The sequence below is a fragment of the Indicator indicator genome, chromosome 13, assembly GCF_027791375.1.
Source record: "Indicator indicator isolate 239-I01 chromosome 13, UM_Iind_1.1, whole genome shotgun sequence".
Classification (NCBI taxonomy): Eukaryota; Metazoa; Chordata; class Aves; order Piciformes; family Indicatoridae; genus Indicator; species Indicator indicator.
The window spans coordinates 25,281,770-25,353,211 of NC_072022.1; the positions used below are offsets into that span (position 1 = coordinate 25,281,770).

The 71,442-nt window shown below is 46.9% G+C and overlaps 2 protein-coding genes across 2 annotated transcripts; one reads left to right on the forward strand and one right to left on the reverse strand.

Annotated features, from left to right (window-relative positions):
* The first annotated feature begins 26,973 nt into the window (after positions 1 to 26,973).
* Positions 26,974 to 45,943, forward strand: SLC7A14 (solute carrier family 7 member 14). The gene is made up of 7 exons (XM_054385865.1): positions 26,974 to 27,277; positions 36,292 to 36,528; positions 37,301 to 37,518; positions 39,566 to 39,712; positions 41,372 to 41,580; positions 42,129 to 43,006; positions 45,621 to 45,943. The coding sequence occupies exons 1-7, from the start codon at positions 26,974 to 26,976 to the stop codon at positions 45,941 to 45,943; spliced, it is 2,316 nt and encodes a 771-aa protein (XP_054241840.1).
* Positions 45,944 to 53,697: 7,754 nt separating this feature from the next.
* Positions 53,698 to 64,560, reverse strand: CLDN11 (claudin 11). The gene is made up of 3 exons (XM_054386202.1): positions 64,335 to 64,560; positions 61,263 to 61,427; positions 53,698 to 53,930 (listed from the first exon to the last, which is right to left on the reverse strand). Exons 1-3 carry the CDS (start codon positions 64,558 to 64,560, stop codon positions 53,698 to 53,700), a joined length of 624 nt encoding a protein of 207 aa, XP_054242177.1.
* Positions 64,561 to 71,442: the final 6,882 nt, after the last annotated feature.

Below are 71,442 nucleotides of genomic sequence, written 5' to 3' on the forward strand. Positions count from 1 at the left end.
CTTCCCAGCAGGAAGGACTCAGTGGCCAGCTCCACTTATCAGGGCTGCAGAAAAGCTAGACCTGCACCCATCAGCTCAGCACCTCAGTTCACCAGTGCAAAGGGAATGGCAAGAAGAAACTGGGGATTAAACCCATTTTGAGTTGGCCAGTGGGAAAACACAGAACCATTAGCATTTTTTAATTGCTTGTGATACTGTGCTTGTGAGAGATGCTGCTGAACACTAACCAGAGGGCATTTCCTCCTTCCCTTTGAAGTACTACACAATCCCTTTGCTGCTCAGATTTATTTGCTTGCTTCTCATTCTCCTGCATAGTTAAAAGCTACCTACCATTAGCTTTCCCCACACTGCCATGTGTCCTGAGCTTGGCTGGGGCACTTGAGGTCCCTGTTGTCCCCAGGGGAAGCCATGGAGCTGAGGCACAGCTCCTTTCCTTGCAGCAAGGCAGCAAGCCCACAGCTCATGGCTGGATGTAGGTCACCAAAAGGCAGCTCAAATATTGTATTTTCCACAGGCCAAGTCAAACACAAGACTCTGGATGAGGGCAAGCAGCCTCAGTGGATCTGGAATGTAAATGCCATCTCCAGCACTGGGGGGTGAGGCCCACTGAAGACTTACACCCTCCTGAATGATCTAGAGGCAGGGGGATAGAAGAGGGGAGCTTTCCCTTGCTTACAGGGATAATTTTACAACCAGGAGTCATGTAATCTATGAGAAACATGATTGATTCATATGCTTCAGAGTCCTTGCTGATCTCTGCTCTCATAAATCAAGAAGGTAAATACAGAGCAGTGATTGCCAGGGTTTGTTGGGGCATATTTGAGCAGTGGTTGGGCTGAGGATGCTTTATAGAGACAGTGAGGACACACCTCAGCATTAATTTGTTTTGTCTAATTGATGTGTTTGTTTCTCATTTGCTGACTGGATACATTAAGAAACTACTCATTCACTCCTTGTGGTTTTAAATTGAAATCTACTTTACTGTGCCCAAAAGCAGGAAATAAAGCAAAGCTCATCCTTTTTCCTTGTGCTCCACACAGAGGTAACAGCTCCAGCTCCTTCTTCCTTAGCACTCATTTCCAGCTCTGTTCAGCACTGAGACTGAAAACACCACCTCAGATTAGGTAAACCTTTTCATAAAAGCCATAAAAGCCCAGTGGATTTTTCCATGAGATTTGATTTCTAAAAGCTTGTCTTTATCAATGTGCAAAGTTAAGGGCCAGGAAAATAATAATATATTTGGGAAGGGGGAAAAAAAAAAAAGGCAGAATACATCAACCTAAACAAAATTTCATTTATGTACAATCCACCTGATTTCAAGAGCCCCACTCCAAACCCCATTCCTCAAAATGCTTTTTTTTTTTAAGCATTAGATCTGTCTGAATTGAAAGCAATTTTATCATTTAGATTGCATTCTGGATCACTTTTGGTTTTTTTCCTGTCTACATATTAGTGGGAAAAAAATTCTATTTTCCTCACCTTCCCAATCCTTTCCCTGTGTTGTAAGAGCAGAATCTTCTTCCTTGCTAGCTGGCACATTAGTGATGAAAACCACACTGTCCTAACATCCTCCCCCAGCACCACAGAAGCTTTCTTGAAACCTATTTACTGCTAGGATGTGCATATTAATGTCCTGTCTTATTTGCATCAACAAAGAGAAAGGAGGCTGTTTTAAGTCACTACAAGATACACAAACTAACAGAAAAGCCAACCTTAGAATCATAGAATCATAGAATCAGTCAGGGTTGGAAGGAACCACAAGGAGCATCTAGTTCCACCCCCCCTGCCATGGACAGGGACACCTCACACTAGATCAGGCTGGCCAGAGCCTCATCCAGCCTGGCCTTAAACACCTCCAGGGATGGGGCCTCAACCACCTCCCTGCACAACCCATTCCAGGCTCTCACCACTCTCATGGGGAAGAACTTCTTCCTCACGTCCAGTCTGAATCTCCTCACTTGCAGCTTTTTTCCATTCCCCCTGGAGTCCTGTCACTACCTGATATCCTAAAAAGTCCCTCCCCAGCTTTCTTGTAGCCCCCTTCAGATACTGGAAGGCCACAATAAGGTCATGTGTCAGTGTGAGCTCAGTCTGGAAGCAAATGAAAGCTGTATTTACAAGCAAAATCTGCAATCTACAATGAAATGCAATGAGCCTTCTTTTCTCCAGACTGAACAGCCCCAACTCTCTCAGTCTCTCCTCATAGGAGAGGTGCTCCAGCCCTCTGCTCATCCTGTTGGCCCTTCTCTGGACACCTTCCAGCATGTCCATATCCCTCTTATAACAGGGGCTCCAGAACTGGATGCAGTACTCCAGGTGGGGTCTCACCAGAGCTGAGGAGAGGGGGAGAATCACCTTCATTTCCTACAGAAGACATCTCACTGATGTTGTGTCTTCTGCATTCGTTTCAGAGCATCTCTGGGGGACTCTTCTGGCCAGCACACCCCCACGTATCAAAGGAGAGTTGTTGAAGGATGCTTGGCCCATGGCATGACCCAACACATGGTGAAGGCATCACACCGGCAGCCACATGGCTCCGGATGCCGTTAGCAGTCCATAAGTGAGCTGGGACCCTGATCACTGATAATGATACAATGAATACCGAATTAAAACCTAAAACTGTGTTGCCAGAGGCTATGATCTTATCACCCTGCCCTGAAAGCTGAGCTGCATCAGGCCCTGTGGTTCTTGGACAGGCCATTCCAACTAAGATACTGCAGGTAATTCAATCCCTGCCGCTCTGCTCTTTCAAGGAGCGCTCAGCCAAGGCTGCATTACGATATTAAATCCGTGGTGACTTCAGAGGTGTAGGCTTTGGCTCATTGTCCTTCAGCTGAGATACAAAATCAGGCTGAACAGACCTAGAATGACCTCACTGAGGCATCTTGGCTGAGCTTCAACTTTTGGTCCAAGGAAGGCTGCACGATCGTTTCATCAGGATAATGATTTTACCTTCAGTGTTGACCCTTCCCAATACTTCCCTTTGGCTTTAGCAATAAGAAATCATCAGGGATTAGTAGATCAATAGGAAACATCAATGGCAACAAAGTATCAGGTCAATATGGTCCTCTTTTGTTCTGCAGTGCCACCAGTTTGAGAGCAGACATGCAGTGCTCTTCTGCTGAATAGCTGATGACACTCAGCTTCAGCCTGGGGGATGTTCACAAACCTTTCCTTCCCTGCAAGGCCTGCTCCTGGGACAGCAGTGCTTATTCTGGACATGCAAAAAGCTACACTTTCGTGAAAAACAAACAACAGACAATAAACCCTCTTATTTGCATGCAAAGCAAATGCACTCACACAAACAGCAGCCTCTCTTCAAACCCCAGGATGGGCAAAGCCCATTGTTAGCAGCAAGATGGATAAATCAAGCAGCTGTTTAAAATGCCCAAGAAACATTCTCATCTTTTTACCACCATCAGAAAAAAAAAAAAAAGGAAAAACAAATCATGTCTTTTTCTTTTGTATTCAGGCAGAAACAGTTCAGTCTCTGGGTAAAATTTGGCAACTAGATGCTAAAAGTCTCTGAAGATTACTTCTTTAACCTGGCTCTCTCAGCAGTAGTGAGCTATTTGTGTACAAACACAAAACAAATACTGTGGCTTAATGCTGCTTTCACTGAGGACAACAAAATCAGCTCCTCCTGTGCATGGACAGTCCAGCAGAGAGTAAGCTAAGCCTGTCACTGCAGCATGTCACAGTGAGGACAGATGGCTCATGAATGCTCCCCCACCTCTGTGCAACTCTGGAGGTACCACTGACGACCCAGAGCTTGGCTTTGCCAGCAAGATGCAGGCAAGGAGGAGATGAAATGAGTCCAGGATAGGGACCTTGGGAGGCAAAAGGGGAAAGAGATGGAGATCGAGCACAGCCTGGTGTATGCAACATCACAGCAGAACAAGTCAGCCCCACAGCAGCTTCCAGAAGCAGCAGCTCCGTGGCAACACTTCTTTCCTGCCCCCTGCTCGTTGCAAGTGAACCTCTTGCCAAGGCCTGGCCCTCAAAGCATTACCACACTTCTAACACCACCACTTACAACACGCTGCTACAGCAAAGGAAAAATGTTCCCTCGAGCACTTTACTGGTGGAGTGAGTTTCTGCCTAACACTAGCCCAGCATGGCTGCTGCTTGAACCACAGCTTCACTGAGATGAGTAAATGGCAAAGCCAAGCAATTCTCTTCAGCTTCAGAAGCATCTCTTTACTGGGCACAAGAGTGGTGGCAAACACCATGACCCACCACTTTGGAGTGATCCCTGAACCACCAAGAACAGGTCAGCACTGGCAGATAGACTACACCTTGTACATCACATCAAACCCAACGTGGCTGGCAGGTTTTGGAGAGCTTAAAGACCTCAAGCACATGCTGCTGTTCTGAAGATGGAAATCAGGCTCATGCCTAACACAGTCAGAGATGTTACCCCGTGGTAACTCTACATCCAGAGTCTTGTTCTGCCCACAGATCCATTGAACATCCTTGCAGTGGGTGTCGCTTTTGTGTGATGATATTTTACGTGTCTATCTCAGAATCATGGAATAGAATCACTGAACTGGTTAGGTTGGGAAAGATCTTTATAATTACAGGATCCAACCACTACAGGATAGGTAACTAATCATACAATGGCTTAGATAGGAAGAGACCTTAGAGATCATCAACTCCAACCTCCCTGCCATGGGAAGGGATGCCTCTCAAGTAGACTCGTTGCTCATGGCCTCATCTAACCTGGCCTTGAACACCTCCAGGGAGAAGGCTTCCACAACCTCTCTGGGCAACCTATTCCAAAGCCTCTCCACCCTCATATTAAAGAACTTCTTCCTAAAATCCAAAACCAGACCAAATCCTGCTACCAGCTGCATCCCTATTGCTTTATCTGCAGTCCAGAAGAGCGAAAACTCATCAGCAGTTGATACTCAACAATGCATCAAGTTTCACTTGATGAAGACATAATCATCACAGCCTAAGTGGTGTGACCTGGATGGACAGGTCACACTTATCAGCTACACAGTGGCCCAAAATATTGATATTATGCTGTGGGATGAAGAAATGAGAAGGCAACACACACTCTTCTGCCTGGTTTTGTTGTTAAAAGGCACCTTCTCTGGATAAGAAAAAAATAGTGCATGGTCCTTTAAATAACACAGCAGCCTCCAAACACTGAATCATTTAATCCGCTCTCGCTCACGGCTGCTTTAACCCAGCCTCCCCCAAAGGCACATCTGCAACCCCTGTCCCAGCACGGGAAGGGGAATTCCACCGGGACTGCAGCTCCCTATCCCCAAGGTGGGGTGACCCCACATGTATCCTCATCCCATGCAGCCCCCAGCCCCATCACACAGGTCTTTGTGTGCCTATGACAGAGGCTAATGCAACTGGTTTGGTGCCTGTGAGAACTCCCCTTTGGGGAGAGTGACGACACAACCAAAAGCATCGCTTCTTTTGCAGACACCAGAAACACCCTCCAGCCAAGGGAGAGGCCACAGCTCATGCTGAGCCAGACTTGGGCTGTGTGTTTGCATATGGCTTTGAAAGGGATTTCTTTAATGGTCCATCATCCTGTCTCTGTCTGAGCAGGGAATGTGATGGACGCATTACCCATCTTCTCCATTCAGCCTGGCTATGGATAAAGAAGAGGATATGGAGTAAGAAAGAAAGAGCCTGTGAGAAATCTTAGCTGGATAAAATCAAATGGCAAAGCATCCTTGATCTTCATTGTGCTGGGGATTTATCCCAATTTCTACTTGTACCCACACACCAGTGAGGTTCCCCTCCCATGCAGGGTAGAAGTGCTTTGATGTGGGTTTATGAGAAATACCTACATGGCTGTATTCTTTTAACCTATGCAAGATGCTGCTTAACAGGGCAGAGTAACCCTTTCCATTGTCCCAGTTCCACTGCAGACAAGTAACTAATAAAGAAGGTGTCCCTCTTCATCTGTCCAGCCAACTGCATATGTCCAGCTGAACTGCCCCAGTGAGGTCAAGATCTCATACAGCTTGTAGAGACATCCCCTCAACTCAAAAAAATTACAGCCCATGCAGCCAACACACCCACTGAGATTGGGCAATGCTTCAGAGTGCTGGGACTACAAAGAACAATGAAACTTGGCCAGGAAACCTGGGCAGAGCCAGTAACTTGATGGAGGTTCTCTAAGTCTCAAGCCAGGTCTTAATTACAGGACTATCCTTCCTCATGTTGGTACTCATTGTAGAACTACTCATCAAAAGGAGATGAGACAGCAAGATTAATCCCTCCTCTTATCCTCCTGCATTAATGCCTCCCTCACTTTGACCTCTATAGGGTACTCACTGAGTTTCCAACTGATGCAAAAGAAAGACAAAGAATGGCCAAGCATTCTCACCACTCTTCTGAAAATATCAGCACTTCTACAGGGCTCCATCTGGTCTCAGCTCAGAGACACCATCAAGTGAACTTTGCACTGGGTGTTCAAGAGCTGCTTCTTTTCAGTGAGTCATGTCCCAGACCAAATCAGAGTGAGAATGCTTGCCAAAGCCATGGACATGAGTTATTGGGCATGCAGAGTGAGAAGGTGGAGGTCTAACCAGTTCCCATCACTGCCTCCCAATGGTGCTTGCAGACAGAAGTAATGCTTTTCTGTGAAGAATCTTTCCTGAGAGCCAGCTGAGACTCTCCAGCCACCTTCACTAAATTATAAGCATGTGATGAAGATTATGCCTTCAGACTCGCTCATCTAACAGGAGGTGGTGAAGAGATCACACCCAGACCACACACACAGAGAAATGGTGAGGGAAAGATGCTGTGGCTTCTCCCCCTTGGTGCCCAGGAGAGTTTGGGAGAGAACATTTGGAAATACAAAGCAAAAATTTTAAATTCTCATGCCAATTTCAAATGCAATTTCTGACTGGAATTCGATTTCATTCCAAAGCACTTTTCCTTACACAGCCTCATCTGTTTCAAATAGCTTTTTCTCTGCAAACGTAACCCAAAGCAGTGTACCTTTGCAAAACCAACAAAAATGAGATGGGGTGACCAAGCACATGTGTTGTGAGCTCCCAAGGGGAACCCAAGCTATTTCTCTTGAACAGCCCATTAGTCAGTTTTGATGATGCCAAAACACTTGGAGAAACAGCTCTAAGGAAAACTCATCAAAATAAAGGTATTGGAGCTGAGCCTTTCCTTTCTGAGGAGGTTTCTTGAAAGGAGAGTGGACACATGAGGTGAGGAGGCTGAAAGTGATAGAGGGATTTTTTAGGATGTCAGGTAATGATAAGGCTAGGGGGAATGGAACAAAACTAGAAATGGGCAGATTCAGATTGGATGTTAGGAAAAAATTCTTGCCCATGAGGGTGGTGAGAGCCTGGAACAGGTTGCTCAGGGAGGTGGTAGAAGCCCCATCCTTGAAGGTTTTTAAGGCCAGGCTGGATGTGGCTCTGAGCAACCTGATCTAGGGTGAGGTGTCCCTGCCCATGGCAGGGGGATTGAAACTAAATGATCCCTGAGGTTCCTTCCAACCCTGACAATTCTATGATTCTATGTTGACTGTCTTAATAAAAATCTCTGTGGACAAAGAAATAGCCTAGAAAACTTCAGGAACCATGGTGTTTAAATGGCACAAATAATTAGCCAAGGATGAAACAAGTAACAGGGGATTATGAGAGAGGTAAACAAACATTTTCATAAAAGGAAGAGAGAAAAATCAATTGGGTGGCTTCTACGCATGTGCATCCAGAGTCCTGTGAAACTGGAAACGCCACATTTGGTGCTGATAAGCAAAACAGGAAAGATAATGAGACAGCAGCTGGTGGAGGTCCCTGCTATAAGGTGTTACTGAGGTCAAGGCCTTGGTCACATTCAAAAGTGGATTAAGTATTTAAATGACTAGTCAGATGGCCACTTGCTGTTGCAGAGAAAAGGGCAGAAATTATCATGATCTAGAAACCAGGCAGTGCCTGGGGACAGAGGAAACTCTGCCACAGAAGTATTACTGTGTGCTTGGCAGCTATGGGAAATGCCACCCTAATCTGAGGGGGGCCTCACTGCTGAGACCTGACTAGAAGGTAGCTTGGCCTCATCCAGATGACAGACCTGCATTTAATCGATTTGAAGAGCACCATTAGAGGTGCAGCTGTAGAAATTCACCTTCCTGCAAGACTGGAAGTCACAAACCTCATGAGAACAGTATAAGGATTAACGAAAAGGAGCTTAACTGAGCCTCTGAGGAAACATTTACCACTGAAGGTGGTGGCAGGTTGTTTCTGTTTCAGGTGGGTAATGGTAGATATCACTGGATAAAAAAGAAGAAATCAGGGAAAAGCAAAGAAAATAAATCAATGGCTGCAACAATGTCTGGAAAACTATTATAGAGCAAAGTCTGCTGGATCAAGAGGTCTGAACAAAAGAGGGAAGGTGGAAGACAGGGGTGATATGGTGGTGCCACACAATGATTTGTACAAACTTGGATGCTACAGGTGTTTGGTAAAAGAACAAAAATGCCTCTCCTTGCTGATGCCAAACAAACTGCAACAGGTCAGATGTGCCAATGGCACCAGCCTGCAGGTCAGCCTTCAGGGCATGCAGTCCTGCACCAGCCCAAGAAGTAAACGTCTCAAATGACTCCAGGCCCACACATGCAGATAGGTCCCATTAAATCATGGCCACACTGACAATGGTTTCAGAAGCACTCCTCACGGACTCTGTCATCACAAAGGAGCTGGATGTGAGCGGGAAAGGCTGGAGATGCTGTCAGCTAGAGCCCGCTACAGCCTCAAAAGTGCTGCAAAACAAGATGCAAATAGTAAATGGAGAAGCTTTTCTCTTTTGCTTAGATTTAGTCAAAGGGAAGCTCCCAAGATCAGCTGTCCACAGCTGCATCTAATGTCCCCAGACTGAACAAAAGCAGCTGGGGAGAGCCAGTGAATGAGAAAAAAACCAACCAAATAGGGTAGCATGGGGACTACAGTCAGGGACAGGAGAGCAGCTGCAGCTCTTTCAGGCAATTGAAGAATAAGGGAAAGAATAAAAACAGCAGTTTCAAAACTGCTGGTTGTGGGGAGGGTAATCAGCTGGCTGCACTTTGGCTCCAGAGAGGTTTTTTCTACTGTGTGCTGTATGGTGTGATGTGTGCTGGCCAGAGCAGCAGGAAGGGAATGGAGCATCAGGTCATCCTGTGATACACCTTCTTCTGACCAGCAGTAACCTGGAAGAGGTCTTTTCTGTTCTTGTTTGTGAAAAGAAGGGCTGCTAAGAGACTGCTGTGGGGGAGGGAAGAGAGAAGGGTAAAGCTAGGATGGAGAGAGGAAGGAGTCTGGTAAGAAACTAGGAAAATCATGGCACTCATCTAGAAGGCCACACAAAAAGTACCACAGAAATCAAGGCTGGAAAAGAAATCAGAGATGACATGTGGTCTGCTATTCTGCCCAAAGACAGGATTGTGGACATCCTGGCTAGGTTTATCTGTGCAGTGTTGCTGTCTGCAGGTCCCCAGAAGGTCACTGCCATCAATGCATTTCCTGTCAGGGTCACTCACATGAGGCAAGCCTTGGCTTCCCAAACTGGACTGAAGGATCACATCTCTCATTTTTATCAGCAGCCACATATTTCAGTGTTTAGGGAATGAATAGCTTCCATTTGAGGCACACCTCACCTCTGGGGCTGGGTCCCATTAGCAGTTAGAGCATGAAGATGTTACAGAAACCGAAATGTGAGCCTCACCAGATGTCACTGGAGATGAAAGCATTATGAATTTGGTGTAAAAATGGTATAACTACAGATATAGGAGTGTTTCTAGAGCAAGACTCAAGAATAGAAATGTAATAGGGAATAATCTTGCATATGAATCCCATGGGCTATCCCAGCTATGGATATAAAATACCCTGTGCCTGACATCTAACTCCTCCCAGCCAGGCCATGCAGAGGAATGGAGAGCACTGCACGCTGCAGTACATGAGGCATTATTTTAGTCCTAATTCTGCCTGTTCCGGGATTACAGCATTAGCACCCAAATCTCACAGTGCAGCTCAAGGAGAAAATAAAGGAGGGGTTCCCTTCATGCCTGGGGTATCCCCTTGCCCCCCACCCTCTGTCCCTGGTGAGGAAAACACTGATCTGGAGGAAGCAGCCAGGAGAGTCCTTTTTCAGGCAGTTTAGGGGATGCTGCCCACAGCCCACAGGACACTCGGGCAGGCAAAGAGGATTCGATTAGTGGGGGACGTGGCCGTGAGGGTGGCAGTCCCGTGCAGGGGTGTCTCCCGGGACCGGCTCGTCTCGACCCGTGGCTATTGCCGGGCGGTCACATGCGGCAGGCGGGGAGAGCGCGGAGAGAGGGAAGCGCTGAATAATTGAGGAGCTGCAGCGCCCTCCTCCCTCCTCCATCCCTCCCTCCTTCCATCCCTCCTCCCTCCGCCCTGCGTGTACGGCCGGGAGCCGAGGCCGGCGGTGCCCAGCGCAGCCCCCCCCACCGCCGCCGCAGCAGCGCAGCCGCCCCCGCCGGGGTGCGCGCCCGGGGCCGCTCCGCACCATCGCCCGCCCGCTGCCCTCTGCGCCCGGCGGTGAGTGCCATGCGGCTCTGGGGAGGAGAAGGGAGCGGGGATGGAGGGAGGAGAAGAGGGGTGGAACGAAGCAGGGTAAGGGAAGACGCTTCCCCGAGCTGCCAGCCCCCTTCTCAAGTGGGGAGCCGGTCGGAGCCTCTCGGGGTGCGGGCAGAGGTCTGGCCCGGCGCCCTGCAAGGAAGAGCAGCCGCAGAACACCGCCCACTCCACGCACACGGGGCCGGAGCAGCAAGGGGAGCATCCCGGCTCCTCTGACCCACAGGGCACCGATGCCGGGGGAACCCCAGCCCGCCCGGGCGTCCGCTTGCCTCGGCCAGGCTGCGGCCCCACGTCAGGGCACTCTCCAGAGGAATGGAAGTGGAGGGCGCCAGGGCTGATAAGGGAAGGGGGAAAACTGGGGTTAGAGGAGACACAGTGGGCGGCCTGACCGAAGGGACTGCTCCGGCTACTGGTTACCGCGCAAAACACGGTAAGGGAAGGTGGGGAAGCTGCGGGCGAGAGAGGGGCAAGGGGCATGGAAGAAATGGGAGCAGAAGCGACATCGAGGAGGAAGCAGCAAGGACAGACTGGACCCGCCGTGGGGTGCTGGTGGCGGTCCCGGGTCACGCGTGGGGCCGGGCAGGCGCTGTCCGCGGTGCTGAAGCCCCGACGGGGCGGTCCCGAGCAGCCCCCGCCGGGCCACGCACACGGAGCCGGGTGACGAACCCGTCCTCCCGCCGGCGCCTGCAAAACTCCCTCTGACTTAGATCCTGGTAATGGAGTTAGCTTCCTCTTTACGTCACCCCCGGCTCGCTGCTGTTTATTGATTCCACACGGGTATTTTCGAACTGCCTGGACCCAGCCGCCGGCCCGCCTCAGCCCCGGGTAGGCATCACTCTATTCCAAAGCCTCTTTTCTCAGGATTGCTTTCCATCTCGCGTTTTGTGGCCTATTAAATGTTGGTTTATGCAGACCGACTTAGTTTGTTAGAAGGCTGTACAGGGAGAGCTCTACTATAGGGCTTCCATATCAATACAAGCTCTGGAGAGGAGCAGTCGAAAGCAGCATTACTCTGATTGACCCCAGAGAAGACTTTTGGCTCAAACGGGCCATGTTTGATTTAATCTAGCATATTAACTAATTAATTTTCCCAGTGTCCCTAAGTAGTAGGCAAGTACATTTTAGCATGCCAAGGCATTTGTTTAATTGCCCAAAAACTGTCAGGAGGCTGAAAGTCTGGTTGCTAAAGATATTTACATGTGTTCATTTTATTGGTACACATTGCTAAGGCAGATGACTTACCATGGTTGAACAACATATTGCAAACAAACCAACCCAAACAAGCCAAAAACAACACCAGAGTGAAAAGTTACCTAGATTAAATTAATTATCTGTTCTTAAAATGTACTGCTCCATGGGGAGAACAGAGAAGCCAGGGCTTCTTGCAGAGATCCAAAGTCCAAGTGCTATTTCTCATTTTCTTGTGTCAAAGGTGCTGCACTTTGCCAGCAAAACAGAGACTGATGTGTAGTAAATGATGCTGACAAACAATCTTAGGTCCTCTCAAAGTAAAGTCAAATGTACAGTATGTATCTGAGAAGACAGGATGGAGGCAATATCTGCAATAGGATAAACTGTTAAACAAGGCCATGGGGAGGGGGGTGGGGAAAGGCCTTGTTCAGTTGCTGCTCAGTAAGGGGAGATGTAGGAAGGAAATTCAACCTCAGCCCTTGGAAACCGAGACTGCTAGAATACAGCAGACATCAACAAAAATGGCAATAAAATTGTAAGGGGGAAAAAAAAAGAAAAAGAAAAAAAAAAAGAAAGAAAAGCCAAAGCTTGTCAAGGGCCTCAGAAAAGCATTTACAACAGAGGAACCACATCACCTGAGCAACACACTTCATTAAAAACAAGGGTGGGTGGTGACTTGGTTCTTGAATCTAGGAGCCTCTACAGAAAGAAATTACTAGGCACTGAGTTATTCCTCCATCTGCCAAAGAAAGGAACAACATGAACTAGCACTGAGATGCTAAAGCCAAAACATTCTGATTTAAGTGCAGGATCACATTTTTTGAACAGTGGAGGGCTGATGACCTGATGAAGGAGCTATCAGAAAACCTGCTGGATTCTCCATCTGTGTACGTCAAGACTTGATGTCCCCCCAAAAGATGCAACTTAGCCAGAGCAAGTTATTGGGCTCCCTGCAGGAGTAATTGCCTGGAAGGTAATGGCCTGTGGTTCAGACAAAATGAACTCAGAGGACTTAATGGTACCTTTGATCTGTAATTCCTCAAGTTAGGCATAGAGATGTGCAACTTTATTCCCAGGTGCCCCAGCCTCCCCTCCAGGCAATTAAAACAGCAGGTGGGATTTTTGACCACCTAGCAAAAGCAGAATAAATAACTGCCTTATATTTTGGATCCCCCAGTTTTCCATCTTGTTTCACTAATTAGCTTTCCCCCAAAAGAATTTCTGTCTGTGTGCATATTGCAAAAAACATCACAGTCTCACAGTGTATCAGAGGTTGGAAGGGACCTCAAGAGATCATCAGGTCCAACCCCCCTGCCAGAGCAGGATCACTTAGGGAATGTATCCAGGTGGGTTTTGAAAGTCTCCAGAGAAGGAGACTCCACAACCCGCCCTGGGGAGCCTGTTGCTTCACGTTGCCTGTTCCAGTGCAACGTGAAGCAACTTATACCACAACTCACTCTCCTTAGGGAGTCACTCATGACTCCCAAGTCAAGCCATATCTTACCCTTCTCTAATTTTTTTAGGATCATGTGAAAATGATGAAAAATAATTTGTAAGGAACTTCAGAGTCTCAGAAGGGATCATATCAGAAAGGATTCCAGCCCAAAATATTTTTAAGGGTATATTTATAGGCTTACTTCCTTCTTGAGCAAAAGACAGTCTGTTTTCTCAGTTCTGAAATCACATACATGTAATACGATTTCATCCATCTTCCCTTAAAGGCAACAGGAGTTTTTCTAGCAAATTTGACAAGAACAGGATATCCTCTCAATGGCTGAGTTAATGTTTTTTCTGTGAAGCCCTGTTTCATTCACACAAATAGGATGGCAAGAACTTACACAAACAACAATACACTCTGTAGCAGAATATAGTTAAGTCCCTTAGACTTCTCAGCCCCCAAATAATCAAAACTTTGATTCCAGAGTACCTGAGCTATTGAGATCACCATAATGTTTGTTGTTGTTTGGATTAACAATCCAAATGTTTTAAAAAGGTATTATAAAAAAAAAATACAAAGAAGGTAAGAAAGAATCAAACACTACTCCATCCATGTGTGGTGGTGGGAGCTCTGTGTCAAACAAACAAACAAAACATCAGCAAATGGGTAGCTTTTCTACCTTTCACATTGATTAAAACCAACATTTTCTTTTAGATCACTCCCAGATTGATGCTCTTCACAAAATATAAAGATATGATTGGGCCTGAACCTGTCTTTCTTTTGAGAGGCAGTAGAAATAGGGAAGCAGAAGGATCCAGAGTCAAGAAATACAATAGATGATCTTAACCTACTTCCTATGGATATGAAAACCTGGTCAGAATCTCACTTTGGTCCAGGGTGAGTCTGCTGAACTTACTAAACCACTCATGGTGCAAGTGGGGGCAGATTCTACCTTAGGTCCATGACCATAGACATTCCTGAAACATTTTTCACTGACAAGCTATAAGATGTGCCTGAGCTGAGGTTTCAAATTTGAAACCTCCTTCTAGTACTGAGTAATTTCCCCCTTGTATAGGTTTCCTTGGCTCATCAAATAGCAGCTCTGTTTCTAGACTCTGAGGTCATCAGCACCAGCCTGGGTGCTCCAGCTAGCATTGACACCACAGCCCATCCCTTTCTACCTCCAGGCTGGAACATCCCTAGGGGAAAACTATTTTTTCCTTTGCAATAAAACCTGTCAGAGCGAAGTGCAAGCACTTCTGAAACAAACCCAGTGAGGTGGAGCCACACAGCACATGACTCCATTGTTTCTGTTCCTCTGCATGGTGACTGTATCAATAATATACATGATACCATCAATTAAATCTACCTGGCAGGTGAACAGAAGAAAAGCTTTTGCAGCACAGGTTTTTCAAGTGCCACATCCTAACTCTGAGAGGACTGAGCTAAAGGATCAAGTGGTTTGCTGCCAGTAGGGAAATAGGCTACTGCTGCCACGTGAAAAGTGTCTGTGCCAAAACTTCAGGTAAATGTCTACAAAACCAAATGTGTGGGTGGGAGGACAGCCCCTCTCAGCTGCCACTGACTTTTGCTTGTTGGTGCCTATGACCTAAGTTGGTAGTTTGGTATATTCCTCCTGCAGGTCCTCAGTTCCATCAGAGCAGGCTGGATACTATTTGACAAAGGTTTTTTAAACCTGGGGATGGAGACATCCCCTTGTGCTGACACACAGCTTGCACCTTCCACCACAGCAGCACAATTCAAACCTAGCTTTAATCATGTGCTTGAGCACTACTGAACCAAGTCTTCATCATGGACCTGCTGAGTTGGACTAAACGAGCAACTGCTCCGTGGTACTCAGCAGTGCCAGGGTGGTCTCCAGGTAGGATTTGGGCACCCTGCCCTGATGGTAAAGGAAATGTATGCTTCTCCTGCCTGTCCTTCATCCTTGGCTGGGAACAGGCAGGAAGCACCAGCGACAGGTCTCACGCTGCTCCAGCCCTGCGGCGAGATGCTCAGGAAGCATCTGGGTACTCCAGTGCCTTATCTGAGGCATCTGGGCAACAGCAGGTGTGTTCCATTCATTAACTGGCTGTGGAGGCAACAGGGATCAGGAGATGTGCAATTAATAACTGGGGTCACCAGCTCTGCACAAAGCAGATTAAGACAGAAAGAAGGAACATGTCAAGTTGCTTTGGCTGAGAGCGCAGACACAAACCAGAGCTAGAGCAATAATATTTCAGCAGCTCCTCTCTGCTCTTAGTGGCATGTGGGGACACCAGTAGAGTTGCACTTGCCAAGCAGGACAGCTCACTATGGGGAGATTCTACTTGCTGGGAGATACAATGTGTTGTCTTAGTGAAAGAAGTTGGGTTTGGGGGTTGTAAGGGAGACTAAGAACAAGAACACAACTCCCTGAAAGGAGGGTGAAGCCAGGTTGGGATTTGCATCTTCCCCTGAGTAACAAGCAACAGGACAATGGGAAACAGCCTCAGGCTGCACCAGGGGAAGTTTAGGTTGGCTATTACAAAAATATTTGTTCCCTGCAAGGGTTGTCAAGCCCTGCAATAGCCTGACAGGGAAGTGGTGGAGTCACCATTCCTGGAGGGATTTAAAGAACAGGTAGATGTGGTACTGAGGGACACGGTTCAGTGGTGACCTGGCAGCACTGGGTTAATGGTTGGACTTGATGATCTTAAAGGTCTCTTCCAGCCAAAACCATTCTATAATTCTATAAATGAGCCACTAGGGTTTCAGTGGTAAGCAAATGCTCATCTAAGGGTAGTCCTGTTGGCTCCTGCTGATTCCCTTGCTACACACAGACATCTCCAGGCACTGTGTGCACATCTCTCAGGAATATCATAACATCCTAATTTTTATGCTATTAGCATTTTTAAGAACAATTAAATCTCCATTTAATTCTGCTTCCCCAGAACCACCCTAGGTGCTGATTTAAAGTCAGCTGTGCACTCACAACCCACTTCCTGGGAAATGTCAAAAAGCCTTGGTGCTACAGCACTGGGTATTACTCACACTACATGCTGCTTAGGTGTTGCAGTTGCCTGATGATGATGATAAATGACTAAACACAGAAACTCTCTTCTAAATCCTCTGCTTTGATCATCTTGTGCTCATGTAATCGGTTGTGTTGAAATGCAGGAGGATTACTCATGCAAGGCAAGGAGTTTTTTTGTCCTAGTGAATAAGAAGAACACAAGCAGCCAAACATGCAATAAAAGCAGCCAAACATGCAATAAAAGCAGCCAAACATGCAATAAAAGCAGCATCAGCTGCTGTTCAGCTCCTTGGAAGAGCATCAAATCTACCTCACACTTCCTTTGAAGGACTTAGTGACAGCCAGCCAAATTACCCTGCAGCTTGCATGCAAAAAGCCCCCTCTGATTTGCATATACTACTATTGGCTGCTTCTGGAGCTGTAAGCAGGCTCAGGGTTGAAGGATGTGTCTTTCCAGCTTCTTCTGAGGGAAGCAGTTCTTTAAGAACCTCTCCTGCATTAATCAGCTGATAGCCAAAATCATGGAAATGGAGCACTGAGGCATAATCAATTACACTTGTATAGGCAGTGATGGACACAATAATGAATTGATGACAGCATGAGCACACACAAAAGAGAAATGCATTTGAAAACCAGCAAGAGCTGAACCATGTTTGTAAGCCTGATGTGTTTACAGTGTAAAAGAGCAGCTCAGACTCCTACTACATTACTGCAGAATGCTGGGAAGGCTGCTGGTGAGAGCCAGCATTGAGACGGGGGTGGGGGGGAGGAAAAAACAAAACAGTTTCTTAGTGAGGAATAAAGGAATCACTGTAAAACCAACAATCTCCAAAATAAAAGCAGAGGCTTTAAACCAGTGAATTTTCAGATCCTATATTTGATACACAGGCAATTGTTGTTTGTTTGTTTCTGGTTTGGATGACAAAGTCAAATCAGTATTTAACTGAAAGATTCGTGGCTCCGCCACTGAAATTCAAAATACTACCCAGAAATGAAACAAGTTGTCATGATGATGCATCAGCCAGAGTCTCACAGCAGTAAAAAAATCCATTTTGTTTAGAGAGCCCCACACACTAATAAATAACCCATTCTGTGAATTATGTCAGATGAGAAAAGCTCTCATGGCTGGCCTGGAGCAAACCACAATGACTTTCATTCTGTGGTGTAAAAGCATGGATCCACAGAGGAAAGAAAAAGAAAGCACAGCCCAGTAATTACAGAGATTTCCTCCTACATGTTGTTAAAGCAAAGGCAGATTTAAATGAGCATAATTCTAGAAGAGACTGTGTGGTAATGTGGGTCTGAACATTTCAGTGATACAAAGGAAGTCCTTGTCCACTCTGACAGTGAGAATCACTACAGAAGATGTGTATCCTGTCAAAGCAGTAATTACTGGAAGCATAATCCACTACCCAAAACCAGGAAAAAACCCAGAGCAGCAAACACAAGGCTGCAGCCACCCCCCCACTGATGCCAATGGCAATCAGGCTGCTGGAGCAATATCAACGTAGCATTGGAAACAGGCAACTCACTATGATCCAGAGAAGCCACCACAGCATCAGGAAGATGCTTTCTTCTCTTGTGCAGCTCATTCTGGAGCTGCTACTATGAAAAGCAGAGGGAAGGCTGCAGAAGTACAGACCAGCACATGAGCCAAACCTCAGTTCCTGGCTCACAGTGTTTTGAATGCCTGAATTGCAGAGGTCAGTACATCAGTCCTTGAAACAGTCTGAGCACCCAGACCTGTGAGGTTTCAGATGCTCAGCTGTGCCGTGGCTCATGACTGTGAAAGGATGGGGGAGGCCATATCTGATAGCTCTGAGCACTGAATCAATATCTGCACTGCAAATGCAAAATCATGCAGCTGCCACAAATGAGTGTTCAAAGGTGCACAGGGCCATGAGGGTCCTCCTGCAGACGACCATAGGCAGGGACAAAAGCAATATTGTTTTCAACAAGGTACTGCTAGAAGAGCATTAATTGGCATGATTTCTCTTCTGCCTCCTTAGAAACCCCAACTGAATTAACCACTCACGGCACTTCTGTGCTGTGCTGCTTTCTCTATTTCACTGATGGAGAAGCAAATTTACTAATTTCGTGTGGTTTCATCCCTCTCATAGAGGAAGCCTAGAGGAAGTCAGTGCAGTTCTAAGAAATTCCTGGTTTCCCATCTCCTGCTCAGCTCACCCAGCTATTGATTTGTCATTTCCCTTCATTAGCAGCACAGGTCCATTTTTTTTTTAAGGCTTTTACTTTGTCATCTCAAGACAACAATGAAAAACTAGCTCTTTTTGAGAATGTGCAAATTGATTCTACCTCTTTCTCTGTAATTCCCTTCTTTTTTAAATAGCTTTTTTTTTTTTTTTTGCAAACACAAATGGAGCACTCCATGCATATTGCATTACTTACAGCTCAGCACTCACAGACTGTTGTAGCTGTCATAAGTACCCTCAGTCCTCTCTCTCAGTCCTACACCACTCTGCACCATGAGGAATCATCAAGACCTGGACAAAAAGGGCAGATAATAAGTGGAAAGCCAAAATGTCAGGCACAGGACTGATTTCTGTAGTCACAAGGGAGAAGGACAACAGAAAAATGGATGTCTTGGGGAGGTGGCTTTACTGTCTACAGGGAGGGGATGTGCCTGCAGAGATCTCAGAAAGGGTGAATGGTGCATTTATGTTTGCATCCTCTGAAGGCTGAGAGCTATAGGTGCTACTTCCAAATGCATCCAGCCTCTATAAAGGAGGAAAATGCTGATCTCTCCAGCCACAGAGTTCTTTCTCACTAGCTTGTTGCTCCAGAGGATCCCAAGGGACCTCAACAACTTCAACCAATTGCCTGTGAGGCTGGCACGTAATTAACGCTGGCAAAGTTTGGAACATTCCAGTATTGAGGGATCAGCTGGCCTTCAGTGTGACCAGCTCCAATTTCACCTCTGAGTGTGTTACTTCAGCTCCCACCTAGTCCTCATGCAGGCAGTAAGATGAGCACTCAGCCACCTCACTGCTCACCCTCCTGGGTGTGCTGCTCAAAGACTGATTAGCTATTTCACTTAGGAATTGGGACTCAACAGCTGCAAGACAAAAAGTAGCTTTGAGCTCTCCCCTGTCCTTCCCTCCACCTTTTTCTTGGTTATTCAGGCATCCCAGTTTCTCCCCAGAGAGAACAGCAGTTAAATTAATACATTCCATCATCCTTCTGAAGGCTGGAGAAGTGTGAGAAGAGTAGTCTCTAGGTACCTATAACCATGGAACGGTCTGGGTTGGAAAGGATCTTTAAGATCATCTCATTCAAATCCCCTGGCCATGGGCAGGGAGATCTTCAATTAGACCAGGTTGCTCAAAGCCTCATCCAACCTCACCTTGAACAGTTCCAGAGAGAGGCATTCACAACTTCTCTGGGAAACATGTACCAGTGTCTCATCACCCTCACAGTAAAGAATTTCTTCCTCCTATCTAATCTAAATCTACCTTTTTTCAGTTTAAAACCATCACCCCTTGTCCTGTAACTGCATGCTCTTGCAAGAAGTCTCTCCCTCTATTTCTGGTAGACCCTTTTAAGTACTAAAAGGCCACAATAAGGTCTCTCCAGAGCCTTCTCTTCTCCAGGCTGAACAATTCCAACTCTCTCAGATTGTTGTCACAGGGAAGGTGCTCCAACACCCTGATCATCTTTGTGGCCCTCCTCTGGACTCAAGGTCCATGGAGTTGTGTCTAATTATTTCACTGTATGATATGCCTATCCTCTTTTGACTTACACTAGAGACTGGAAAACAAAGTTTAAGGACTTCTAGGGGCTGGCTCTGGATGCATGGCATCCTTGCCTTATGTCTTGGGTCAAATGAAGCAATACCTCTTTTATTTGGCTTGTTTGTCAAAAGAAGATCCTACTGTTTAGCCACCTTACAGCAGTGCTGATGTTGGTAAAGCACTTAACACAACACAGGTGGAAGCAACAGAAAAGTGCTGTTCAACCCCATTTTGCTATGCAGGTACACAGGAATTATTCCTAAACCTTCCCCCACCCCCACCACCCCTCAGTAGATGCAATATAGAAAGTTGGTCCTAAACTTGGAAGTACATCACTAGTTTAAACTTGGAAATACATCACTACTTTAATTTAGCAAACACTTCGAATTTTAGTTTAAATCAACGACAGCTCCACTTGAGATGCTCAAGCAGTGGTAAAAATGGAAAGATTAAAAATAAAGAGAGTCCAAAATTACCAGCGAAGGCACAAGGCCAGGTTGCTGAAGTCGGACTCATATGAGCGGCGCCGGGACTGGCAGGGAGCAGCCCTCGGCTCCGTGCCTGGCTTTGAAATCCCTTGGAAGGAGGCTGACGGTGTGGGCAGAGCCAGCTGAGGATCAATGCCGTACAAACAGACACATCGAACTCCAAACCGAAGCGCCCTCGCGATACGAACGCTAAGGAGCAGCCCCCGGCAGAAGGCATCCCTCCGCCCGGCCGCTCCCGGCTCCCGCCGCACCGCGCCGCGCCACTGACGTCATTCCCGTCCCCGCCGGAGGAGCGGTAATGAAATTCAGTGTCTTGTGGCTCGCAATGCGGGCTCGCCTTGCTGTTACCGAGCTAGTGATTCCAAAAGGGGAGGGGGAGCTGGGAAGTCGGGCTAGCACCCCTCTACCGCTTTCTCTTGTCGTTCGTCTGGGATTGCAGCAGCTTTGCTGCCAGGAGATGTCTCTTGCATCATCTTAAGTCATCCCTCGCATCCACTTGAGCCTTTGTGGCTCCCTTTCCACAGGGGTGATGCTGCAGCCCAGCTCAGCGTGCAGCCCTTCTGTGGAGAGGGTCCGAGGGCTGCTGCTCCTGCACTGTGAACTATTTCTGAGGTCTACAGCAGGCACCACCTTCAGGTTTGAGAGGAACCTGTTGGAGAGAGTCCACAGTAGGACACAGAAACGATCAAAGGGCTGAAGCCCTCTGCTGTGAGGGCAGGCTGAAAGAGTTGGGGTTGTTCAGCCTGGAGAAGGGAATGCTCCAGGGAGACCTAATAGAGGCCTTTCAGTGATTAAAGGGGCATCTAAGAAAGATGGGGACAATCTTTTCAGTTGTGCCAAGAGGTGATGATTTTAAATCAAAAGAGAAGAGATTTAGACTAGATAGAAGGAAGACATTTTTTACAGTGGGGGTGGTGAAACATTGGCCCAGGTTGTCCAGACTGGTGGTAGATGCCCCATCCCTGGAAATGTTCCAGGTCCAGTGGTTTGGGGCTCTGAGTAACCTGCTCTAGTTGAAAATACCCCTGCTCACTGCAGGGGGTTGCAGTAGATGACCTTTGAAAATCCCTTCTGATCCAAACCATTCTATGGTTCTGTGTGGGGCAAATCTCCCCTTAAAAACCCCTGCAGCAAAGTGGGGGCTTCTGTCCTGCATGACTATGCCAGCCAGTTGCTGTTGGGGCATCAGCAAGTTTCTCTCTCCAATAGTCACTTCTGGAGCCATGAAAAAAAAAAACACAAAAAAACCCAAAAAAACCCGAGAAACCTAACCTTTTCCTCTTGGATGGCTTTCCATCAACACACCAACAGGAACTCTCTTTTTTCATTTATCACCACCACTGTTCTGTTTCCTGTTGCATCCCCAGCATGTCTTAACAAGGACACCCCTATGGACTCCTGAGTGGAGTCATTAACAGAAAAATCGAATAAGCCATCCCAAAGCACAGAGAAGGTATGGGGAAGCTTGGCTGGGGAAGCTGGAACTGGGGGCTGGAGGTGATGAGGATGGGTGGTGCTGAGGGACTCCATGCTGCATCTCACCAGCACACAGCAGATAGCAGAAAAGAACTTCACAGCAAGAACAATTCCACAGCAACCCAGACAGTGAGGAAGATCCACACCTGTAAATACCTAGACTTCTCCTTTTGATTTGATTGCTGTTTTAGTTAATTTACCCTAATGAAGAAGAGTGTTTCGGTACAAACAGCGGCTGCTAACAAGCATGTGGTGGCAGCAGCCAGGGAAAACCCACCTAGACTGCTCATGATGGAGAGCTGCTCAGCTCCAAAACACAGCCTCAGCCTCCCTGAGTTGGGCTTGGCCCCTAGGAGCCACAGCTCCCTCCATCTTCCTGGGTTTTAACAAGGAGAGCAGGTTACAAAAACCACACAAAACTCTCTTTCCTCCTCGCTGCATGCTTCTGCCTACCCAGGGTTAGTGGAGCAGAGCAGAAGTGAGCTGTCTCTGTCCCATCTGAATGGTTGCCATCCATAAGATATTTTTTTATGGTTTAAATGGAGTGAAAAGATGTTTTCCAAGCTACAGAGCAGCAATATGCTGATCTAACTCGAACATCTGGAGTAGTTTCGAGTGATTGCTTTAATTGAGTAGTGCAGCAATTATAGAGTTATTTCATTTCAGATGTTTTGGAGGTTGTTTTGTTGGTTTTTTTTTCCTGGTGTCTTAGGAGGGGCCATGTGAATTGCAAAGCTACATTAGCTTCCCATGCAGGAGAACCTAGTCCTAGCCCCAGGCAGCTGGAACAGCTCAGCAATCTATATCTGGGCACATCACAGATCCACCAGTCAACTCCTGTTCTAAATTTAAACAATTTAAAATATTTAAGTTTTTTTTATTATTATTTTAGCAGTTTAAAATTAATTCCTGGACAAGGCTGCCCTGCCTTGCCTTGCCTTAAGGTTCTTTGGTGAGAAAGCAATTTGTGTACCCTGGTGTGCCTTGAGAGTGAACTGCTCTGTCTGACTCAGTCATGCTCATCTCTCTTCAGTTTGGCAGACTCACTGATTTTTTCCAGTGTGCATGGATGCTCCAGCAAGACCTGAGCATATGCAACCCTTTCCAAACCCTTCCTAGCCACCCACAGGCACCACAAACAACTGATGAAAAATCACTGACCTCAAACCACATCAGTCCCAACCTCCTCAAAGCACAGGGCAGGTCTTCATAGGATCATAGGATGTTGGAAGAGACCTTCAAAGATCATCAAGTCCAACCCTCCTGCCAGAGCAGGGCCATAGATTCTAGCACAGGTCACACAGGAACACAACCAGATGGGTCTTGAAACTCTCCAGAGAAGGAGACTCCACAACCTCCCTGGAAAGCTTGTTCCAGTGCTCTGTGACCCTCACAGTGAAGAAGTTCCTCCTCATGTTGAGGTGGAACCTCCCATGTTGTAGTTTCTATCCATTGCCCCTTGTCCTATCACAGGGTGCAATGAAGAAGAGCCTGTACCCTGCCTCTTGGCACTCAACCCTCAGATATTTATAAACAGTTATTAAATCCCCTCTCAGTCTTCTTTTCTCCGGACTAAAGAGCTCCAGGGCTCTCAACCTCTCCTCATAGGGCACATGCTCCAGTCCCTTCATCATCCTGGTAGCTCTCTATTGGACTCTCCCCCATAGATCCTTGTCCCTCTTGAAATGGGGAGCCCAAAACTGGATGCATGCTGAAGCACAAAACTGATGATAGGACCAAACCCCACCCCACAGCCTTTGCACCTCTATTCCAACTGATGCTCTTCCTTCTGGTGGCCCAGTGGCTCCTCTGTGATAAGCACAGCCTTCACAGAATCATCCAGAATTGGTGTGAAGACACTAAGAGTTACAAACCAACTCTTCCCAGTGTTCATCTCTGGCCATACTTAATTCTCCAACTTTTCTTTGCCCAGCCTCAACTTTCAGCCAGCATGCTTTTCCTCACAAGACTTAAGAGCTGACTCTTCACTGTTTGTTATTTTCACCATGCAATATTTTTGGGGGGCCTGAGGGATGGGTTCAGTTGGGGAAGATTTCCCTACACTTCAAACTACATGAGAAAATTTCACAGGGATAAGAACATCTAAGCTGTAGCAGTTAAAAAAAAAAACAGACAGATACTTCTGCCCAGCATCTTGGCTAGTTTAAGCCAATTTGGGCACAAACCCAAGCACAGAAACCTGAGTTTTTCATGCTCAGGGGCAATCATAAAGTCTGAGATAAATAATTAAATAAAGGGTGGGATGTGGTTGGGTGAAGTACCTCAATACCTCTTCCCCCACCCTGTGCTTCAGAAATGCTGTGCTTCAGATAAAAGGAAGAAGAATTTTAGGTGGTGATCACACTTTTCTTAGAGGATTTGTTTTCTCTGTGGCTAAAACACAGCCCTGGAAAAGCAGAGCCACCCTGGAGGTGCCAGCACATGGGCACACTGCCCAGAGGGACTGCTCTGCTCAGGTCAGCTGATGCAGCCCCACTGAGCTCTGGCTCAGCTGCACCCTTCTAACACAAATCTTCCTTTAAACCAAAAAGCAAAACCTAAACCTGAGTTTCAGCCCATGACACAAAACCGTTGACCTCTTGAGCAATGCAAAAACCAAACCCAGTTTTTCTTCTCGACTCAAAGATGCCCACTGGCTGATGAGTAATCTCTGATTATTATTCTTCACAAGAACATCCAAGCCTTTCAGCTTGGGGTTGCTCAAAGTTAAAAAAAAAAATAAAAAATTTAAAAAATCAGCTCAATTTGAACTGTGATCAACCAAAACATGAACTGAGTGCTGTGTTTTATTGAATAAACTCCAACAACACAAGACTGCCTGGTGGACACAATGTAATTTGTCTTGGGTGTAAAGATGGGAAAATAATTGTTTTGTCTTCAAGACAATTAAAAAAAAAAAAGGGAGGATTTCTATGTTAACAGGAAAGAATCATAGAACAGTCAAGACTGGAAGGGACCTCCACAGCTCATCCAGTCTGACCTCTCTGCAGTCAGCAGGGACATCCCCAACTAGATCAGGTTGCCCAAAGCCCTGTCCAGCCTCACCTTGAATATCTCCAAGGAAGGAGCCTCAACCACCTCCCTGGGCAACCTGTTGCGGTGTTCCACCACCCTCATAGTAAAGAACTCATACCTAATATCCACTCTAAATCTGCCCTTCTCTAGTTTGAAGCCATTGTTCCTCATCCTGTCACCACAGGCCCTTGTAAACAGTCTCTTTCCATCCTTCCTGTAGCCCCCTTCAGGTACTGGCAGGCTGCTATTAGGTCTCCCCAGAGCCTTCTCTTCTCCAGGCTGAACATCCCCAGCTCCCTCAGCCTGTCCTTGTAGCAGAGCTGCTCCAACCCCCTGATCATTTTCGTGGCCCTCCTCTGGACCCTCTCCATCAGTTCCATGTCCTTCCTATATTGAGGGCTCCAGACCTGGACACAGTAGCCCAGGTGAGGTCTCACCAGAGCAGAGCAAAGTGGCAGAATCAGCTTTCTGGATCTGCTGGCAATGCATCTTTTGATGCAGCCCAGGATGTGATTTGCCTGCTTACACTGCTTGCTCATGTCCAGCTTCTCATCCAAAAAAGCTGCCAGGCTAAAATTCATATTTAATAAACTATTTTTCCTGTTCCCTTGTGTGGAGATTGTCAATTCTTGTTAATATGCTCCAAGTCAAGAAGGCATCAGTATGTCACTAGGAAGCCACTGCTGCTGGTGTTGGGAGCTGGCCTGAGAACTACACATTGTGCTAAAAACCAAAAAACCCCACAAACAAACCAACCAAACAACCCCCCCCCCCCCCCAAAAAAAAAAAAAATCCAAGTAGAAAGGGAGGGGGTGGAAAATGGAGGCTGATGAATAGTTCTTGAAAATAAGATTCAGGATCAAAAAGTGCAGAGAAAGAGCAACACAAAGTGATTTAATGCTTTTAAAGACAGTCTCAGGATCTGGAATCATAAGACCCTTTTGAGGCAGTCTTAAAGCTTCTGTTGAACTCCTTTCTCAGTTTGCCTTAACTATGCAGAAACCAAACACCAAAGCTTGTTGTAGTTACTCCAGAAAAAAAAAAAATCTCTTAACTGAAAAAAAAAAAGGTCCTAAAAAAAAAAAAAAGTACCTAAAAAGATACTGAAAGAACTACAAAAATGAAGTGATAAATTGAACGAAGAAACCAGACCAAGGACAATTTTTAACCTCATGAGTCACTGGGACCTGAAGAAGCAGTGCTCTTTAGAACTTTCCCCTTCAGGTAACCCCAGGATGATGGCAGCACACAAAAAGAAAGAACCACCAGGATAGGCAGACAGCTCCAAGAGGTGACTTTAGAGCACCAAAATAAAACCACCTGTCCCTGCAAGGGATGACCAAGCCTCACAGCCAGCCACAGCCTGGCACACGCAGGCAGCAGTCTCAACACATTGGATGTAGAAGCAAAACTGTGGTCCCAGATTTCTTTTTTTGCAGGTCAAGCACAGCCTGGCATGGTGATGGTGGTGTGACATGTGGTGCCAGCAGGAGATCCCTGCTGCCAGAACACTCTGCTGTGCTGTGAAGCTGGGAGTCGGGCTTAGTCCCCACCAAGACCCCTTGTGGCCACCAGCACCTCACTGTCATGCAAAGCATCGTGGCTTTTGGTAGCAATTAAGCCACATGGAGAGTATCAGGTTCCTGCTGCTCATGAGGCTGTATTAATAACTGGGGCTAAAACCATGCAGGCAAAGAGAGCATCTCTGTTGTACAACACAATTGGGATGGTGAGATTTCTCTAGAGCAGCAGCACTGGTGAAAGCAAAGCTCCCCTTGACCCTCAGGGCTCTCCCAGCTCTGGAGACCAGCCAGGAACTGGTTTTGGTGCCCATTTTGTCTCTCTGTGCTCTGGAGCACAGCCCTCTTTCTTTGCTATCTCAGTTAAAAACTGTGTTCCTCTCTCTTGCAGCCAGGCCGCCAGCGCAGGAAGGAGATGCAGCAGCAACCTTGAGTGGGTGCTGCTGAAACCGCCTGCTCCTGACCCACCCACACCGAGCCCAGCACCAACCATGAGCAGCTTCTTCTCGCGCCTGGACCCTCGGCGGGTGCCATGGGGGGCAGCAGGCTATGCCCTGCGCACCCGCGTCCTGCGCACCAAGCCTGTGGAGTCCATGCTGGAGGGCACAGGGACTGCCACCACACAGGGTGCCAGGCTGGCCAAGGTCCTCACCACCCTCGACCTCATCTCCCTCGGCGTGGGGAGCTGCGTGGGCACCGGCATGTATGTAGTGTCTGGCTTGGTGGCCAAGGAGATGGCAGGGCCCGGGGTCATCGTTTCCTTCATCATCGCTGCTGTTGCCTCCATCTTGTCAGGTGAGTTGGGTGAGTGGGGGTTTGAGTAATGAGCCAGCTCGTGCATCCCCTGGCTCCATCCATGGATGAACACCTGGCAGAATCCATGCTCGGCAAGCACAAGCTATGAGGAGGCAATGACTTCCCCACAGGCTAAAGAGACACTGGGCTTGCTCAGTGCACTGGCTCTCACTGCCCAAATATCAGACCACATCTTGTACTGGGTACCAGCAGCCCAAGCATTAATTACTCTGAACACAGAAACATTCAGATTGGAAAGGACCCTCAGGATCACCGAGTCCAACCAAGAACCCTACTCTACAAAGTTCACTCCTAAATCATATCCCCGAGCACCACATCTAAACCACCTTTGAACACATCCAGGGTTAGTGACTCAACCACCTCCCTGGGCAGCACTTTCCAATGTCTGATCACTCTTGCTGGAAAAGAGTTGCTGATGGCTTCTCCAAGGATGAAGCCTATGGTCTATCTATTTTGAGATGTTTAAGAGCTTTGTATTGCTTGTCCTAGGCAGACCATGGCCAAGCAACAGCATTGAAACAAGAGCACAGCACAGATTGTGGGACTCCCTGCTTCAACAGGAGGGATGTCAGTGGCTTGGGTAGCACTGGGGCCATCTTTTGTTTCATCATTGCTAACAGTTAAAAAATTCCTCAGTTTTTGGAGTTGATTGTATTGGCTGCTATTCATGCAGGATATCACTCTTTGAATTTCCAAACAAAAAACTCAACAAACAAATGTGTGGACAGAGGGGAGTTCTGTATTTGAATGGAAAGCTGGTGAATTCCAGCCCCTCTGTAGGAACCCAGCTGAGCATATGGCTCTAGCTGCAGTTTCCCCATGAAGCCAGTACTGCTGGCATCTGTCCTTTCCAGATCAGTGCTAACACGATGATGTGATGGTCCTGCTCTCCCTGCTCAGAGGACTTTGCATGCTGTGTCAGTCTGGTACCCAGCTTTTATCCCTGGGTTGGATAAGGAAACCTGAGCAAATGGCAAAGGGCTTTGATAGGAGACAGGAACAGCAAACACAGCAAAATGACCCAGCTCAGCTGGGAGGTGGAAGCACATCATGCTCTTTCCCTGGAGATTGCAGTGCTGCCTTATAGAGACCAAATTCCATGTGAGGTTGAGCACCCTACAACCCTGCAGGCCAGAGGCACAACTCTGGCACAGCACCAGGATGAATGTCATGCCCTCCCCACAACCATGCCAGGGATAAGTCCCAGTAATGCTGTCTGGGCACCACCACATTGACAGTCCTGCCTTCTCTCTTGGAGTCCAGCTTGGAGGGTATCAGGTTCCTGCTGCTCATAGGCCTGTATTAATAACTGGGGCTAAAACCATGCAGGCAAACAGAGCATCTCTGTTGTACAACACAATTGGGGTGGTGAAAGGAGATTTCTCTAGAGCAGCAGCACTGGTGAAAGCAAAGCTCAGCAATCACAGAATCAACCAGGTTGGAAAAGACCTCAGAGATCATCAAGCCCAACCTATTACCTCATACTTAACACCTCCTGACAACTAAACCATGGCTCCAAGTGCCACATCCAATCTTTTTTGGAACACTTCCAGGGATGGTGACTGCACTACCATGCAGGCAAGCATAAAGGCAGACAGAGCATCTCTGTTGTACAACTAAACTGAGGCAAAGAAAGGAGATTTCTCTGGAACAGCAGCACTGGTGAAAGCAAAGCTCCCCTTGGTCCCCAAGGCTCTCCCAAGGCAGCTTGGTTCTGGTTCAGCCCAGAACAAAGCTGAGAGTATGCAAAAGAAAGCTGATGCTTGTGTGAGGTCCCACCACAAAGCCCATTTTTCAACCAAGGTAGTAGAGAGCATCAGTGCCTTTATCCTTTCCCACTGCTCACTTTCTCTCCTCTGCAAAGGTTCTGCTGGCCATGGTGCAGACCAAGAGCAAGCAGAGCCTGGGTGGGACTCATCTACAAAAAAACACACTTTTTTCCTTCACCCCAGACACAAGCCCTGCCCCTCAGTGGGGAGCTCCTCCTGCCTTGGTCCACAGCAGCCCACATCATTTCCCACTCAGCTTTCACCTCCCATTGCTTTTGTAGCCCTGAGAAAGTGTTTGGGGAAGTGTTTTGATACTCTCCTTGGCCACTTCCTCACTTCCTGGTGGACACTGCTGTTGTTTGTTGTTTTGGCAAGTGCAAGGGAGCTGGACAGGATACTGGGCTCACAGGGGATGTGGTTTCAGCTCTCACATCACAGTTGCTCCAAGTGGACTGGACACTGAGCTCAGGCACGTGTGCACAGACAGATTTTAAGGAGTTTCTCACAGTTTTAAGGCCAGATGGGACCATTAGACGATCTGCTTTCCCTCTGTGCCTTGAGGAGTCAGAGCCCACTGCCTGCACAGTCAACCCAAGATGGTCTGGGTTAAAAAAAGCCCCTTCCAGAGAGCCATTTTATCTCCTTCCCCACCAGGCAGGTCCCAGCAGTGGGAAACCTCTCCACACTGTATAGTCTGGTTTCAGACAAGGAATGTTCCAATTTCATCTACCCAACAAATTCCAGATATGCCTTCTAAGATTAACCAGCATGTACCCCATCAGGGTACTTACAGACACAGCATCAATGATTAAAATGATAAATTAAATGAACTCAAACTGATTAAACGGGATTATTCTCTCACTGAAAGACCTTTTAGTCAGCTCTCAAACAGAAGCACTTGTCCAACTTCTCTCCCCATAGCCTCCAGTGCAGGGAACACTGCCAGCTCCTTCCATCAGCTGCAACCACTGGGATTCCCCACTCTCACCCCCATGCCTATCCAAAACTCCTGGCAAAAGTCAGCATTTTGCATTTTACCCAACCCCATGACCCTCTCTCCACAGCCTCTTCCACCAGCTTACCTGGTTAGTGATCTCCTCTCCTGAAGCAGTACAATCCTGTTGATGGTGTTTTGCAAATGCCTTGCTGTGAGCTCAGGCAAGGGTCAGGTTCTCCCCCAGTGATGGTGTTCAGTTTTGGGTCCCTTGCTACAAGGACACTGAGGTGCTGGAGTGGCACCAAACAAGGGCAATGAAGCTGATGAGGGGTTTAGAGTACAAGTCTGATGAGAGGTGCTTGAGGGAACTGAGGCTCAGGGGAGACCTTCTCACTCTCTACAACTGCCTGAAGGGAGTTTGGAGGCAGGTGGGAGTTGTCTGTTTTCCCAAGTAACAACCAATAAGGGAGCAAATGGCCTCCAGGAGCAGTTTAGGTTGGACATTAAAGAAAGTTTCTTCCCTGAAAGGGTTGTCAAGCCCAGGGATGTGGTGGAGTCCTTATCCCTGGAGGGATTTAAAATACTTCGTGCTGAGGGACATGGTTTAGTGGTGGATTTGGCAGTGCTGGGTTTATGGTTGGACTCAATGATCTTAAATGTCTCTTCTAACCAAAACAATTCAATCCTTCATTGGTTACTGCTGTGAAATAGTTTTCTCTGCCACCCCACAGGCTTCAGGCTGTGGGAGGAAACAAGAGACTCTCTCCCATGGGTACTGCTCTGCAGCCTTTGAAGGTCTCAATCACAGGCAGGGTGGATGACAGAGTAGAGGGAAGGTGAACAGCACCCTCAGGTGCTGCTTGGCTGCAGGATGAGGGTTGGGTTGTGGGGATCCAGCTGCAGATGGTTATGAGCTGCTTGGGTAGTGCTGGGGAGATGGGAGCTCTGTGGAAGCTTTCTTTATGGAGCTGCTTTTTAAATGTCTGCACACAGTGATCATGGAACACAATGGACAGGCTCAGTGGCCTGCTGAAAATAGGATTTTGGTGTATATCTGTCTGGATAAATTGGCTGCTCTTGGTTAATGAAGGATGGTCCCTCTGGATTTCTTGTGTGGGAGCATGAATTAATTGGTGCTGCATCCAGTGCTGCTGAAAAGTCCCTCCCCAAAGGCTTGTTTCACCTGAAACCTCACTCCCATTGTGCTAGTACACTGTGGGGAATCTCATGATCCCTGTGTAGCCTTGTGCCAGGCAGCAGCAGCTGCAGAATTCACACCATGGCTACCACCACCCCAGCATACCAAAAGCAAGGTGGCAGCCCAGAGGTTGCACTGAGCTGTGCCACTTGTACCAGTTCCTCCTGCCACGGCTTGTGCTGCCCAGCAGCTCTTGCTGCATTGGGATTTGAAGCCAGAGAGGAATTCATGGTCCCTCCTCTAGCCCTGCTTTTGCTCACCAGCAAAATTCCCCACTGGGCAGGTTGGGATGCCCAGCATGACCCCAAGCCACCACTAACACAGGAACACCTAGCCCATGTACGTACAGCCAATGCTGTATGGAAAGCAGCTAGCTGCCTTACCTCCTACCCCCCAAACAAGATAAACCAGAGAACAGAGAGGTCAATTAAAATCTGAAAAATGGGTCTTTGTAGATGGGATCCTGGAAGGGATGATGTCATGGACCAAACCACTGCGCTGTGGTTGTGTCAATAAAGTCAACAACTGGATAATTACACCAGGCTAATGACTGCTACACCAATTACCCAGTGAAGCTGATAGTCAGGGAAAAGAAATCACACATTCATAGAAACATTCAGGTTAGAAAAGACCCTCAGGATCACCAAGTCCAACCCAGAACCCTATTCTACAAACTTCACCCCTAAACCATATCCCCAAGCACCACATCCAAACCACCTTTAAACACATCCAGGGTTGGTGACTCAACCACTTCCCTGGGCAGCCAATTCCAATGCCTGACCACTCTTGCTTGGAAAAAAAATTTCCTAACGTCCAGTCTAAACCTACCCAAGTCATAGCTGCTTGAGGCTATTCCCTCTTGTTCTATCACTAATTACCTGGCAGAAGAGACCAGCACCAGCCACTTTACAAGGTCCTTTCAGGTAGTTGTAGACAGCACTGAGGTCTCCCCTCAGCCTCCTGCTCTCCAAACCAAACAGCCCCAGCTCCTTCAGTCACTCTTCATAAGATTTATTCTCCAGGCCCTTCCCCAGGTTTGTTGTCTTCCTCTGCACTCACTCCAGAATGGTCTTGTGTAAAAAGACCTTCCTCTTTGCTCTTCCAAACAACCACCATGTAGGATTGTTTTCTGCAGAAACTTCCAATCACTTTTGACTGGGGGGGAAAAAAAGAGGAATGTGTCTCCAGGTTCAGAGTTGTGGTGAGGAAAGTGTGTCCAGCTGCCTCCTGCAGCCCTGGAGCTGGGGGGTGGGGAGGCACCAGGAGAGATGCATCTCCCCAGGTACTGGGGGATGAGGGGTCTAATACTGGGGCTGATAGGCAGTAACTGAGTAACACAGTTTGGTTTTGCAGTTGTATACTACTACTAATACTACTACCACTAATTATTAATAATTGAATAAGAATATGAATAAAAATAAAAATAAGAATAAAAATAAAAGTAAGAAAATAAGAATAAGAATAACACAATGGTTTTGGTTAGAAGGGACCTTAAAGATCATTTAGTTCCAACCTCCTTGCCATAGGCAGGGACACCTTCCACTAGCTCAGGTTGCTCAAGACCTCATGAAACCTGGCCTTCAGGAAAGTGAAATATACTAATACTAACAACAACAAAAGCAAAAGCAACAAAACCAACAGTAAAAACAACAACATCAACTACAATACACTACTAGAGCAGCAGAGATTAGTGAGATAAAAATCTGCACCCTAATAAATCATATTCTCTTTAAGCATAGAGGGAAGTGCTGTGAGCCCCGATGCTGATGGAGGACCTGGCAGCACTGCAAAGCAAAGTGATTTGTTTAATGCCACCCAGCACAGCCACTGGCAGTCAGGCATGGATGGCAGATCCATGAATGGCTGTGTGCCACCTGGAGTAGCTGTTCCGTGTTTCAGAGCACCCTCAGCCTGTTTGTGACCTGCAGGTGCAGTGCTGGGTGAGGGCAAGCTGAGGGAGTTAGTGGCAGGAACCAGTGCTCTGAGCAAAGCAGAGCTGGGGGCCTACAGGAAAGCTGGGGAGGGACTTTGTACAAGGGCTTGAGCTGGAAGAGGGGAGATTTAGACTGGGTATTAGGAAGAAATTCTTTCCAGTGAGGGTGATGAGACACTGGGACCGGTTGACCAGGGAGGTTGTGAATGCTCCCTCCCTGGAGGTGTTCAAGGCCAGGCTGGATGAAACCTTGAGCAACCTGGGCTAGTGGAAGGTGTCCCTGCACATGGCAGGGGGTTGGAACTTGATGATCTCTAAGGTCCCTTCCAACCTAAACCATTCTATGATTCTATGATCTTGCGTTGCACATCCCCTAAACCAGATACTGCAGGCTGTGATAAAAAGTAGTTTATTTTTTTAACATATGCTGCTATCTAATGCAGATCTCCACAACTTGTTGCTGCACCTCATACATATTGAAAGGTTACTCTTCTATTTCAGGATCCTAGTAGAGTAATTGAAAATTCAAACATTTTATACATATTAATGTCTTTGCTTTGCTGTTATCAGTCTGTATCAATAACAATCCTCTTTAAGCCTTATCTTATCATTGGCTAAAAGTACAGCTGCTTCCCAGAAAGATTATATGATTTTTAAGGCCATCAAAGAGAGAAACCAGACACTTGTCCCCACCAGAGTGCCTGTTTCATAAATCATTCAGGCTTGTAGCTCTCAGTGAATGTCTCACCTTTACCCACAGCATGCATTTTTCATCAGCTTTGAATAATGACTGTAGGGCTGGCTGGTGGGGATGTCTTGCTGCTCCCCCAGTTGGGCTTGCCTTTCAGAAATCAGCTTTTGAAGACTCCCATTGCAGATCACTGCCAGCGCGGTGCGTGCGAGGTAAACACTGAACGGAATATCAAAATGCTCCAACAGCAAGAGAAGAGGCACCACCAAAGTCAGCTGAGGGCTGCAATAATCCTGTGTTTGTACTGGGTGGAAACAGCAGCCACCTCACAAGGTTTTGATAAATTATTCATTCCTCTCCCTATACTGAACTGATTGCAAATTTGAAGCAATTATTATCGTCTAAATAGAGGAGAGTAGCTGATAAAGAACTCAGTAATTACTACATGTTTACACAACGATAACAACAGCTCTAAACCCATTAACTGGCTGAACTGGGGTCTTTGAGACAGAGGTTTGATTCATAGGTTCGTGATTTAGGATGGAAGGGACCTTAAAGATCATCTAGTCCCAGCCCCTCTGCCATGGGTAGGGACACTTTGCACTAGCCCAGGTTGCTCAAAGCCTCATCCAACCTGACCTTGAACACCTCCAGGGAGGGAACATCTATGACCTCTCTGGGCAACCCATTCCAGTGTCTCACCACCTTCACTGTCAAGAATTTCTTCCTAATACTCAGTCTAAATCTACCCTCCTCAATCCATTCCCTCTCATCCTATCACTACAAGTCCTTGTAAAGAGTCCCTTCCCAGCTTTCTTGTAGGCCCCCTTCGGGTACTGGAAATCTGCTATAAGGTCTACCTGGAGCCTTGTCTTCTCCAGGCTGAACAGCTCCAACTCTCAGCCTGTCCCCATAAGGGAGGTTCTCCAGCCCTCTGATCATCTTTGCGGCACTCCTCTGGACCTGCTCCAACAGCTCCATGTCCCTCTTATGCTGGGGGCACCAGAACTGAAGGCAGCATTCCAGGTGGGGTCTCACAATAGCAGAGTAGAGGAGAACCACCTCCCTCATCCTGCTGGTCACACTTCTTTTGATACAGCCCAGGGCATGGTTGGCCTTTGGGGCTGCAAGTGACCATTGCTCAAGTGCAAGTGACCATTGCTCATGTTGATTTTCATCAACTGACACACCCAAGTCCTTGATCTTCACACAGGATGCAGTGCAGCCTTTCAGTGCTTGTTCTGACTAATATTTGGAGAATTTATGACTAAGTCCATCCATTCCTTTAAATAAAAGCTAATGGTTGTTTTAAGACAGCAATATGTCAGGGTCAGGTTTTGATTGAAAAGTATCCTGACATAGTAAGTACACAAGCAGTTTGGAAAGGATTAAAGTCCATTGAAGTCTCCTCCCAAACTGTTCAAGTTAAAGAATTCTTTTTGCTTTTATTCTTCTGCAAAGTCACTTTCACAACTGTATTTCAGAATGAGACTTACACATAACATTTTGAAGTGTTAAAATAACTTATGTTCTCTGTGTCAGGTGGCCTCAAACTCCTCCTGCATGGGTACAAATGAAAGCAGGGGGTATCAGGATGGTGCTCCTACCTGAATCTGCAGAGCAGTAATCCACACAGGCATTTGGAGATTGCACAGTCAGGCAGGGAGAGGAGCAGCCTTGTGTGAGCCCTCATGTGGTCTCCTACTCTACCATCCTCTACCATCCATCCTGCTGGGCAGTACTGACCCAGGGTCCCATACAGTGGCTACGACCATCCCTGACCTCCTTGTGCCCCACAGTGCTTTGGAGACACCCAAATGCTGTCTGCTGGCAGGTCTCACTGTAACCATCTTCCCCTGGCAAACTCCAGGGCTGTGGTAGTTTCTCCAAGCAAAAGCATAAGGAATTAATCAGAATATTGGTACCACAGATAAAACATTTCATAAAATCCCACTAAAAACGGGGGAAAAAATCATATTATGGTGTCACTGTTGGATGGGAACAAGAGGTATCTATCACCATCAAAGCTACCAGAGGGAAACAGGGCTCCAAGGACCCCACTGCTAGTGCTACCCAGTTTTGCTCCCTGTGTGGGAATTCACCCCCAGCTTAGTTTTTGTGTCTCCCAGGGCTGCAGTTAGCCATGATGGAGAGGCCCACATCAGAGGCACACACCTGGGAGAAGGCTCTTCTCCATGGGTTGCAAAGGCTTGGCTGGTTTGAACTATGTATGCTCCAGAAAGAATCCATCACAGCTTGATTTTCACTGGAAAGTGGGATGCTTGTGAAAGTCCAGCAGCTGGGGAGGGAATTCACCATGGCACCCTGTGATAGCTCTGGGCTCCTGATGCTGACCACAGCCCTGGTCACCTTCTGGCACCTCCAGACAGGTGGGACCAAGGCAGTTTTACTTTTTCCTTTTCCAGGCACTCTTTCCTTATGTCACTTCATATTCCTTTAAACAGGCGTTTGCTACGCTGAGTTTGGGGTGCGGGTCCCCAAGACCACAGGCTCTGCATACACCTACAGCTACGTGACAGTGGGGGAGTTTGTGGCATTCTTCATCGGCTGGAACCTCATCCTGGAGTACCTGATCGGCACAGCTGCAGGTGCCAGTGCCCTCAGCAGCATGTTTGACTCACTGGCCAACCACACCATCAGCCGCTGGATGATCAACAGCGTGGGGACGTTGAACGGCCTAGGTGCGTCATGCTGTGCAGAGCTACCTGCCTTAATTAGGGCCTGAAAAGTAATTAGAAGCTCATCAGATGTCAGACATGGATATTAGGCTTCATTCATTATTTACCATCCGTCTGCCTCTGATACTTTGCCTCTGCAGTCTGGTTCGCAGATGGGATTCGAGGCAGGTGGGATGGGTGATGCTTGGAGCCCCTTTGGGCTGAGCTGGCATTTAGCAGGATGAACACCCAGAGAAATCAGTCAGATGCCAGAGGCTAAGGGCAGCCTGGGAGCATTGCACCCAGTGTTGACACCCTGCTCAGTCCCATTAAGGCCCATGCAGAGCCTGTGAGAGAGTAGAAGCTGCTGTCTGCAGTCCTGCCATGTAGAAACTCAGGGCTGTGATGGTCCAGTATGACCAGCAGCTCCAGCAACAGTCTGTGGTTGCTACCAGTAAGCAAACAGCTAGCAGTGCTCTACCTGTGTCATGAAAACACAACGTTTGATTGATTTTTAATTAGTACTTAGCAGATGTTATGCAAACTGGGACCTAATCATTTGTTTGCTGCCCCCTCAAAACACCAAACAGCATCTTAAGGCATCAAGATCTATCCACTTAATGAAACAATTTTTGCTAGCAGAGGCAGGGGCATCTGGGGACCATCTTTGCAATGAGACCAAGGAGTCCTGCAAAGCCTCAGGGTCTGAAAAGAGTTTTAAAAAATACCTGAAGAGCTTCTGGAGATGTTGTCCACAGCTATGGATGGAGAATCACACACCTTTTCTCTTACCCAGGGAAAGGAGAGGAGTCATACCCTGACCTTCTTGCTCTGGTCATTGCTGTCATTGTCACCGTCATCGTGGCCATGGGGGTGAAGAACTCGGTGGGGCTGAACAACGTGCTCAACGTCATCAACCTGGCAGTCTGGATCTTCATCATGATTGCTGGCCTCTTCTATATCAAAGGTGACAACTGGGCTGAAGGGCAGTTCCTGCCGTTTGGATGGCCGGGGGTAAGTCCTGGGTGTGTGGAGGGACACACAGCTCCTAAGCAGTGCCAGCCACATGTGCTCAGCCTTGCTCACTGCATATGCAACTCCCCACATCTCAACCCTGCCAAACTCACCTGGGCTTTGGCCAGGGAGCTCCAGCTTCCACCCCTGCAGGCGTGGAGCCAGACCTCCTCGCTCTGCCAAACTCTAGGGGCAGGGCAAGCCTTTGCCTGTATGTCCTGCCACCTCTTAGAATAAAGCCAGAACTTTTCCAAAAGGCCTTCCTGGAGAGACAAGCTCCACATGAAGGCATACCCCAGGAAATGCCACCAATTGCCAAGCAATGGAGCAAAATGCATTGGCCATCTGAGATGGGGAGCTCAGGAGGAGCTGGCTCAGCCTCTGTGGAGGGGGAGATACTTGTGTTGGCTGATTTTCAACAACAATGTTCTCAAGCATTTGTTTTGAGCGCTGCATAATGCCACCTGCCAGTACTTATTTTATGGATGTTCCCTCAAAGCTTACTGAGAATTTGGACATATTTGGCTTTTTTAGCTTGCTTGCACTGGTTTTTATCCAAGGATGAATAGAGACTGAAAATATCTCAGCTGGCCCAAACCCAAGATAATTTCTCAGATTTACACTGCTCCACTCCATTGGGGTTTTGTGCAGAAAAATAAGCAACAAAGTAAAGTAAACCAAGAAACTTGGTTATTGAAAGGGTCCTGAGCTGCCATACAGTCCCTGTACCTCCCTTCAGTAAATCAATACCTCTCTGCCAGAGAGCAACCATGAGGAGAAGAGCACTGAGGCTCATTTCAAAGCAGAGCTCATATTTACCTTTGGATTGTGCTTGGAGTTTTATGCCATACAACAGGGAATGAAAAAGAGATAATAGCTGTTTTGCTCCAAGTCTCTCCTGTCAACCCCCTCTTCCTAATTCTAAAAGATATATATCCAAAATGTATCAAACCCAATTGGGTCTTCTCATTATTTTCAGCTGGTTGGTTGTCTTCCAAATCATTTGTAAAAGTAAATTATAGAACGGCTTGAGTTAAAAGGGACCTTGAGGATCATCTAAGTTCTAACCCCCCTGCCATGGGCAAGGACAGCTCCCACTAGATCAAGTTCCTCAAAGCCTCATCCAGCTTGGTCTCAAACACTTCCAGGAACATAAAGCCCCAACAAAAGAAGCTTGAGATCCCCAGGAGCATCAGGGGATGCTTTTAAAAGGTAGTTACAGCTAATCCCCTGAGAGAGGTGGGTCTCACTGTGTGCTCCATGCCTAGGCAGCTGAGGTGACAGAGATGTGATGGGCATGTGGTACCCAGCTAGAGCTATACGCATGCAAGGGTGTTACAACTGCAAATTAGCTCACTCCCAACCACAGCCTTCAGCCTGCTTCAGTCTCTCAGTCCTATAAATGTCCTTGCTAATATTGTATATTTTTAAAAAATCACATTAAGAAGATAACTAAACAGTGCAAACTATTCCTAATCCAAGTGTTCCAACGTGTGCTCCTAACCTGTCTGCAGCTTCCAAGCCAAACAGAGGTTGTTTGGACAGCGGCACACATCTGATCCTTGCTGCTCTCTTTTTGCTTCCTCTACTAGAGGATCTTGCTGCCACAGGAGACATCTTGCTAAGACAGAACACATAAACATGCTCCAAACCCCTACTAATATAAACAGATTTGGGGTGGAGGATTGTGAAAGCAAACCTGAAACTGGTTAATTGTCTCCTCAGTCACTGCCAGGATCTCCCAGCAGATCTGGGCGCTGCGTGGACACAGGTTTGTGGTGTACCACCAGTGAGCTGCTGATGTCTCCAATGACTCAGGCCACACATTGAAATCTTTTCCCTAGAGCAGGTCATTGGGTTATGGGTGGTCTGGTCAGTCCCCAGATGGGAATGCCCAGCTTTTTGTGTGGACCCTCTGATCTGCCCCCACTCACCCTTTGTCTCAGCCACAGCAGAACTGCGCTCCTCCCTTTTTGCTGAGTTCTCTCTCCCTGGATGAGTTCTGCCTCACTCCTGGCACTCAGCTGCTTGTTCCTTCTTCACACAGGTGCTCAAAGGGGCTGCAACATGTTTCTATGCCTTCATTGGCTTCGACATCATCGCTACCACTGGAGAAGAAGCAAAGAACCCTAACACCTCCATCCCCTATGCCATCACGGCCTCGCTCGTCGCGTGCCTGACAGCATACGTGTCTGTAAGTGCTCACTGTACACACACAGAGGGACAGCAGTGCACAGCTGGGCATAGACACACCAGAGAATCGTGGACTGGTTTGGATTGGGAGGGACCTTGAAAGGTCACTTAGTCCAACCCCCTTGCAGTGCACAGGGACATCTTCAACTAGAGCAGGTTGCTGCTTGGAGCCCCAAACAACCTGACCTGGAATGGTTCCTGGGATGGGGCATCTGCCACCTCCACAGAAACCCAGGACAGTGTCTTACCAACCACATTGTGAAGAATGTCTCCCTTCTATCTAGTCTAAATCTCCCTCTTTTAGTTTCAAACCATCACCCCTTGTCCTGTCACAACAGGCCCTGCTGAAAAGTCTGTCCCCATCCTTCTTATATGCTTTTTTAAGTACTGAAAGGCCACAATAAAGTCTCCCTGGGAGCCTTCTCTTCTTTGTGCTGAACACCCCCAACTCTCTCAGCCTGTCGTCACAGCAGAGCTGCTTCAGTCCCCCGGTCATTTTTGTGGCCTCCTTTGGACAGACTCCAACAGGCCCATGACTTTCTTGTTCTGAGGACTCCAGGGCTGGACACAGTACTTGAGATAGGGTCTCACCAGAGCAGAGTAGAGTGGCAGAATCAGCTTCTTCAGCCTGCTGGCAACAAAAGAAACAAACAAACCCAAACCAAACCAAAACACCCTCACTCCCCCACACCCCCCAAGTATCTATACATCTATACATCTCTATATCTATACACCTGTACATCTATGTCTATCTATATAGTGTGGCCCTTCGTGGATTCCCTCCCCATGAGCTGAGGTGTCAGTCTGACCTTTGGACAAGGGCCCTTTCTTTGGTGGGAAATGAGACATCAGCTGCATTTCCATGTGACCACAGTATCCTGCTGAGGCTCTCCTCAACCAAATCCCAGTTTGTCCCCAGCCTCCTGTCACCCTGCCAAGATCCCTCTGCTGGCTGCAGAGAAATGGTGGCAGCAGTTTTCTTTCTCATGGCTCATGCTCATCTGCAGCTCTTTTTGCATCCAGAAGCACAGCAAAGCAGAAGGAGCAGCAGTGTTCCAGCAACCTGTCTCCCTGCTTTTGGGAAAAGCATCACTGCCTCTGCTGGAGATATGGGAGAGGGTCCAAGTGATGAGGATGATGTGCAGGAATGGCTATGCGAGAAGTATCTGGCAGCTCTGCACCCCAAGAAATGCAGCTCTGTACTCAGGGATTTCCCCGTAACAGAGCAACATTGAGTCAGGAAAGAGAAAAAAAATACATTCTGATTGCTTCCAAGGAACTCACCCACTGCTTCTCATGCATTGTGGTGGGCTCCCCTCAAAACCAATTCCTCTTTGGCTCTAACAGGATCTGGGTGTTGCCCCAATCAATGCCATCTTGGATTCTGAGTCTGTCTCACAAGGACTGCATGTTGCCACAGAGGAACATGGCCAATGAGAGTGTTGCTAACCCCACCAAGTCCCACCACCCTCCTGTATCACCACTTCAGCACGGTTCAAGGTGTCATCTGTTGCCTTTGGAGGCCTTACCTCTAGCAGGAGACATAAGGGTATATGTCAATTAGAACTGAGAGGTTTTGGCTTTCCACCCTTGAGAAGCAGCCCCCGTGCCCTGGATTCTCCAGCTGACACCTATGTCCTGTTCCTCTCACCTTCCCCAGGTAAGCATCATCCTCACACTGATGGTGCCCTATGATGCCATTGATACTGAGTCCCCACTGATGGAAATGTTTGTGGTCCATGGCTTCTATGCGGCCAAGTTCATCGTTGCCATCGGGTCTGTGGCCGGCCTGACCGTCAGCTTGCTGGGCTCCCTCTTCCCAATGCCAAGAGTCATTTATGCCATGGCTGGTGATGGGCTGCTCTTCAGGTCAGTCATGCTCACATTGGAAGTTATTTTACCCCCTTGGGTCCCCGATGGGAAGTGTGCTGGGAGGGATGGGGACTGTCCTGTACTGCAACAGCTCAGCACCATCACTGCAGGGAGCAGTGGGCATACACAGACTTGGTGCTTGCATAACAGAGCACACACCAAAGTGAAATGCTGCAGGAGGGGGAAATCAGGAGAGATGTACACAAAGGTTTTTCACATGGTGCTGACATCTGGAGATCCAGCTTGGAGGAGGATAAGCACTTAATTCAAGAGTTACTTGTAGAGGAAAGCAGCTTATATGCATAAAATTTTGCCACTTATTTGCAAGCATCCAAGTGCCCCTTTCAGAGCTGGTTAGACCTAGATCTAATTCCAGACCCAGTCTGACCAGTATTTCCAGTCCCTGGCTGTCTGGGGGACCAAAAGCAACAAGAGCTGAAGGGGTGATAGCTCTGAGCCTGGCAACCCAGCTGGGTAAGAGTTCCTGCGACAGGGGACTGCTGCCATCTGCAATTTTAACCTTCTGCGCCTGTTCCCCACTCCAGATTTTTGTCCCACGTCAGTTCTTACACGGAAACTCCAGTAGTGGCTTGCATCGTCTCTGGATTCCTCGCAGCACTGCTCTCCTTGCTGGTCAGCCTGAGGGACCTGATAGAAATGATGTCCATTGGCACACTGCTCGCCTACACCTTAGTCTCCGTCTGTGTCCTGCTCCTCCGCTACCAACCCGAGAGCGACATCGATGGCTTCGTCAAATTCCTCTCCGAGGAGCACACCAAGAAGAAGGAGGGCATCCTGGCTGACTGTGAGAAGGAAGCTTGCTCTCCAAGCAGTGAAGGAGAGGAGTTTGCTGGCCCGCCGACCAACACGTGTGGGGCAAAAAATCTGCCATCCCTGGGGGATAACGAGATGCTCATCGGCAAATCTGATAAAGCAGCCTACAACGTGAATCACCCCAATTACGGCACGGTGGACATGACCTCAGGGATAGAGGCAGATGAGTCTGAGAACATTTACCTCATCAAACTGAAGAAGTTGATTGGCCCTCGTTACTACACCATGAGGATCCACCTTGGACTGCCGGGGAAAATGGACCGCCCCACGGCAGCCACTGGCCACACCGTCACCACCTGCGTGCTCCTCCTTTTCGTCCTGATGTTTGTCTTCTGCTCCTTCATCATTTTTGGGTCAGACTACATCTACGAGCAGAGCTGGTGGGCTGTCCTCCTTGTGGTGCTGATGATCCTGCTCATCGCCGTGCTGGTGTTTGTGATCCTGCAGCAGCCAGAAAACCCCAAGAAGCTGCCCTACATGGCACCATGTTTGCCTTTCGTCCCTGCCTTTGCCATGCTGGTGAACATCTATCTCATGCTGAAGCTCTCCACGGTCACCTGGATCCGATTTGCAGTCTGGTGTTTTGTGGGTGAGTCCCAGATTCATTCATTCTGATTTTCAAACTGGGTGTCAATAGCAGCTTCCCTAATAACAGAATCACAGAATGCTAGGGGCTGGAAGGGACCTCAAAAGGTCATCCAGTCCAACCCCCTGCCAGAGCAGGATCACCTATACCAGGTCACTCAGGAATGCATCTAGGCAGGTTTTGAGTATCTCCAGAGATGGACACTCCACAACCCCCCTGGGCAGCCTGTTCCAGTGTTCTGTCACCCTCACAGTGAAAGCATTTTCCCTCCTGTTTCCATGGAGCTTCCTATGCCTCACCTTCCACCCATTGCCCCTTGTCCTGTCATTGGGCATCACCAAGAAGAGCCTGGCTTCTAAAGAGTGCTTAGGCTGATGTTTCTTCAGCTGGGACATACACAGTCCTTTGCAGTTGTCCCTTGTCATACTGAAGTTCTTAGAGACCTCAGTTAACCAAGCCCCCAAGCCATAGCTGAATGGAAAATCACACCTCCAGAAAATGTCAGTTTGATGGAAGCAAACTGCTTCATGCAGAGGTGACTATTTTGATGATCCTTTTGATGCAAAGTAGGTGGGCTCTGGAAATTGCCTGGTTTCCTACAGAAATCTGCCTGCTTTTTCATTATTTCACCCACTTGAGCTCTTCAGCAGCCCACACCCAAATCTCAGAGCTGCATTTTCAAACCCTAGAGCTGCCCAAACCCAACAGCCCTGTGAGAAACAGAGCCAAGGGATCTGTGGACTTTCTCTCTTTCTCTTGGTGTAAGTTCTTAACTTTGTGACAGGAGGATCTCAGGACTCACATCTGGAGTCTGGAACTTTTTTTCCAGATTTAAGCTTCCTGCCATGTTCATGCTTTCCCTTGTTTAACACAGCAACCCACTTAGAAAGAGAGCAGCTCTCATAGCTCCTGAATGCCCCCAAGTCTGGAATGTAGACAACTGAAGCAAAAAGACAATATCAAAGCCAAGGGCTCTTTACAGAGAAATAATAAACCTATAGGAAAACATATGTATTGCCCAGAGGAGACCTATCTGCTGACAATAGTCTGTGACTACAGTGCCAAAACCCAAAGGTCTATCCCTGGCCAAGTATTCCACCAGCAGTACACACCTTTGGGAGCAGGGTTTAGGGTCCTGGGTTGAGAGGGAGAAAGTGGTGGGGAAAGAGAACAAGGACTGATGTAAAGGTTGCAGGCAGCTCTCACCACGCTGGGCTCACCAACCTTCATGCTTTTCTTAGGTGCCTCCTCATATTTGTAGATGGTTGAACTCAGTCAGCAGAGTCAGAAGAGGACATGAACAGACCTTGAATCTCCTCCTGCTGTCTCTGAGAGTTTATAGTCTTGTGGATTCCACCCTTTAGAAAAAGGCTTTTAAAAAGCTTTTTCTCCATTTTGTTATTCCCTTTTTTGCTATCCTGAGTCAGTCCTGCATGGATCAGATCTCATAGCAAGGCTCTGCCTCTGAGAATTCCCTGTCTCTAAGGAAGTTGTTGGGCAGTAGCTGCCACGTCACTATTGGGCTGGAGAAGACATGCTTGGTGATTTTTTTGGCCCTCAAAGGCAATAGTTGAAGTTGTAAATCTAGGGAAAGCCTTTCTACTTGGGAGCAAAGATGATTCCAAAGCATCAGTTTAATCTACTGTGATTAAATACTTCCTCCTGTGGGTCCATCAAACATCTCTTCAGCTGCCAGCAATGGCAACAAGTAAATTAAGGCACTACACTAAGATGTGATGGACTTTACTAATCCCACCTGTAGCTGCTCACCTACTGGCACACCCATTTGGGTTTGTGGCAGAGATGTGTGGTCCTGCTACACAGGTTCTGGATCTAACCTCACAAGCAGTGTCCCATGGCCAGTTTGTGGCATGTGGAGAAGTCTAGGTTTCAATATATATGTGTGGGGTATGTTAATCCCAGGATCCACTGGAAATGAGATCTCCAGACACATTTAATCCTTCTAAAGAAAGGATTGTTGCAGGAAGGGGAGATAAGGTAGAAGAGGGAGAAGGTGACATGAAACTCCTGAGGAGAAGAGGACAGGATTTCCACCCTGGTTTAATACCAAATCCGCTCATCCTGGCAGCTCTGGGGCACACGTGGCTGTAAGCACCAGCAGGAGAGAGACTGAGAGCAGGAGAAAACTGCAGAGCCAGAAAGGCAGCCAGGAGGGGAACGGGGCAGAGGTGCAGGTTCTCAGCACTTGGGAGCCTCCACACCTCTGTCAGCTGAGAGCTGCTGTCCCACCCAAGCCGCAGAAGGCACAGCCACACAGCCAGCAGCAATCCCAGCTGCTGTTTAAAACACACAGCCCTCGGGTCACAGCTGGCAGCCTGAAAACACAAACTTGACAGCTTCAAAGAGCAGGCACTAACTGCAACATGCACTAGGTTAAAAAAACAGAGGTGTGTTCACTTATACTTCACCCTCATCAGCTGGAGCCAGCCTGGTGCTGGTGGGAGGATGCTGCTGGTGAGCCAGGCTGGATCCCCAACCCACTCCTGGGGTGGCTTTTGAAGGGCAGGTGCCATTTTGGGGCATGGCATGTTCATGATGATGTGTGGGGGTGGTGTTGGTGCCTGGGGTCCAACCCTCTCCCTCTCGCCCACCACAGGCCTGCTCATCTACTTTGGCTATGGGATGTGGAACAGCACCCTGGAGATCAGCGCCCGGGAGGAAGCCCTCCACCAGAGCACCTACCAGCGCTACGACGTGGACGTCGACCCCTTCTCTGCGGATGATGGCTTCTCCTATGCCACTGAGGGCGAGGACTACCCAGGCTGGGGTCCCTCTGAGGACAAGGGCTTCTCGTACCAGCAAATGGCAGGAGCAAAGGAAAGCCATCGGACGAGTAGCAGATCGAAAAGCAAAGGCAGGCACAAACCGCCCTCGGAGGCACTCATCGCCAACGACGAGTTGGACTACTCGCCCGAGTAGGGAGGTGGGCAGCGGGACACCGCACCACCCACTCAATGAGGAAGGGTCCCCACGGCTCCCCTGTCCTGTCCCATCCTCCCCAGGCCCCTCACCACCCCCTCCACTCCCCTCTGGTCCTCAGGACACACTCTGTGATTGCCGTTGACCCCAAATCAAACACGCTCATGGCCCATCCCGGCTCCACTGGCTGGGCCTTGCTTTGGTGGGTGCCAGCTGATCCCATGGCACTGGCTGATCTCCTGGCACCAGCCACACCAGTGGAGGTGGTGGAGTGGGAGATGTGCCAAACTGGGAGGGTGTTGAGAGGTAGGAAGCACTGCATGAGTGGACAAGACAGGTTGTCCCCAGGCAATGTCCACCCGATGGCTGCAGTGGTGGGATGACACTCTTACATTTTTGGCACTTCCTTATGTGTCTTTTTTCCTTTGAACCACCTGGAAGTAAGAGCTGAGCCATGGGGACAGATGGGTAGGTAGGTACCCATGGTGATGGACAAACCCCTTTCAAGGGAGTAGCTCAGAGGTGGATCCAGGGATGTTGGTCCCATCACACAGTGTTTCCATGGCTCATTCTGGGGCAAAGGCACTCAGTGTGCACAGCAGTGCTACCCTCATGTCCATCCTCACACCTCGAATCTAAGCATCCCCAATACTGTGATTCCAAATTAGTCCATGTCTCAATCAAACCTTGAAGTCCCAGCACAGCCAAGCACCCCAAATCTGCACCTGGGAGCCAAGTCCCCTGTCTGGTTACAGCAAGGGCTGTGATCTCCTCTTGGCTCAGCCCACCTTGTGCAAACGATCGATGAGGACCACACATCACCAGTCTGAGGCTGGGTGCTGTTCCTACCACGTTGTGTCTTTTACAAATGACTGTGCTGTGATTCCCTGACTGCAGTGGGCACATTTCACCACCTACCCTGGCCTCGGTGCTGCAAGGGCACATCTGTGTCCTGCAAAACAGCAGCCTTCATGGGTCAGCCATGTCTTGGCAGGACTGGCCACGCATGGCAAGTGGAGAGGACTCTGCTGCTGACATCCTCCTTCCTGCTGCTGTCTCCACCGTGTGCCATTTTCTCTGTGTCTGCCCCTGGCTTAGTGGATGCTGTAAAACGACAAACACTGAAATGCTGCTCGTTCTGTAAGTGCCCAGGTTGCTACATGAAACCAAACAGGACTGATCAACACATGGACATTTCTTGTAGTTAGACCCTCCAGAATGGCCCCAGCACAGCCATGGCCACCAGCAGTGCCATCAGACACCCCACTGGCACTGAGGACCATTGGTGGTGATAGGATTTGGTCACAGCCACCATTTCCTCTGCCACAGAGAGCAGCTGCACTGCTGAATCAGCGATTTGCAGCAGGTCCAGTTCTGGAGCCCATCACCAACATGCTGAGTTTAAAACACCGCAACAGGAGAACACCTTCCTGAATAGATAATACCCAAGGAAGGCCCCCATCAGATAGTGACACCACCCTCCTCCTGAATGCCAAAGGCTGCAGCCAGATCCGTCCCTGGACAAACACTGGAGCAACCTAGACCAACCTCTGCTACCAGGGGGTGCTGCTGGCATCCCAAGGGACAATTTAACACCAACAGGTGCATGAGGCAAGATTTCCATATGCCTCATGGAACATGTGATGCTGAGAACCATTAAAACTTTGGGTCAATGGATGAGCCTCAACCCCCCCAGAATGCAGCGTGGAGCCTGCCTGGCAAGTGGGCTGCTGGGTGCAGAGGGTACCTGGACCCATCCCCAGGGCTTCCAGGGCTCAGGGGCTCAATGGAGAGACTCTGCTCACAGCTGCAAATGTTTCCCTGAACCTCCTGTCCCAAACAGTGACAAATGGGTCATAGATGCCCCATCCCTGGAACCATTCCAGGTTGGGTTGAATAGGCTCTGAGTAGCCTGATCTAGCTGAAGATGTCCTTGCTGACTGCAGGGGGGTTGGACTAGATGACCTTTAAAAGTACCTTCCAACCCAACCATTTCTATCATTCTGTGAAACTGCAGTCCTTTTCCCAGTGGAAAGGAATGCCCAAGATCTGAACCTGGTATGCCCCGGGCAAGCCAAGGGAAGTTTGGCCTCTGCAAGGGCTTCAGAACGGGAGCAAGGATTTGGTAAAAGGACCTGTAAGCTTTGCTCTGGCATCTCCTCTGCTGCCTGCCCCAGCCACCCTTCTACAAACAGGAATCCCAAGTGTGTCCCCACCAAAAGCTGTCTGCAACGTGCACACAACTCACATGCCAGCTTGGGAAACCTTTCTGGTGGTGCTGAGCAGAGGTCACCTCTCACTTGTGCTTGGCTACTCTTGCCCTCAATGCCTTAGAAGTACCCAATGGCACCTCACAGGTCTGGCTTTACGTTTTCAGGGAGAAAGAGTGATGCTATTTTCCTACCAGCTCTTGTACTATCCCATATCTGAGGTAGTTGTCTTCATCCTGCTTCTGCATGGTATTTAGGCATCTGCTGCACCACAAACTCATGCCCAAGTACCCTGTTGAACTGAAGCTGTTACTCCTTCTGCAGCCTTAATCTCTCGCTACAGAGCAGTTACCAGTAGCTGTGTCTTGTTGTCGTGTCTGCTCTAGTTGTGCTGTATAATTTGACAAGGGTTTGATCCCTTCCTCTTTGGTGTCTGTAGGAACTTCTGCATTGGATCCATGCATTGAGTGAAGCCCTTTGGCTGCTCTCAGTCCCATTCACCCATCCTCCTTCCCCTTTCTGGGGAAGCACCAGGGCAGGACAGTTGCATCGTGTCCCCAGGACTGCCGATAAACAACATTTGATGTCATGGCACCATCAGATGTTGATGGGCTGCCATCAGCCCTCCCCATGCTAGGGGGTGGGAGATGTACCCTTCTTTTGAGCCCACCACATCCCACCCAGTAGAGGTACATAAGGAGTAGAAAGCCAAGCCACAGGTTGGGACTTGCCTGGGTTTGCTGGTGGCTGTGGCCAGTGGCCAGTGTCCAGGCAGGCCAGTTTGATCTGAGCAGCAGTGGGACAGCCTCCACCTGGGAGCTCCCAAGCCTTCCTTTGGAGCAGGCACTCGGGTCTTCAGTGGGCACAAGCAAAGCTGCAAAGGCTGAAACATTCATGTCCAACACTTCTGGGCACCACTGGGTGAGAACGCTGGGAGGAGGTGCGAGAGCTTCTTTTGCTGTAACCACAAAATCCAGCCCTTCCCCCTGCGTGTCCTCAGGGAGGTTCTCACACCCCTGACCCATCAGGAGGACACAGGCAGGGTGGTACCATCCTGCTCCCACTACCAGTGCGAGGCACACAGCCCCTCCAATGGGCACACACCCTAGGAGGAGTTGGGGCACAAAGCATGATATGGACAGAGCATAAATACCTCAAATCTTCCAGACCATCTCTATAAGATCTCAGCCCCTCCACACGTTCACTCTGCATGGTTCCAGCCACCCAGTACTAGCCCAGCACGCCAGCATCCTCCATGCAGCAGAGAAGTCACCCCTGAACGACATGGGATGTTGTAAATCCAACTTGTAAATGATCTTCACTTCATTTTGTTTGGTCTTTCTGATGCATATATTGCTTATTTTATTTTCCTTTTTTTTTTTTTCAGGTGGTACTTTCTGGTGTTAACAATTCTCTGCAGTTCTGGTATGAAAAATTGGTGTATTTGTTTAAAAAAAAAAAAAAAAAAAAAAGTTTGTTCTGTTAATTTCTTTTTGTGGTTTCCAAAAGCCCATTGGTGCATTGTGCAATGGGATCTTGTTGTGTGTCATGAGAAAGAAAAGCAAACAAACAAACAAAAATCCCCAGATATCTTATGGAGTGATTTTTATTTTCAAATGATTGTGTTGTTGAAGACTATATGTATAATATATATATATATTATCAAGATACTATGGGGAAAAAAAAAAAAAAGAAAAGAAATCTAAAGTTACCAAAATCTGTATATTTTAATAAATGCATAAAGCTTTATTGTGTGCCTTTACATTTAAAAATCAAACAGGAACTAATGGATTTTTAGAGAAAGCCAGAGAGAAATGTCTTAGTATCAGTTTCCATAGTAATGTAAATCTTTTAAATGAAAGACTAAACAGAAAAAAAAATAAAAGAACTTTCCCATATCCATTTTGTTAAGCCAATCAGTACCTGAAGGTCTGATTATTTTTTTTTCCAATGCTAAATTGAAGCTAGAGATGAACAAGTCTTGCCTTAAGTGCTGCAAAATGTCTTCTCTAGAAGATCTATTTCAGTGAGCTGACTTTGGTATTTACTTGCACTCTTGTGGAAAAAAAAAAGGCGTTATCCATTTACACAATAAAAAAAAGAAAGAAAGAAAGAAAGAAAAAAGAAAGAAACCTAAAAATAATGACACAGGTTGACTGTTGCAGTGTGAAGCCCTGGGGAGAGCCAATATCTTCCCATCTGCTCATGGCACTGCTGGCACCCACCTTTCCCTGGGGTAACTGGGATGTCACAGCACTATCACCCCCTGCATGGGCACCGGGGCCATGGGGAGGCAAAGATCATTGTGGGGCCACCACTGTCTCTCCCTTTTGGGATGCTTAGGGCTCCCAGTGACGCCTCATGTGGTCCTTCCTGTTATTTGTGGAATGGAGAGGCTGCCAGGCACACTCCCAGTGATGGTGAGCTGTAACTGATCCCGGTGGAGCTGGGGAGGACTCCATCAGGGTACTGGGGACTGCCACCCACCACCTCCACTCCAGGGTGACCACCACAGCTCACACCCACCACTCCACATCTGATAGAAGACACGGCATGGAACAGTTTTCCGCTGAGGAGAATTATATTTCACTGCATTTAGAGGCTTTGGGTCAGCAGGCAAGCACTCAAAGTCTGCAGGAGCCAAGAGCACCACAGCCAACCTAGCCCAGAAGAACCCCTCAGGGGAGCTGGGTGTTTCGAGAAGGCCCAGAGCAGGTATTTCAGCTTTGATCTTTTACAAACGAGAGAAGTTTAATGTTCTTTGTGCTTCCTCCAAACACTTCTGCTCTGCAGTGCCAGCACTAATATCCTGTTGCATTCTGGCCCTATTTCCTCCCACCCTACCGTTGCAGATGTCTGCTTTCCCCATGGCTGCTCTGGGGATGTTTTGCTTTGTTTGGATTTTTCTTCTCTTCCCTGAAATAAAGCTTCTTCCTTCCTCCAAGAGGTTTTGCCCACGGCCTTTTAAGGGTTGGATTTGGAACTGGCCACCGGTAATCTGTTAACCATGGGCACGGCAAGCAGAGCCCCAGCCCCAGCCTCTGCTGAGGATCCCAAGCCCCGCGTTGGTGAAGATTGCAGCCCAGCGGTGTGAGCAGCTAAAATCCCGAGTGCTGCCTAGTAGTGGTCACGCACAACTGCCCGAGCCCCTCCAGCAGCACCGACACCTTGCCATCCTACCCCAAGATCTCGCTCAGGTTTGCCTGGGCTTTTCGCCAGCCGGTTTGCTGCAGGGCGATTTGCAGGGCAGCGTTCCAGCAGCTTTCTGCTCCGAGGTCTCCCACGCCGCCGTCAGTCCCGGGGTTAAGCGGCAGAGCCACCGCACAATCCACAATCCCCGGGCAGCCTGCACAAGCTGGCACGTCTCTGCGCCACCCCTTCGCCCGTGGCACCCGCACATCAATGGCAGCACTTATCGAGCCTCTCCGGGGCGTACAACAACTGCCTGTGCCCTGCCTGTGATGTAATGGCCACAAGTGTCCTGCCGCCGGCCCCGCGCCGCTGCCCGCCTCGGCTGCATTGTGCAGCACGGCAGCGATGCGGAGCTCACCCAACAGAGACGCCTTCAAGGCAGCTCGGTGTTAAAGGCAGATGTTAGGGCTGCTTGTCCGTATAAGCAAAAGGGTCGTTGTGGAGCACGGCCCATCCTCCTCTTGACTCCTTTGAAATGCTCTAGCCTCAGCTTCCCGCACCGAGGAAGCTCCCCTCGCCCATGGCTGTGTTGCCCGGTTTGAATTCTCCACCTGAAGGAGATCAAGATGAAAGAATAGTCCCTAATCCATCAAGACTTGACTAACAGCCCTGTTTTCAAACTCTGCCATTAACCCAAGCAGTTTGCTTGGTCTTTTTGTCTGCTTGCTCAATCCCTCCCCCCTACAAGCAACACCTCCCCTCATCCATGCCTGAACAGCAGCTATTCCTCTTTCCCTACTCCTGAAGCCCGGCTTACACAATTTATTTGAACTGAGTTAACATCTCTGGGAACAGATGGGATTTTGTATCAACATAATTAAATCGCTACAGCCTCTGGTAAGGACAGAGTTAGATCTTGATCATACATGGTTTTAATCAGAGTGATGACCCCAGATCAGGCTCTTATTTCAGTTGAGAGTACTTCCAGCAACATAACTCCTCAACTTCAGCATGCCCAAGCAGTGCTGGGGGTGTATCTCCACCATTTCAGAGGGTTTCTAAGTCTCCTTGATGTGAAGAGTACCACCAGTGCAAGCTGTTCTCAGGAACATCATAAGAATGGATGGATAAGACAGTGGGCAGTACCATGATGTTAAACCATGCCCATGGTGGTCTTAGGCTGATGATTGGACTCGATCTTAGAAGTCTTTTCCCAACCCAAACAATTCTATGATTCTAAGATTACTCATGTTTTAAATTTCCCCCAATAAAACAAAAAGGCCACTTAGTTCCCCAGCAAAGCAAAATCTCTCATCTTGCTACATAAAAGGAAAGTATCTTCAAAACCACTAGGAAAAGGCAGCTATGGAAACAAACAGGAAGGAAGGAAGGAAGGAAGAGAAGGCAGCTGTGGTTGCAGGTACTCTGTTATTTATTGGACAGTATTTCACTGAAAGTACAAAGGCATCATCAGTACTCACCAGAATTGTGTTGTAACAGGTACATTACACTGCATGTTAAAGTGTGCTGCTTTAATGACCCAAGACAGAACACAAACTGAGAAGAAGAAAGCAAGGAGTTTAAAAAAATTGTAAAACATACATTTTTTTAGTAACTGATCTATACAAAAGAAAAAAAAAGAAGAAGAAAGGAAAGAAAAGAAACCAAACCAAACCAGGGCGTGGGGATTAGAGCCCCCAGAGTCATGGATAACAATATCAAAAGGCACTGTTATCTACTGTGTGATTAGGACCTTTGGGTTCTGTTTCCTTCATACTGATGACTGGGGGGGTGGGGGTGGGAGAAATACTGTTACTAAACTGACCAAACTCATACAAAAGTATTTACAGAGAAAGGCAGAAAAAAATTTCCCCTGCTCTTGTTCCCAAAGAGAAACATTTGCCTGGTTCGAGCATGCAGCCTTCCTCCTACCCTCTCACCTAAACTGTGCCAAAGCGGTGACCTTGAGCAGGGGAAAGCAAATAGTGACGTGGTGGGAGAAGCTGCCAGAGTCCTTCTAACAACGGGAAAGTGTCTCTCTCCTTCCTGTTTTATTGCTTTAAACTCTCCCTATCATCAGGGGAGCTAGAAAATAAAATTTAAAACCCTGAAACCCACATGACAAGCCCAAACCTTCTGAGTCCTCCTGGCCACGAGAAGATGGGGCAGGTGGTCAGGACGAAATGGGGAGGACCAAGAGGTAGGGCTGGCTACAGCTTTCTTTCTAGAGAAAGGGGAAGGGGGAACAGATGGGGAGAATAACGCTTCAAACTACCAGACATTTGTGCTGCTTTTCTAATCTTCCCCTGGGAGCCTGACAGCAGCCTGTGTGTCAGTAGAAGCAAACCCAGGGCACGCAAACCCACACCAGCCAAAGCATCCGACGGCAGCCGTGGGACGTCCCCAGGACGCTTACACATGAGCGCTCTTTGCGTGGGTAGGGGAGCTGGAGCCCGAGGCATAGTAGAAACGGTTTTCACCAAATGTCTGGGCGTCTCCTGAGCAGCAGACGATGACACAGCCACCAAAGAGGCAGAGGGCAGAGCCAATCCAGCCTGTGTACAGGGAGTAGCCGAAGCTCATGATGGTGGTCTCACGGTGGGCACAGACAGGAAACCAGATGGTCGCAACGACACCACACATGGCTGGGGAGAGATGGAAAGCAAAGATAACTCCGGCAGGAAACTCCATCAGGAGCACACAAAGCACACCAAAGGGGAGGGAAGGCTCTGTAGAATAGGGGATGTAGGGGAAGCCCATCCTTCCTGCCTTGCAGTCCCACAGTGGGACCCAGGAGCATGAGCATAAGGGCTTAGTCCAAGACATCTTCAAGCAGGAAGAGCCTCAAAGGGGACAGAGATCAAGAGAGAGCAGCCATCTCCCTCAGGCACCAACAAGCAAGAAGTGAAACCAATTGCTACTTCACATAATATATTGATATATTTATTACAAGGGAAATAGATTTGTTCCCTGGAGACATCCTTAAGAGGGAAGAATGAAAGTCATCACTGAAACTGATGCTCTGGAGACCTGTAGGATTAGGAATAGAGAGGAAGCAAGACCATGAAAGCCATAAGCATTGGTGAGACAGTAAAATTGGTGGCCCAGAGACAGCTGGTTTAAACCACTGGTTTTGGATGAACTCAGATGCATCAGCACCACTGCAGTTGCTCTACTGAATGGTCACATAAATGTTAATGAAACATCCCAGCACTTAACAAGACAGAGCAAGGTTTATAAGACACAAGCAGAAAATGGGCAGGGACAAATTAAGCAGCAATACTTCGCTGGTGGAGTGTTTGTGGAGAGGGAAAGGTCTCACACCTCTGAAAAGTAGATTCCACTTGCCTAGGGAAGATTTTTCTGTATCAAGTGATGTGGACAAACTCAGCAAGGCTCCCCAGAAACCTACTGAATTAAAGAGAAATGGCACCTGGAAGGCCTGCAGAATCATAGAACAGTTTGGGTTGGAAGGGATATTTAAAGGTCATGTAGCCCAACTTCCTTGCAGTCATCAGGGACATCGTTAATTACACCAGGTTCATCAGAGCCCTGTCCAACTTGACCTTGAAGAGAAAATAGTATTCTACCTAGAGTCTAGAGAAGGTCCAAAAGATTACTACAGACTTCAAATCTTGCTTGAAATTCCATATTTTTTCCCCCACAAAAGGCAGGAAGGCTTGCTGCAGTGTTGCTGGGAGGACTGCTAGGCAGGTGACATGCGAAGGAAGTACCCTCAGGACAGTCAAGCAGGTTCAAATTCAGCACTTTGCAGGTAGCCATGCAGGGACCTCAGCATTTCAGTGTGCTGCACACACACACATGCATGGTTTGCTTCAAGCAGGGAGCAAACACATTCTCTTTGTGCCACACAAGGTCACACTCACTACCCCTCAAGCTCAGGGCCCTACCTCTATCCTGCAAAGTCCCCCCATGCACTGAGGGCAACAGGAGTTGATGGTGTTAATCACCTCCCAGGAGCATGTCCTAAAACAATACTCCTTTATGGCTCATACATCTGAGAAGAATTAATCTGTCAATATTTACTTGCCTCCAGGACAAGCTGTGCAGGGCTCCATCCTTGTGGCTATCAGAGAATCAGAGCAAAACAATAACAGCACCGTGGCAGCATTACAGATTTCCACCGACAGCGTTAAAAGGTATCTGGAGGCAGTGTCAAGAAGTTAAGGTTGCAAGAGGAAGGGGGAAAAAAAAAAAAAGGAGTGAGATTAAAAATAAAATTGTTTAGTTAAAGTAGAGAACAAACCATAGCTCCTGGCCGGTGCAGCAGAAAACCCATCCCCAATAGCTGCAGTTATTGTGAGAGAAAATATTTTCTTATGGAAAAGAGAAGAACATTTGAAGGATGCTAATAAAGCCAGTAATAATTTTGGGCCTCCTCAAAGCAAGGACCCTGTGGCTTTGGGAAGAATTGTTGGAGAAAGCAGGGAGGGGAGAACAGCAATTTCTCCTGCGTGGGGATGAGTCCTGCAAACAGCTCATGAGCCTCGAATGCTTTAAAACAAAAATGTATCAGTTGGGAATCTGCAAAGCATTCTAATGGGCTCTGGGAAAGAAAAGCTTCTTTGTTGTCCAAAAAGACACAATCATCTTTTCTTTTTCTGTCAGCAGTAAATATATATATATATTTATGTCCATAGACTGTAAGACCCTTATCTACCCAGGCCCTTCCCCCTCAAGTGAAGAAAACACTTGCACTGGGGTGAGAAGAGCTGTCAGGGATGCTGACACAATGGCATCTCTTGTGTGTGTGGCTCAACTACATGTAAAACCACCTTATTTTAATGCTGACAATGCTAGAGAGCTGTGAAGCACAAGCCAAGGACTTTGCATGGGTTAGTCTGACCTGTCTGTCTTCGGAGGCCACCAGCTGCCGTCAGCCACCAGTGACTCTGTTGCTCAGCAAGAGGAATGCCCTGAGACAGGCCTGGATTTCATCACCCTGCATACATTAAACTGGGCTGTAAACCCTCCCAGGAGATGTGAACAGGGCAACCTGCAATTGAAATATTTCTTGATGAATTCATATTTTGGTCTCACTGTGTCACAGGGCAAGACTGGGAAAATCTTCATTTGCCAAGAAACCCCAAGGGATTGGGGAAGGCATTTTAGGGCAAGTTTCAAGCCCTTTGTTTCTAAAATAGCTGCCTTCAAGGAGGAACTCTTCAAACAGCAATTACAAACCTTTCTCTTTTGTGCTGATGCTAAGAGACTCTTTGCTTCTCCCTAAATATCATAGAATGTCAGGTTGGAAGAGACCCCAAGGATCATCTTGTCCAAGCTTTCTAGGTAATAGTAGAACTGAAATGAGATGGCCTAGCACCCCGTCAAGCTGAGTTTTAATACTGTGCGAAGCAGGGGAATCCACTGCTTCCACTGGAAGATGATTCCAACGTCTAACTCTTCCCGTGGTTAAAAATTTTCTCTTAAATCCAATCAGAATCTTCCCAGGATTAACTCGCACCCATTGCTCCTTGTCTTTTTTCATGTGACTCCTTGTAAAAGAGGAGTCTCCATCCTCCTGGTAGCCACCCCCTAGGTACTGGTACATGGCAATAAAGGATCTCCTAAGCCTTCTCTTCTCAAGGCTGAGCAAACCCAGTTCTCTCAGCCTTTCTTCATATGGCAGGGCCTCCAGGCTCTGATGTTTACAGAGCATCACAACACATCATGAATGCCTTCAGACAGCAGAGCTGCTGTCACCGACACAGTCTAGCAGAAAAGTAAAAATTTGGGGAGGGGGAAAAAAAAAAGGAATATTTTCTATTAAGCCAGCTGTATTAGCTGGGAAAGGAGGCATGTTTAGGGGCACCCACATACTGGAAAGCTTGCTTGCTTGTTGCAGCTGGAGCAGGCAGCCCTGCAAAAGTCATCTCAGAAACGTTTGGTGCCAGTTGTCCTTGCTCCATCAGATCGCTGTAATTCCACAGGGACACATCCCAGGCTCCCAGCATTTCCAAGTCCTTCCTGGCTACGGACTGGCAGCAGCTCAATCCGTTGAGCTGAAACTCATCACAGGCATAACTTAATTCTGCATTATTCTACATATTCTACATTGCAGGCAGAATTTAATCGGGTGGAAGCAAACACAGACGAGAAGGACAGAAGGTGCTTGGGGCAGTGGGGGAGATAGAGAATGACTCTGACTCAAAGGACACTGAGTCCCTGCCAAATTCCTTAACAATAAGTTAAAATCTTTCTGCAGAAAGCTTTCTTTCACAGCTAAATTTAACTATTCTGAGTTGCTAGCTCACAGATTTCTCTTTGAAAGCATTTGGCTGAAATAATAGATATCCACAATTACTTTTTTCTGTGTCCAAGGTAATCTCTTTATCTTGATGCCACAGGATCACAGAATTGTCAGTGCTAGAAGAGACCCCAAGGATCATCTAGTTCCAACCACCCTGCCATGGACAGGGACATCCTCCACAAGGTCAGGCTGCCCAGAACCACATCCAGCGTGGCCTTAAAACATCCAGGGAAGGGGCTTCCACCACCTCCCTGGGCAACCCGTTCCAGTGTCTCACCACCCTCATGGTGAAGAACTTCTTCCTGACATCTAATCTAAACCTCCCCTCCTCTAGCTTGGATCCATATGTCTATGGTTTTACAAGTAAATCTCATCCAGTGTCCAGAAAAACTTCATTAATCCCCTTTATTTAGCATACAACAGCTAACAGAGTCATTTTGCAGCAGTAATGCCCAATAACTACCATATTCCTCAGCTGAGTTTCCAGTGCCCTGGGTCCCTCACCTCCATTAGGAAAATGCTCATGTGGTTACCAGCACGGGGTCCCCTGAATTAGCATCAACAACACAGGAGGGGCCAGGGTTTTTCCATCAACACCAGACTATGAAATGTTTTCATTCTGGCTCAGAGCAAACCTCTGCTGATGGTTGTTTTGGGCAATAAATCAATTCTCTGGGACAGACAGGATCAAGCAAAGACACAAATCCATCAGCAGGCAGGATGGGAGGGTGTGCACACAGGTTACACTCTGCTGCCTGCTATTATCAGCAGACAGAAAAATCAATGGAATATCAGAGTCCGTTGTTTTCCTGGCAGGTTTTCAACCTTTTTTTTTCTTTTCTTTTTTTTTTTTTTTTTCTTTTGGGTTCCACACAGGAGCTGTGTTTCAACACCTGTTTTCCTTTTTAAATAAATTCCAGTGACAAACTGCCATCCCTTCCCCAAGCAACAAGTGAGGCTTGCCATGAGGCCAGCTCCCCTGATCACATCTCCACTCTCTATTTCTGCTCTGTTAGTGGGCATTTGGGGGTTGTTTTCTTTTAAGAAGAGCTCTGGGAGCTGGTCTCCACTTAGAGGAAAAAGCTGGATCCTGTGTGGTTGAGAAAAACCACAAATGAGAGTTTGGGGACCAGAGGTTAAGAAAGAACAGTCTAGGCCATATTGCTTCTAGAATATAACAAATTTTAAGTCAGAATTATGATTTTTCAGGCTTGATTCATGCTTATTAAATGCCCTGGAATGGTAACACCTCATTTTGCAAATAACAAATCACTAATCAGCATAAATAATGCCAAAATCCCAAGCTCTGACCATCATTCTTCTCTCAAAGGGACTGTCTTGCTGATCAGCCTGAAAACATTTGAATGTTGCAAAAATAAATGTGTGCTGATTTGGTTTGGGTTTGTTTTAAAAGAAACAACTTAAGAGCAAAAGGAGCTTATTTAGTCCTCATTTGTGAGCTGACAGAAAGAGCATTATTGTGATTGTGGCTAAAACATTACTGTAATTGTGACTAAAACACTGTGACCAGGCTGCTGTTCCCAGCCCAGATTGTTCAGGGCATCACCAGTGTGAGCAAGCCACTTCACTTGCAGATACTTCAAAACTCACAGCGATAAGTAAAAAGTCCAAATCCGACCCAAAGAGCATTTGTCTGCCAATGTCTGTGTAAATACACATTTCACATTTCCTTTCCTCACAGGATCTACTTAGTGGGGACACCATGCTCTGAGGCAGAGAGAAGCGTGGCTTACAGAGCATCACAGCTCCTCTCTTCCACCCTCTCACATCTGTTCCCTTCCCTGGTGTCACACAACAGCAAGAGCTGGCTGGGAGAGGGGCACACCAGACCCCAAGCCCTGCTGCAATGCTTTCAGATACAGAATTTCACTGATTCTGATGCAGCCTTCTCCAGCACTGTCACTGCAGTCTGTTTGCTCTGCATCTGCTGGTCTTGTAATCCTGTTGCCCTTCAGCAAAGCAGATTTAAGGACAATTCTCTTGCCTTGCAGACATGGGTCTGCAGCAATGCCAAGGGGGTGTTATCTACAGCCCAGTTCTCCTGACTGGAATCAAAAATCCACGTTTGTTTGCCAGCTCTGCTGTACCTCCCCCATCCCAGGCAAGGGAAATCAGGCAGAGCAGACTCTCCAGCACTAAACTCTCATTCACAGGCAGAAGAAAACACTTTCTCTTTCACTTTGCCAACCCAAATGCAGCCTGCAGGTTTCAGAACAGGGATGATTTCAACTGCTCTGTAACGAGGCAGTTCATGATCAGGATGGCCTAAGCAGGCCGTATAAAGGTGGCTTTAAGACTTTCAGTTGTGGCAATGTGCTCTTGAATCTCATAGACATTGAAAGGGCCCTTTGGTCTCAGTCCCCTAGATTTTGGATCTACTGACTTGTACTACCTGCTTCTCACCAAGGCACTGGAGGAGGGACCACTTGCAAGGCAGGAGTGCCCAGAGGACAGCCCCTCCAAGCATGCAGTTATAGCCAGTGCCCACTTGAAAAAAAAAATAAGGAGAAGAAGAAGAAAGAAGATGGGCATGATGTCAGTGCAGGCTGCCAGCGAGCAGCAGAGCCACACAAAGAGGCCACTTTCTCTCACCCCTCCTCCTCTGCCACACAGAGGGGTAAAAACAAGGCACTGCAGCCTGTTGCTGAGATGACGAGGCGTGAAGAACATGCAGGTGTTGCATTGGGGACAATGAGCTCCACAGTCTGTGCTGCTCAAAACAATCTCCTCCTAGGCACTGAGAACGGGAAGAAATTCCCAAGGGAACTTGGAGGCCAAGGGCAAGGCTAGCCAGAGGGGGTTGGGAGGCACAGGGGATATGCCAGCCCTCTTCCCCGGTCAGTGCCACCTCCTTGTTCTCTCTCCTGCTGTTGCCACAGGATCAGCATCCCCTCATTTATGGTCTTCCCTTCCTACACCTCAGCTTACTTTGACCTGGCTGCATCTGCAATGCTCAGGGAGAATCTGGAGGCTGTTCATGGCCTGTAAGCAGCTTGAGAGTTTAGACCCTTTCCCAAAAAGAGCACCACTTCCATAGTGAACCTGCAAAACCAGCACCTGTGTGCAGCTGCCCTCCTGCAGACACAGGTGGTGGTTGTGCCTGAGGACTCCACAAGAAAATGCACAGCAGAATGATAGAATGGTTGGAAGAGATGGTTAAGATCATTAAGTTTACCTGCTAACCCAGAACCCAGGCCATGACTAAACCATGTACCTTACCACCTCTTTTACACATCTTTTAAACACCTCTAGGCATGAGGACTCCACCAGTTCCCTGGGCAGCCTGTTCCAGGGCTTGACAACCCTTCCAGTGAAATTTTTTTTCCTAATGCCCAACCTAAATCTCCCCTGCTGCAACCTGAGGTCGTTTCCTCTCATCCTATTGAGACAGCGAAAAAAGACTGATCTCCACCTAGCTCCAACTCCTTTCAGGTAGCTGTAGAGAGTGAAACCTCTAACCTTTAACCCTAACCCTAACCCTAACCCACCCCCTCTTCACCCTGCTTCTCCCTCTGCCTCCTGTCTTTGTCCTCCCACTCCTGTTTCTGCCTTTTGTTCTCTCCACAACTTGCAGCTTTGCTGCAGAGCTTCAGGGTCAGCCCAGCCTGGCCGAGTGTGCTTTCGGGTGAACGCAATCAACATAATCATGAATGAGGAAGACCTCCACAGACAACAAGTGCCTTACCCAGGAGAATGATGAGGATCCCTCCCAGCTGGGACCTCCTGTACTTGGCAGCTCCAGGCTCGTGGCCCATCCGGATGCAGGGCAGGACAGTGATCAGCAGGAAGATTGCAGGAAGCCCCAGGACGGAGGCGGCGATCATCAGTGCTCGACACGCTTGGACGTACCCTATTGACCAGGCAAGGAAAGAGGGCTTTGGTTATTTGGCACACAAGAAGACCACCTTTGGACAAAGGCTCCTGTTTGATTCACTCCCAGCACTTGCAGGGAAGTGGCTGAACACTTGTTCAGTCCTTTGTGTAAACATTAAATCTTCACCAGGCGTAGGACAGTGATTGGGTAGTGCATGAACCTGCCTGGATGTGTTCCTGTATGCCTGTCCTAGGTGATCCTGCTTTGGCAGGGGGGTTGGACTCAATGATCTCTACAGGTCCCTTCTAACCTGATTTTATGATTCTATGGCATGTGCAGGATCAAAATTTTCCAAACAAATAGCACTGCCTGGAAAACATGAGCTCTTCCCATCAAAACAACGTGAAACCATGGAGCTGGAAAACAGGGGAAGGGAAAGTAGGAGAAGCAGCTAGGAAGGAGGTTTCCTAAATCTTTTCCTAGAGAAACTTTGATTAAATAACAAAAATTTAAAGTCTTAAAGAGCAGCTTGCTGTGAGCAGAAGAGGCCCACAACAATCCAGAGGAGGAATGAATAGTTGAAAACCCACTACTGAGACATGAAGGTCCATGAGATCCTATCATCAGCTGCCCTGAGGAGCTGAGGACTGTTGGACCTGGGAGAAAGAGGGATGCTCAACAATCCCAGCCACATCCCAATGCTGAACCTCTGGAGTCCAGTGGGGTTTCAGAGACCTGTGGCTTGAGCTGCCCACTGGCACAGCTGTTCCTTAGGCAGAAGAAACAATTGTACTTTGCAGGGCTGCTTGAGTTGCCATAACCAGGGACCACATTATTCCCTTGGGTGCCCATGGACATCACAGGATCTGCTGGCATTTCACCAGTTCCCATTCTTCTCCTGCCTGTCCCTGAGCAGCAGCAGCAGCAGCCTGACACAAGGCAGCAAGGAACAGCAGGGGTTGGGAACTGTGGGTGTGCTGGGCAGGGATGGGACATTTCTACCATCCTGTGACAGTCTATGTAAAATAATATATTTTTAAAATATATATTTAATATAGTATGACTATATAATTTATTTTTATGCAGTATATATATATTTAAAATTATATATAATATAGAAACTGTCTGTATAAAGAAACTCAGGTCATTACTTGATGAAAAAGAAAAAGAACAAGTGTCAGCTTTGCTCCAGTGCCTGGGGAGCCCCCACCAGCTCTTGAGATGGTCTCAGTGCACATGTTGGCTCCCTTTCCCTCTTACTACCAAAATGAAGCAGTCAGATGCAGATGTGGAGTTTCATGACACCTCAGACAATGCCAGCAGACAAGAACCTCAAGCAAGTCCTGCTGACATACAGGTGAGAGATCAGCAATGAGGATTTTACTGTCCCTGGAAATGCAGACTGTATGTATCTTGAATATTTGCTTGGCTTTTTTCAGGAGGAAACTTAACAAAAACACACACACACAAAAACAAACAAACAAACAAAAAAAAAAAAACCACCAGCTTTCCTGAGGAGTTCAGGATTAAAAAAAAAGGAGACCCTGAACAAAGGAGATGGCAGTGCCCAGCATGGTTCCTGATTAAATGAGAATACAAACACAATTGTTTTAAAGACTAGACTAAGGCAATAAAAGACTCTAAATACATTTCAGCTATTGGGCACACCAGGATACATTTCTCTCCCATGGAAAGCTGTGGGTATCAAATATGTTACAAGCAAAAGCATCTTGTTTTGTGATTTGTTTCTGCTGGAGAGAATTGCTTGCTGCTGCTGCAAAACCTATCTGCCTGTGCATTACATTTCATTCAATAAAGTTTCTTCAGGGTAAGCCTTTTCTCTGTCTTCTGTGCTGGATCATATTGAACAAGCATAGCAATAAGGAAGGTAAATGTACAGAAATAAAAGCAAAAACACACAGGGAAAGGGAGAAAATGAGCTAGGAGAAAATGAGAGATTCAATATTGATCAGCACTGCATGATACAGAGTAGGGTCTGCAACTGAGAGAAATTCGGGAGTAATCTCTTACGAAATTATTGTCACAAGAGTTTAAATAAGGAAATAAGGAAACACGAAACAAAACTACAAGGAATGGTTGTTTCTACCCTGTCAGCTTTGGAAAAGGCATCTCTGGCATGCTAGAGGGGGTGCAGCCTAAAACACAGTACAACAAAGAAGTATCACAGAGCTAACAAGGATTGAAACAGGTAAGATCATTAACTAAACTTAAAGGGACAAGACCACACAGGACCTGGGCAGGTTTAATTAACTCAAAGGATGCATTAATACTGATAAAACCACCTCACTTAGTATTTGCTTTGCAGTAAGCTGGATGAAAATTACTATGTAATTGGAAAATATCACAAGTGAAAGGTAATGACATCTTTTTGCCATGTAAAACTTCTGTCTTGCCTTCAGACATGTGGGAAGCACAAGAGCAGCAAGACTAATGATGATCTTCCAGGAGACTAAAAGCCATAGCAGCATTAATAATAGATGCTGAAAAATTCATTATAGTCAAAGTCATTTTAAGGAAGAGAACCTTAACATTTGTAATAGTTCATCCCCCTCTCGAAGCAAGACTTCAAAGTCTCTGCTGTATCTCAGAGTACTCTGTTACACCTCAAGGTACTAAGGAAGTTTTGCAATGCAATCTAGACACGAGATGTGAAAGGAACGGAGATCATTTCCTAAGGGCAGCAATGATTAAACACTTCAACAGGTAACATGTGTTTCCTGGGTATGATTAAAAGCAGGAACAATTTAATGAGAATCATCCTAAACCGATCCTAACCATCCACGTTCTTCAGCATATTTAAAGAACCACCTCCTACGCTGATAAAGTGGAAGGAACTTCAACACCAATTCCTCCTGAGGAGGATCTACCCCACTCAGAGCAAGGTTTCACTCCTCACCTCCAGGTGGGATGGGGCACACGTACCTGGCAGGATGAGGATGTCCACGAGGGGCTTGCAGTGATAGAGACCTGTTGCCATGACACAGTCTGCCCACAGCCCTTTGGATCCCAGCTCATCCATTTTCCTGCAGGTGGTAATGGTGTAGCCACAAGTCACCACCCAGTCATTGGTGGCCGTTGCCACTACCACCCCAATCCACCCTATAAAACTGCAGACAAATCCAGCCAGGTGCAGGCAGGTGGCCACCATGTCGATCCCTTGGTGAGGTGAGCTGGGCAGGAGAGCTTCCACTCAGCAAAGCCTGCTGGTGACCTCCCTGCTGCTGGGACCTGCTGCAAGCTGTGAGCAGGAGGGACAGAGGTTTGGTAGGATGAAGTCCCGGCTCAGGCACTGCTGCAGGCACTGAGCTGCCTCTGCCCAGCTCCCTCCATGGGAGGGGTTAGAGCTGCCTCCAGCCCCATACAGCATGGGAGGAGCAAGCAGGGAGCCCCAACTTCTGCCAGTTCATCCAGAGAGTCAGGAGGGAAGGAGGGTGTGGAAAGGAGGAGACACAGAATTATACCAACCCGTGCCTGAAAAACAAACCAAATGCGAGCAGCCTGGCTGCTCAAAAGTTAGCATCAAGGAAGAAAACTTAAGACAGCGTTTTCAGGCTGAAGAAGAATGATGACACTGGTTTCCCTCCTTGGAAAGACAGGGCAAGAAATATGGTGGACTGAGTTAAGAGGTGGAGTTCAGCATTTCAGCAAAGCCATCAGCGTGGCTGCAGCAAAAGGACAAAATCAGTCTTGTCTTGGGGCTTCCCTGGTGATTCCAGTAGCTGCAAAAACTGAAGAAATCCATTACTGCATTCTCTGCTTGTGCCTGCATTTGCAGAAGTATTAACTGACACAGAATCCTAAATACGTTTGCCAGCAGTTTTCCACTTTTAAATGCTAAAATTCAAATGAGCAGGTTTTTACTCAGACTCTATGGGGGTAAATTTTAGTCTGCTTGATAGAACAAAGAACAGCTCACTTCAAAACATCAAAAGAAGAGGAACCCCACAGCTCATTCTGCATCAGGAGAAACGGGCAGGCAGGGTATTTTCCCAACTTTCCTTTTGTATTTTCACAAACACACACATATGAGGTGCCAACACATCTCTAAGTGAAGTTTCCCCACTGTGCATCCTCCAGTGCTTCTGATTTTGCAAAGGGAAGGTTTGGATCTAGGCAGATAAGACATGACTGGAGAGACCACTGCTGGAGAACTGTCTGCATTGCATGGGGAAGAGAAAAGGCAGGCAAGAAAATGACAGAACAATGAACTTGATTCATCTCCAGAGCTATCAGTGAGAAAGAAGTGCTAAAAGCTACACTCCAAGATTAAGATGCACGGAATGAAATAGATCCTGCTCTTCACCCAAGAGTATTTTTCCCATTCTCTATCAAATAAAGTGAAAAACATGAACAAGACCATCCTAAGCTTTGTTTGTCCCATGTTCCTCACATTCAAAACTCAAGGACATGAGGTCACAGCTGTTTCGTCAAAGCTTCACCTGAACACGGGAGTTACTACATAAATAGTTGAAAATTATCTTTGAGGAGGAGTTTCTGTAATAACTAAAACCTGAATTGTTGTTTTCATCTTTGTTTTATATATTGTTGATTACTCCTTCATTTTTTTTTCTATGCCTGGTTTATGGTATAGTTGTGAAGCCATGATGCCATCCCCATGTGATTCCACCTTTCTATGAAGCTTGTTCTTCTACTGCAGCCACTTTGGGAGGAGCAAGCTGTTGCTGACAGCTGACTGCCATTTTCATGTTGTCCAGGGTCTGGTTCTAGATGGATTTAATCATTTCCCCCCAAATATTCCTGCTTATTTGTTATTCAGGAGGTAAATTTGTCTTCTCTGAAGTGACACCAGGGGTGTTCCACTTTTTGGACCACATAAGTGTGCTGGAGAGATCAAGCATCACCTCTGGAACTTGGAAGGAGATGAGCTGACAAATGAGCACACTCTAAGTAATGCTAATAATTAGCTAACATACTTACATGTACTTCAAAATTCCAGAAAATTTTACATCATCTTTTTATCCCATTTGGCAAGGCTTTGGGCTGGGCTGGCCACCAAATGAATGACAGAGGCTCTCTACGAACCCCACTCTCTTCCCAAAAGGGAAGAGAGAAGGAATAATAGAGACTGATGGGTTAGAAAAGAAAACTAAACCAGCCTTAATGAACCTCCCTGGAGGTGTTCAAAAAACATGCAGACACAGCACTCTGGGACATGGTTCAATGGCCAGTTGGACACAATGATCTTAGAGGTCTTTTCCAACTAAAACAATTCCATGATTCTATGAATAATATGAAATACACACATATGAATGCAAACCAACATTGAATCCAGCTCCTTGTTGGCAATCACATCACCATCACCACTGATGCTGTGGGCAGACACCTGGCAAGTCCCAGACTGAACTGAGCAGCAGATGGGAACCAGATTCAGGAACTCATGGATCAGGATTGAAGGCAGAATTGACAGTCTTCCTTGGATGACAGCCCTTGAAGAAGAGCCTGACCTTTGTGATCCCTGAGCTTTATACTGAATATGAGGCATATGGAGTGGAATTCCTTGTTGGGCAGTTTAGGGTAACCTGTCCCATTTTCTTCTGCCCACAGGTGTGGCCTTTTACTCTGTGATAAAGAAGGTTTAGCAGTGCCCTTGGTCTGCACCCCAATCCTTGGTGCTAAATAGACAAATCGAGTGTTAGCACTGCTAGAAGCAGCCACTGTCTGCAAAAACATGCTGTTAATTTCAGAAAGTGCAGTTACTTACAAGAGACTGAGCTGAGAAGTAAAATCACTGAACAGAATTAGCTGTGTTCTGACTCAGCCAGGACACCACTTCATCCCAAAGCTGCATTTCACGTGGTGATAGTGCAGATGCATCCTAATGCACAAATGAATGACTTTTTAAAATGCTGTGGAATATGAATTTGCAGGCTGTGGACATGTCCTCCTGTAAGTCACTCTCCTACAGTTATGGCTTCCTTAATCAGAAAAGGTTCTCACACTGCCACATCTTCCTCCACAGAGGTACTTGTCAAAGAATGTGCAGCAGCCCAACAGTCAAGAAGTAAATTTTACAATTCAGTCACTACAACTATTCAAAACTACTCAATGCCATGCCCAGAGGGCACAGTTTGAATTATTTCACTTACAGTTTTGTCAGTGTTATAAATAATATCACCAATATAAACAATGAATATAAGCAAGCATGCTACAACTGATTCACAAGATGAATAAAATAACAATGTCCTGGAGACACTCAAACCCACCTGAATATGTTCCTGTGTGACCTACTCTAGGCGATCCTGCTCTGGCAGGGGGATTGGACTGGAAGCTCTTTCAAGGTCCCTTCCAAGCCCTAACATCCTGTGATTCAGTATCGACTTCCCAGCTAAATAAACTGATTCACTTAGGGCAATATTCCTAAAATTTGGCTCTTCGACAGCAAGTGCCACACACATTTATTAAAGCAACAGTGCAAAGATCCTGAAAATCCATCCTTTCACCCTGTCACTCAAGCAGTTTTTCCTGTATCAGCATTATTTTCTCTGACAAATGACATGTGTTGCAACCAGTCATACTCACACACTTACAAGCTATCAACACTCAGTCAGGTTTTTCTCACGTAAATGACTCACCTTGAAGTTTTTCTCTGCAGGGTTTTTAGCCTCTCCCTCACTTGGAAATACAGCAGGATGAAAATACAACAAGGGATGCAGAAATAAACAGGATTATCTCTTTAAGAGTTACAGCTAGTTGTTAATTTTCTTCCATACTAAAGGCTGCGCTCATCAAAATATTATTAATTTCATCTTCATCCTGGTTCATGCTGCTCACCTCTCTGCAGCTGTAAAATGCAGGCAAATGGGTTTGCAATAGTCTGAAACACAAGCAGGGTTTCCTATATGCATGAGCAGTACCTTAAACCAAGAACAAGGCATTTCTGCTCTGATGGGAGGGGAAGGAAAAAGTATTTAAGTGTGTGTATGTGACCATGCTTAGCTGTCAGAAAACCCCAAACCATAAGCATGAATAAAATCTCCTAAAGATTATTTGTAGTATGAGTTCTGTTTTTTCACTACAATCCAGTTTGAAGTGACCAAGAGCATACAGCCTATTGGAACCTAAACGGAAGACTCATTCATGTATCTTACAGAAACAGCTCCCTCTTTTTTGCCTCCTTCCTCTCTCTTCTATTCTGAATTTTCTGTTATTTAAGCTCCCTAATGGTGGACAAAAATGTTAACCAATGTATTCACATGATTTAGAATGACACAATCATTCAGGTTGGAGAAGACCCTTGGGATCATCAAGTCCAACCATTACAACCATTTACAAAAACTAAAGGACCCCTAAGAGTCACTGTGGGGCACATTTTTCATCAGCAAATAAAACTATAATTTCTGAATTCAACTTTTGATAAATCTCAAGTTTTAGATGGCAATATGTTACTTTTATCTTGCTCCATACAAGCTATTACATATACAAAATGTATAGAAGTGTGAATGACTCAAACATTGCTCAGTCAAGTAGAAACAAAAGCTCTGCAGTACAGAACATGCCCAGTACTCCAGTGGCTGTACTTACAAATATAAACACCAAACTTGATGTCAAGATACAGAGAAATTTTACTGTCAGTATCTTCTCAGAGCCGTAAGAGCTTCAGAAAGTGGAGTCATGGTGAGGGAGGACTACTGACCTTGCAGATTTTACTAAAAATGATCATTAGAAAACTGGAGACCTCCTTTAAGCAGCAGTTGTGCCAACATGTTTCAGTGTAATCAGGTTTTAACTTACTGTGATCACAGCAAGGAAGACTCTGTCCTCCTTAGAAAAGCACCACCCTTAAACACCTTCCAAAAAAGTCAAGTTTAAAAGTCAATGTCCAAAGATACTACAAAGAGAAGTGCTCTGACATTACAGTTCTTTATTTGTTTTTTTTTTTGAATCCACAATCTATACAGGTATTTACAAGGCATGAAAATGGATAACAGCACAAAATACAATTGAGGTATAAGCTAAGAGCACAGTATGTCATGTTTCAATAAATAGAATTCAAAATTTGTAAACTAAGTGACCAGATAGATGCCTCTTGTTTACTAAAACCATATAAAATATCTGTTAAATCTCACGTGAGGTAGAGGACAGTTTTGTGTGTCATGTAATGCAACCACAGCAACGTGAACAATCAGACTGTACATCATTGGCAAAGTATTAAAAACTGGTGAATGCACTGATCATTTTGTTGTTTGTTTTTTTTCACAGGCTTTTATTACTGTTTCAGAATGGTCAACCTGTTGCCTTGAGCTAACACAGGCTCTGCTCTTTTGCAGCTACTCTCTGTAATTTGAGAGAATCATAGAATTGTCAGGGTTGGAAGGGACCTCAAGGATCATCTAGTTCCAACCCCCCTGCCATGGGCAAGGAACTCTACTGGCATGTCAAAATCAGTGAATGCTTTGGAGAGTTGAGTGTGAAAGCACAAACCCAGGTTTTGTCAATCACAGAGAGCAACACGATGGCAACAAAATATTTTTAGACCAACTTTTTGTTGTTTTCTTAGAATGAGTCTCAATAGAGTATAGCTGTGCTTTCCTTTCAGTGAGGTATCTAGATGCGAAGAAAAGAAGTAAAATTGAATTGATGTTGTTCCATTTCATCAATTTTCAGAGAGCAAAATTTTCTACCATTTCTTTGCTGTGCTTGACCAAGTGCTTAAAATTCATTTTTCAAGCACTTTCCCAACTGAACCACTAACCCTGAAAGAAACCAATTTTCTAAGGAATGGAGACAGGCTACAAAATGGCTGTGCAGTTTGTAAGCTGCCATCAAAAAACCCCAAAAACCAACAAAACCCCAACAATAATGTAAAATGTCTTCTTGAAACAGAAATGTGCAAGAAAGAAAGTTCCACAAGGTGGAAGTCATTCTACTAATGCAATGAGTAAAAAGAAAACTGAAATTTGCAGCTTCCTACTGCCAGCTTGAATAAAGTCAGTGAAATATTGCAAGCACAGATTAACAGGTAGGTGTAATTACATCTTCTGTCGACTTCACTTCATAGAAAACTCTGTTGTGTGGATTAATTACATGAATTAAGTGCAGAAAAAATACAAAGTTGTTTATCTTTACTGACAATCAAAATATATACTCTACAAACAAGTGAATTCTAGGAAGCTGACCGTGACAGCATTTCAAGGCCAACTTCATGACTAATGCTAGGAAAGTTTTCCAAAAATTTCATAACACATTCTATCTATCCCCTCCCCCAATATAAAACAAGAATGTATGAATAAAACATTGTGACTTCTAAAATATGGGCCAAGACTTTTTCTTTTTTTTTTTTTTTTATTTATCAGGCCACCAGTAGCTTTATGCTCCCACTCAACTTTTCCTACTTCACTAACTGCATTATGCCTTTACTATATACAAATGATTTTACAGCTAAGCTATCAATATATTAAATACAGAATAAAATTAGTTTTAAGAAGGTGAAACATAACTACATTTATCTACCTACTCAAATGCTTCACAAAAACTAAATGACAGACTTGGTTTACGTTTGGAGATTCAGATTAAAATCTCTTTCGTCTAGGGCTACACTGGGAAAAAGGGAGCTTTCAGACTGCCAAAATGACAAGAGTTTCACTCTCTAAGCTCTTCTTATTTTCTTCTTGAGTACACAAAGCATGTGGAAGGTCTCTTAAAAAAAAAAAAAAAAAAGGAGAAAATTAAATATTCACCTTGAATCCTGCTTAACTGTATTCCAGAGGGTGCACTAGGCAACTATGAGCTTGGTCTGTGTGTTTAATAATGCAGCTTCCAAAATTATGGATAATTTTAGGATTATTTTTTTTTCCCTGACAGGATCACAACTACCTGGGAAAATTACTGAAAGATCAGCAAAATAATAATAACACATAAAAATGAGCATGCTGTGACTGAACGTGAAGACCTAATGACAGAGTTAGTTTCTACCACTAAGTGTGCACTTAAGTGAGAACCCCTAGGTGTGCATTCCAAGTTCCTACAAGTAGGCTGTATAATAAACCATTGTAACTAGTATAAGGTAGGA

Coding starts and splice junctions, on each gene's coding strand:
- SLC7A14 (XM_054385865.1), top strand. CDS start 26,974: ATGAGCAGCTTCTTCTCGCGCCTGGACCCTCGGCGGGTGCCATGGGGG. Junction 39,713..41,371: donor GCCTGACAGCATACGTGTCT/GTAAGTGCTCAC, acceptor CACCTTCCCCAG/GTAAGCATCATCCTCACACT. Junction 41,581..42,128: donor GGTGATGGGCTGCTCTTCAG/GTCAGTCATGCT, acceptor TCCCCACTCCAG/ATTTTTGTCCCACGTCAGTT.
- CLDN11 (XM_054386202.1), bottom strand. CDS start 64,560: ATGGTGGCCACCTGCCTGCACCTGGCTGGATTTGTCTGCAGTTTTATA. Junction 61,428..64,334: donor GGACATCCTCATCCTGCCAG/GTACGTGTGCCC, acceptor CCTGGTCAATAG/GGTACGTCCAAGCGTGTCGA. Junction 53,931..61,262: donor GATCCTCATCATTCTCCTGG/GTAAGGCACTTG, acceptor ATCTCTCCCCAG/CCATGTGTGGTGTCGTTGCG.